At 32.6% G+C, this 63,318-nt stretch overlaps 1 protein-coding gene across 2 annotated transcripts; it reads left to right on the forward strand.

Annotated features, from left to right (window-relative positions):
• The first annotated feature begins 4,265 nt into the window (after positions 1–4,265).
• On the forward strand, positions 4,266–42,185 carry LOC134684020 (uncharacterized). Of its 2 annotated transcripts, none has more exons than XM_063543318.1 (15): positions 4,266–4,642; positions 12,639–12,883; positions 13,456–13,591; positions 16,424–16,593; positions 24,471–24,597; positions 25,431–25,575; positions 27,115–27,269; positions 28,843–28,981; positions 30,414–30,641; positions 31,374–31,521; positions 34,499–34,580; positions 34,878–35,056; positions 38,221–38,653; positions 39,554–39,669; positions 40,681–42,185. In XM_063543318.1, the coding sequence occupies exons 1-15, from the start codon at positions 4,573–4,575 to the stop codon at positions 41,830–41,832; spliced, it is 3,525 nt and encodes a 1,174-aa protein (XP_063399388.1). In that variant the 5' UTR covers positions 4,266–4,572; the 3' UTR covers positions 41,833–42,185. The 2 variants fall into 2 exon arrangements, with proteins under 2 accessions (XP_063399388.1, XP_063399393.1); XM_063543323.1 differs by lacking the exon at positions 4,266–4,642 and adding an exon at positions 4,685–4,773.
• The last annotated feature ends 21,133 nt before the right edge of the window (positions 42,186–63,318 follow it).

Consider the following 63,318-nt stretch of genomic DNA (forward strand, 5'->3'; position numbering starts at 1 on the left):
AAACCATTATAGGTCAATGTACGACCTTCAACACGGAGCATTGGCTCACACCGAACAACAAGCTATAAAGGTGCCCAAAATTACTAGTGTAAAACGATTCAAACGGGAAAACCAGCGGTCTAATCTATATAAAAAAAAACGTGAAACGAGAAACACGTATATATTTCATAAACAAACGACAACTATACTGTACATCAGATTCCTGACTAAGGACAGGTGCAAACATTTGCAGCGGGATTAAACGTTTTAATGGATCCAAACCTTCTCCCTTTTTCTGAAATTGTATATATTTTTATATTTTGATGGGAAAATTGGTTGGAATCACTGTAGCATGACTGGCACAGGGCCCTCTTAGGCAGTCAGTGCAGCCACCCCATTTACGAAAATTTCCAACTCCGCCGCAGCAATGGAAATATGACAAATGGAATCTCCGTAACGTATATATAAAATACCTGAATACAAGTCAACGTATGATGCATTCAAGTCTTCTATACATGTATGCTTCTGAAATTTAAAGGTTTGTTAGAAATAGATTACACGTACATCAACGCCGCCAGATAGTGTATATATACCTACGTCTAGCATATTTCAAAGAAATGCGTCGCACTTTGCAGGCGAGAAAAAAGCCCCAACTTTACAACAGTAATGCAATTATCATATATATATTATTGGTCAACATTTTTACTTTTGTGACAGTAAACGCAGAAAAGGATTCAGAAAAGGGGACAGAGGGCATTTAAATTATATTTACCAACGTAATGGTTTCTTCATTATATGTTGTAGATTTGTTTTATTATTTATTTCAATTTTGTATGTATTGCTTTGCTTTCATTGTATCCTAGGGATTTGGCATCAAACCGGTCAGAAAGATCATCAAAGAAAGTAGTAGTACATATCTTAAACAAAATAGTTCCTACTAATTGCTATATATAGCCTTGTAAATCAGTAAAATATCTAGAAAAGCTTTAAGGGACGGGTAAACCCTTATTGAAAGTTTTTGTTAAATAATTAAAAAAAAATGAAATTACAATTTGAGAGCACATTTGCCCTGTTCATCGGTTCAGATCAGAAGTATACATGTTTTTGTACTAACAAGCTTCACGGAACCGACATAATATGAAGAAAACAGAAAAAATGGAAAGAAATTGTGCGATGATGTAAAAAGTTAAAGAATAAAGAAATATAAAAACTATCCAGAGCCTCGCCGAATGATACTAGTCTACCGTGTTCGCCGTGTGCTCAAGTATGCTCATGCATGTAACACAAAATATTGGCCCCAATGAAATACGAAATTTAAAATCAAATTATTGTCCTCGCTGGACACTATTGCATAATGAAATATTTTCCAGGAAAATAGTTATTTATGAAAAAGTGTCCTTGTCCATGATTTTTTTTTTACCTCATCCTGGATAATATTTAAATATAAGCTAGTTTCAAAAGATGCTTTATAAATCATAAATGGTTAATTATAGATAAAAAGTTTTCCATTTCCCTGCATTTCTGAGGGTAGTAATGGGGGTATAACACCTTCAAGACGATTATAACGGTAAAAGATCTTGCCAAATGACGTTTACGGTATTTTTTGGTTCCTGACAATATAAATTAATGTACACTTTCTGTTCAACGAGAAGAAATCGAAAAATAACGGTAACGATAGTTATTTCTCACTTATGATGAATCACAATAAGGATATTTAGAAGAATCGATGTAAAATTTTAACCACTTTGACCCTAGCCGTTTGCAGTAAAGCCTGACGAAAAAGGGCATCCCTTTTCTCATTTATGATCATTTATACAGGAGTGTCCGTTTGCCCCAAAAATGCGTCCTTTCCAAGTTGAGCCACAACTTTTTTCTCCAATGCTACGTTTGCGCCACATGTTTTAAAATTACATTGTATCATTTGCCAATATTAGAAGAAAAGTGACTTCACTACTCCTTTTATTCGGAATTTGAACCGGCAGTTTACACGGCAAATGTTTCCTTTTCTGAAACATTCTTCTTACTGCTGCTGCATGCATGGGTACTTCCCAATTTAATGTATGTAGTAGCTTGTAACTTCACTTAATGTCTTCATTGTTCAAAAACACAAACAATGAATGACGAAATGCATGAAACAGTTCATAATAATCCTAATAATAATAAACCCCATACGCATGTTGTGAACAAAGCACTGTGTCATCAACATATGTGGCAAAAACATTATCAGCAAAAGCTTCTATTTTCTTCTCTATTGGCACATCTTTATATTCAGCAAAGCAAATAGGTTTTATTCGATCTCTACATTGACTGTCTAATTGATTTTAGGCCATTTCTTTTCAGATGCTCATCTTCATGGTGACATACATCCAAACATACTTTATTATATAAGGGGGGGGGGGGGTCTGAGGGGTCCTTATCCCGAAATCCCAGGCTTAAAAATATGAAATCCCGAGGTCCCGAATTTAATGACAATTAAATCCCGACATCCCGAACTTCGAAAAAAGAATTCCCGGATCTCGTAAGGACCAATTCCGAAATAACGAGCTTAAAACACCCGATCCCGACGTCCCGAAAAAGTTCCTGCCGTCCCCTCATATATTTCAAGACGTCAATTTTAATTTTGAAACACAAACAAATGTATATATAGGGGATGAATGAGACACTTTTTATGTTCTTGTCTATACATACAAATCAATTATACGCAGCTTTCTCCCTAGACCTAGCAAACTAGACAAACATCTTGTGTACATTGTTAAAAGGGTTTGAATCCACTAAAGCTATTTCTTAAGTCGCATCTGACGATTTAATGGGAGTTGTTGCATGTCACTACCTTCCCCGTGTGCGGGGTACGTTGAGACAGAGGTTGGGGTAAGTTGTGACATACATACAGTACTGGTAGTCCTGTTTACATGTTCAGATGTACATGCTTTGTCACAATTTCAGAAGGTGGAAGACCTACTAGATGGGTCATACCTTGTATTGCGCGTGAAATACGCTATGTTAAGATTATTTTTGATTATGTGATTACTTGGCCGTTTTTTTTAATGATTATTTGATTATTAAGCCAAATATTTCATGATTATTTGATTACCTAGGACTGTATTTTTAGTTTATGATTATTTGATTCCAAATATTTAATGATTATGTGATTATATTGGCAAAAAAATGGTGATTATGTGATTACTAGGAATCCCCCCCCCCCCCCCCCATGAGGGCCCTCACTAGTACTGGTGCGTTGGTATGTGATTGAGTGTGGTTTGCATTGCCATTTGTGGATAAGGTTTAATATAGCAGATGCTGCTCAAATGAAAATATCATTTAGTGTTGCATTGTATTAATCTATGTTGCATTATTTCATAACTTTTCCTCACGGTCCAATTGTACGTCTTTTTGACTGAACAATCTAGTTTTCTTCTACGTTGAAACAAAAACACCGGAAACAAAAGTGTTTTACGTCAGATGTTGTTTGTATATATCCCTTATTTGGATTGAAAACAATTCTTATTGGAATTAATGGGCGAAAAGACTCACAATATACTTGTCTGAGGTTGTCACAACCTGCTCCGTTTGTGCTGTATATACAGTCATTATAAATTTGTAGCGTGGTTTAGATATCTTAATTTAGAGCCAAGGGGCCTCGGTGTCCAAGTGGTCTAAGTTGTTAGTACTGTAATCACTAGCCAGTCAATAGTTAGAACCCCGCTTTTTCGGGTGCACTCGACTCCAATCTTAATTGATTAAGATTGACAGTTTTCCTATCGAAGGTCGGGGCACTCCGCCGGCTTCATCCGGCACCAATAAAATACTAGCAGCCACGAAATAGCTTAAAGCGAAGCTTAAATTAATAGTGGCATTAAAACACATAATATAAAATCATTTACTTAGAGCCTATATATGTCATAAATCACCTTCTAAATATATATAAAATTGTGAATGGAAATGGGGAATGTGTCAAGTGAAGAGACAACATACAACCCGACCATAGATAAGTATATATGCAAAAATACAGAAACTGAAGAGTGAAATAGACAAATAATGAAGGAATAAACGGAATTAAGAATAGCCAGTGCCATAGTGTCTTCTTTTGGTCTTCTTTCTTTTTTCGTTTTTTATCATAAATTTTCGATTAGCCAGGCTGTTTTCTAGAGCAGGGACTTTATAATAATACAATCCTTGATACTAACTCGTTAGTATGAAAAGTCATATAAAAAGTCCCTGCACGAGGGATCTTCATACGCCAGTGCAAGACAATCACACGAGTAGCAAAAAACCCAAAAAAACGGCATCGTAAAAATTTTAATTCTTGCACAAGGCACCAGTTCCGAGCATGCTTGGTTAACAGTATTAAAGTTGACTAACAGGGAATCAGTCCTCCACCATTCATTCCCGCCAGTGCAGCTATCTGCTGCTTTCACTTCGAGTGTTTCAACTCAGTAAGACTAGAGTCTAGAGTACATGTTATGAAATGTGATACATGAAATATAATGCATTGTCAATCCAATATGAATTCCCTATTACACAATTTAGTTGACTTTTGAACTTTCAACCGGATTTAAAACCACACGTTCGCAGAAATAGAGTTTCTTTTCAGCAATGGATATCTTATTTTGGAGGCCGACGAAACGGCGAAGAAGAAACTTTTGGGACGACTCTGAGAGTGATGGTAAGTTTTTTCTTATCCTATAATAAACAAATATGCATGTCAGCTATTGCTACTTCCGGTCTATTTGTTTACAATTTTACGTCACGACTTAATTTAGTCGGCACAGAATGTCTAAAATGATATAAACACAGGTACACAGATAAGTTACGTTGTCGAAATAGAAGTAGTTTATTCATAATTTCATGAATTTCATAAGCTTTCTTAGCATTAATATTTTGAGGACTTTCGATTTTTACAAGATTAAAGATACATTTTATATCTGACAGATACACAGTTATACTATAGGTTCATCAAGATTATATCTTCCTGAAACACAAAATGCACTAACTTTTATAAATTGTGTGGGAGCCTTAACACCTTTTGCATCTTCACAGGTTTTTCTCTACTCTGTTGTCTTGAGAACATTTTAGGTCAATTTTATTTATTTGTTATTTTTAGTGGAAGAAGACGTCAAGTCTTCTGAAGACTTAAGGGACTGACCATTGGCATGAGTCTCCGTATGCCGCATTCATTTCGTGTATTACAATTTTAAAACAACTTAAGATTCCTGACACCGATTTTTACACATGATTAGGCATCTGAATCATTTAATTTGTAAATTATGATTGTAAAACAATCACTATTGTAAATATGACCCTTTTATTTATGTAAATTATTAGATTTCATCTCATCCACATGAACATTATTTGTTTACTTGTAACAGGATGTTTAAACAGTAGATATTTGTATTACGCATGCGTGAATTTTGTATCGGGACAACTCGCCCTGTTTACAAGTTCGCCCTTGAAGTTACGAATTTGCAATCCTGCAGACAAGAAGACTTTGTTTTTATATAAATAAAAAGGATATATAAAGTGTTGTCTTTATTCATGGTTTTCCTTTGTCATGTGAATTAGATGCCCTTCGTAATACATACACGTTTTCAGGGGTCTCCTCCCGTCCTCCCATTTAGGAGAAAAAACTTCTGTGTATGAAATATTTCATGAATGAAAATTTTCAGACGCCATATTTGATCATTTCTTACTACTGTACGGTGTAATTGACACCTGTGTTAAATTTTACCTGAACATCAAAGAAGATGTATAATTATATGGCTTCACTTGACAGCTTGGGTGTCAAACATACTGGTAATCAACGATGTTTACTTCCGGGGGCGCACTATGTTTGCGCGCATTTGGGGATTAAAATGTTTTACGTTTGCGCGCAGCTTTTGATTACATTTGCGCGCATTCATTTTACAGGTAAACTCAGGTAAACATGTAAATAAAAATAAAAAAAAATAATTTAATTATAATTGACTATATATTTTTTTTCCTAATAAATATGACTATCAATTATTAATTTTGAAAATATTTCTTAATTCAAACTATATATTGTTCATATTGAATTATAAAACCAATTATAAAGTGATCATTATAAACTCCGTAGTATAGCTTAATACATGTAACTTCATTGCGAATATTTCAGAGTGAAAAGGTTTAAGTTAGTTTGTAAAGTTACATCAAGGCACAAACATAGAGTTTCGACACGTACCTACATGTAAAGTAATGAAATTATCAATACTTTTACCTTTATCATTAGCTATGTTTTAGCGTTTTAACATTTTAACATCTCTATCTGTACATATTTCTAGGATTTAGAGCTTGTGCATAATAAAACGGACTTATCTTGCTAGATATCCCACTTCCACCTCATCCGGTTGGTGAGTAGGGGACCAACACTAACGGAATGAGTACTTATACTTGTAAATAGTTGAACTAATTATAAATAAATAAGTATTATTACCTGTATTTTACCTGAGTTTACCTGTCAAAAAATGCGCGCAATTGTAATCAAAAGCTGCGCGCAAACGTAATGATTTTTGCGCGCAAATGTAATGGTAATGCGCGCAAACGTAATGCACCGACTTCCGGCTAACTGCCGTTGTGTTATCAAAACGATGTGTATTGGGAATATTGAAATACCTTTTTGTTACTTCCCTTTGTTTTATCCTGTTGTCAGTTATTTTGCTTTTAAAAATGTAAATTGTAAAAAGACTATAAATGATTAATATTTTAATCAAATAATCATAAAAGGATGTTGATTAAATGAATTTAAATGATTTTGGACAAATAAAAAAATTTAAATTTGTAAATTATTTTAGAAATCTAGACCTCCTTTCAAGGATTAAATTGAAGTTTATATCATAAATTTGTTTATTACATATTTGAAGCCAACATACAATATGTGCAACTAGACTAATGAAAGGTCTATAGCTAGTAGTTAGATTAATTTCTAGTAAAATCTTGAAATTTGTAAATGTTAGTATATATTAGATTTTATTGTGTAAGCTAAGAAATAGCAAGACATTTTACACTGTTTTTAAGTCTTTTTAAGCTTTCTACAAATATGACTTTCATAATGCTTAAAAGCCATGCAGTACTAGTGTTAGTGTATGTTATTTTTTTGATTAATTTACGATGTTGCAAATATACATGTGGAGCTTATTTCTTTCTTATTTGTCTATACATTTACAAATGATAAGGAGATGGAGACATGAACAAAAATATATACAGATAAGATATATAAATATAATGATTCATTTGCAAGCAGTGAACAATCATTTGTCAAAAACAAAACAAAACAAGAAACAGATTCTTCTTATTATTTTATTTTATTCAAATAGAGAGGCAATAAGGGAACTTTAAACATTACAATTTGATGGAAATTTGAAGAAAAAACACAATTTCTACATCATTTGGTAACATTTACGACAAAATTTATGTCGATAAAAAAACATGATGTTTTGACCATTCAGTACTAAATAGATGCATAGTTCTTGGGGAAAAGTTTCATCAAATAATATGAATATAAATGACTTTTTTTGTGCTCATTTTTTACAGTGGGTTGTGATGATCTTCCAGTTAGGTTACCCTCATTTGGAGTGTTGTTCCCAACCTGTTAAAGGTCCATCTTTGTGCATAATTCAAAATTGGAAATTTCAACAAGCATCTAATATTCTTAATCTGGAAAATAAACCCTGGTCTGCTAGCTTCATGTATATTTTTTCTACCGATTTAATATATAACTAGAATCATGCAAACAGACTTAAGGAAAAGGCATGTAAGTTCATCATACAAATATGACACTTTTTCTAGACAATCCAGATCTTGCAAAATACATCGCTAAAAATTATAACCTTTAAAATTGTTGTTGTGCAGTAAAAACCCATATGGGAACTTTCAAAAGTTGGCGGGTATGTAACAAGTCTTAATATTTTTATGCTCCATTTATGGGCAATATGTTTTCTAGTCTGTCCGTCCGTCCTGCTTCTGGTTATAAAGTTTATGGTCGAGGTAGTTTTTGATGAAGTTGAAATCCAATCAACTTGAAACTTAGTATACATGTGTTCCTCTTGATATGATCTTCTTACTTTTACTGCCAAATTAAAGATTTTACCTAATTTTCAAAGTCAACTGAACATAGAAAATGATTGTACGGATGGGAAATCCATGTACTTATGACCTTTTCTTGTTTGAAGAAAAAAAATACATTTTAACGATAATGGAACAAAGCAGCCTGTGTAAGTGGGGCTGCTTCTATGGTAATTCAAGTTACCTTTTATTCACCTTCTTCCACCTCAGAGCTATCAGCTCTTTGATTTTTTTGTAGGCGATGATCATGATTTTTGTTCTTTCAGTTTGACACAGGTCACTACTAATTTTTTGTTTACCGAATATTTCAGGCAATCCCATTACCAATCTCTGTCTGCGTTTCCTACTTTCTATGTAACTTAATTATATAACCACCCTTATAGATTGACTTGATTATCCTGGTTAATATATATTCCTACACTTCAGCAAGAGTATTACTATTACAATATTTGAGAGGGGATAGGAGGGGTCCTGATCCTGAAATCCAGAGGTCCCAAATTTAAATAAAGTAAATCCAAACGTCTCGAAATTCGAAAACAAGAATTCCCGGACCACGATAGGGTCAATCTCAAAATCCCAAGCTTAAAAACACCCAATCCCGGAGTCCCGATAAAGGTCCTATCCCCCCTCATATTTTTCCACTCGAGACAGTTAAATTTTATTATTTAAAGCGTGAGGCTTCTCAAGCTCTTTAAATAACTAAAATTTAACTGTTGAGAGTGGAGAAATATCGTAATACATGAGTTATAGTGTAGGAATCTGTTTCTCTAATGATTTTTATCCTTCTTTTTCAAAGATTTTCAGAAATTTTTGTTCTTAATATGAGACGTCATCAGGCATGGTCGCCTTTTTTCATAGGAAAATTCAGAAGAAAACAAAACATATAGACGTCATAATCAAATTTCGACTAATAACATGAATAACTTGCAGGGAACAGATTTATCACTAGTTACATGTAGGAGAAATATTTTTCTCACACCGCCGTCCGGTCGGGAAAAGTGAAAATAGCACAAAAATTAGAAAAACTTTAATTTACACTTGGAAGAAAAACTGTGTCAATGATTTGCTATAGGTTTTTGTATGATACAAAATTGTCAGAACAGTTACCAGTAACTGTCACATACATGTAACTACTGAAAATTAACATTGTCATTGACTGTGCATAATGATAATGTCAATAACTTATACATTTCTAATACTGGTACGTCAGATACGGCAGCCGCCATACCAATAATTTTCGTTGTTTAATATGACATCTTGTTCCTCAAATCTTAATAACTTATTTAAAAAAAATACAGTTTTTGCACAGGAAAAAATCTTTTTTTTTCTATAATTTGAATTTCACTTTCAAAAAAGTATCATAAGTCAGATTGTTGCTATAAAAATGATGGTTTCATGTGTAAATTAAAGTGTCAGGTGAGGTTCAGTTGCACCATTTTCCCAAAATTTCCCAGGGCCTTAAGCGGCCTCAAACCCCTCATGACCCTTTAGCTTACAATTTCCTGCCGTACCAATAACTTTTGAGTGCTTTGCCTCTGTAAAAACTTTACATTGTAGTTTATTTGTCCTGAGGAAAAGCAATAGGTGAAGTACTTTGGGTGTATTGCATTATTGTTGAGTGACCTGATTTATCTGTCCTTGACCTCATTTTCATGGATAATTGATAATGATAAATTTATGATCACTGCAGTAGAATACTGGAAGTAAAACATCTTTTGGACTATCGACATTAAACCAATCATGGTTTGTAAACAATGGTAAACATGGTAAACCAGGCAAGAAATTTCAGCCTGTGCAATCTGTGTATAATTAGTATTTATTATTAATACTGCATGTACTATGGATGCATATATGGATTGGAATACATCAGACTGACAACACAAAGTACAATATTATAATGGTAAAACATGACGAACTTGCAACCTCAGATGTCTCACCCGTGGATGAGTAAAACAGTATTTGTCAAGTCCGTCTGACTTTTATAATTGTTAATCGTCTGTAATTGAAATTTTAATGAAGACTGGTTCAGTTCAAGCAGGGACTAAATTTAGGAATTTCAAGCTAGGAGCCCACACCAGATATATATTTCATAATTAGTTTCTATATGTTCAACTGAAATTTAAGTGAAAGTTTAGGGGCCCAGCTCAAAATCTAGGAGCCATGGGCGACTGGGCCCCCTTTAAGTTTTGTCCCTGTCAGACAAGGATTTTCGCTTTCGGGTTGATCCGGCCCCAATAAAAAATATATTTATAAGGAATAAAAATAAAGATATATAATACATGTAATTATAATTCATCAATTTTTATGATTTTTAATATAATGTAAAAGGTGTACGGTAAAAAAAAATAAAAAAGGCCTTTGAAAAATATTTTCTTTAGATGAGTATAAATCAACTAGGTCGATTATGTTGGTATTACAAGTTTTCAAGATTATTGGGTATTATTATATTAAAACATGTATATAAGAATGAGATAGTGCATTTGTTCTTGATGAGCAATCATCAGACAATTGTTGAATAAACAAACCAATTATAGACTAATGATTTGGTTAAACAAGTCATTATGATGAGTTAAATTTGTAGTTCCATTGGACTATAATTTAGCTATTCTGTGTGTGAACTAAATAAAATAAAAATCGCCATGACATTCAAAGTCAAAGTTATCATGGAAAATAACTTCATATTTTAAAATATGCGGATGCTGGTATACAAACAGACGATTTAAAATAGTTCTTTAACTGGTACTCCAATACTTCACTTACCTAGAGCTGTTGTCATCCATCATCGGACACTTTTTGCAAATTCCATTTATACTGTTAAAATTTGTCACAAATTCCTCTTAAATCAATACAGCAGGGACTTTAGGATCTGCTTACCCTTCCGGAGCACCTGAGATCACCCCTAGTTTTTGGTGGGGTTCCTGTTGTTTATTCTTTAGTTTTCTATGTTGTGTTGTGTGTACTATTGTTTTTCTTTTTCATTTTTAGCCTTGGCGTTGTCAGTTTGTTTTAGATTTATGAGTTTGACTGTCCCTTTGGTATATTCGTCCCTCTTTTATTGATATTTTATTATGGGGCCGGATGGACTTGGGCCTGATTGACTTTGGGCCATATTGACTTGGGGCTGGATCGTTTTGGGGCCCGAACGACCCGATACCGGATTTTCATGGGATTTCATTTTGGCCCATCAACCTGAAATCCTGAAGTAATGATAAGGGCCTGGGTGAAGCCCCAAGTGGGTCAACAGGACTAGGTAAAAATATAGGCTTCCAGCATCTGAAAATGATTATAACATTTTCACTTCAATTTGAATACTCCTGACTCAGGGACTAAACTTAACGGTTGCCCAGTTGCCTAACACGACCAGATTTCCAGCCGGGCAAATATATTTATCATCTTGATCCCCCAGCTGGTGACAAAAGATATTTTGTATTGAACCCCATGTCTTTCCTTTTCCCCTCTATATAAATTTAAAACATGTGTATAAAAGCTGTTTTCAAATGGAAACCAGATTGTCTAATTAAAGCTGGAAAATAGTATGGATTGACAGTATGACGTAATAGAATCAAAATAATAATCTCTCATTTTCTGCCTGCACTGCAGTGGTATCTGTGAATGATCTTTAGATCCCCTCTAGTTTTTCTGATTTGTTTTCAAAATGTTCTTCCATCTATAGACCTTTAGGACCTGTATTAACCATATGAATTTGGGTACATACACAATTTTAAGATCTTATATTATAATAGTTATATGACACAGTAGACAATTTTGTTGCACTTTGAACTACAACATGTACAAATGAATACAGAAAACTATCTGATGTACACCAATGTATATATGTTTTCATAAGTTAAATAATGCTTTAACTTTTTTGAAGCAGCACATTTGCTTACTAAATTTGGAGCTACATTTTGTAAGTGCCTTTATTTGAAGTGAAAAGGCCCAAAAACCTTCTTTGTGCTGCTGGAAATTCCCTTTGCCTGTTTTTTTTGTAACTTGTTATTAAATTCAACATCCTTGTGCATGCAGCCATACTTCATGTCAATCATTATACAAATTACTGACATATATTTATTTTTGTTAGTGTATATGTACCGATTATCAGGTTATCTGCATGTTGATATCGAAAAATATCAGCTGCGAGACATAATATGAAGCTTTTTGTCGAGTGAGCGTAGCGAACGAGATCAAAAAGCCTTTATGTAATGTCAAGCAGCTGATATTTTACAATATCAATATGCAGATAATCTGATAATCGATTTATCGGGCTATATTTGCGTGTTTCGGAAGTGTTTTCTTTGTTTCGCCAGCACAAACATATGACTTGATAAGTTCGGGTCAAAGTTATTAACGTCGGTTTAAACATTATGACGTCGCTGATATGTCCGGGTCAAAGTTATTAAGGCCGGGTCAACGTATTTGACGTCACAAAGACATGATACGGAATTATATTAAGAGCTGAACAGAGTGATATAGACAGGGACGACCGATAATTTCCAGTATTTAATGAGAATTTATGACTATGAATGTACATGCACAATATATTCTTTTTTTCCCTTTATCATGTTTGTTCAACAATTTTTCAGATTACTTAGACTTCCTTGATGGGACTGATAGCTATGTAGATGACATGGACCAAGACAGTGAGATCATGTCCAGACCAAGAAGTCCAGGGTCACGGATGTCCACACCAGAATTACAGCTGTCATCAACACATCCACAGGAAGTGACTTCACTTGTAGATTTTGCAGCAAAAATAGTAGCTAAACATGTGTCTTGTGAAGAAATAGAAAGTCACGATCCACCTCTTGATGAGTCAATGTTGAAAAAGGTAACATATTATTTTAGCTCTCTGCTGGGGATAGTATCCTGTAGCTACCTTTCAACTTATATCTGAAAGTAAGTGGAATGATTTAGTAAAACTGACAAATCATGCATGTTATGTGGAATGATTTAGTCAAACTGACATGATATGATCAATTAGTTCTGTAGTCATGGTAGTAGTGGGGAAAGTAAAAGAATGGCAAAGATAGTTTCAACTCTTACACTGCAAGGCAGCTTTTACAACAAGGGGTATGTGTTAAAAAAAAATGAAGTAATGCTTTATAAATTTATGCTAAGGATATACAAATACAGAAACAGGTGAAGAGCTATATAACCAAAAGTGAGCTGAAAAGTATTAGACCTAAGATCACTTTGCCTGAGGGCCTTCTAACCTAAGTTTCTAAATTGAATTTATTAATGCTGTAAATGGTATCAAAAACAGCATTTCCTGAAACCTATTGTCACTTATTAAAGCTTTTTATGTGGGTGAATTTTTATGTGTTTTTAAAAAATGAAACAAAATTTGATGAGTGCAACTTGAAGTCTTTGGAAGGGAACTTGTATTATTTTCTGTTGTAGATTGCTTTTTGGGCCTTTCCTCAAGATGAAAGTCATGTAAAAGTTTTTTCACAGCTGACCTTGAGAACACCTTATGAATGGAATGCAGGAGAAAGAAAGGCACAAGAAGGGAAAATAAAGAAAATGCGCCAAGTTGGTAAGCAAAAATTAAAAAAAGATGTAATATGATTGCCAATGAGACAACTCTCCACAAGAGACCAAAATGACACAGAACTTTTAGTCACCTATAGTTAGCTATAAAAGGCCCCGAATGACAATGTTAAACAAATGAAATGAGAAAACTAACGGCCTTATTTATGCAAAAAAATGAACGAAAAACAAATATTTAACACATTAACGAAGAACAAACATTGAATTACAGGCTCCTGACTTGGGACAGGTTCATACATAAATAATGTGGAGGGTTTAATATGTTAGTGGTATCCAAACCCTCCCTCTAACCTGGTACAGTGCCACCATCAGTGGCATAACAGAAAAAACATAAGAATGAACTATAAAAATCAGTTGAAAAAAAATCATCAGATGGACAAAAACACAAGTGGACATGGCCAGGAACTTGTACATCCTAACAGCAAAAAGACACAAGGAACAGATCTGATAGTACTCGCAGTTAACTGACAGTAAGTCAGAGCTCCAGATAAGAATTCACAAATTGGGGTTTTTACCCACCATTTTCTTATGTAATTGGGTGATTAAGTTTTTTAATTGCATTAATTGCACAAAAATGGATATGTGTATTCACAGGCACTCGTCTTATACCGTTATATAATAAATTCTGGGACAAGTGCCTGTGTGTGTATTCATTAATTAACCGTAAAATGAAAAAAAAATAGTATATAAACTCTAATTATACTTTGGTGTTTTATTCAATTTACATAAATCTGGGTTTAGTTGTCTTTTATTAGAACTTTTGGTTTTTGATTCTTTATCATTTCATAATTGATTTGGCCTTTCACTTTTTCCAACTGATTTCGTTTTTGATGAAACCCCATGTTTATTAGCAATGTTCTCGTTAAGATACGCACAAATACCCGTGCGTTCGATGGACGCTTCCTAAAACACTGGCTGAGTCTTGTTATCATAACTTTCCCTCAGCTTTTCAAAAGAAGCAGACAACATGCTTCTATTCAATATTTTTAACGGACATTCACTTTCGTTTTAATTCAATGTAATACATAAATCCCATGCAATGCGAAAAAAATATGACTACATGATACACGCTGATTGGATAAACGCAGAGAAGATCAAAATGTTATCAAAAACACGTGTACCTATTGAGCAACTGAAAACTCCAACAAGGACCAATTTCAGCTACTTGATGCAGGGATCTATTTTTAGAACGAAAGGAAATTTCCAATTATAAATACTATAAAAATATATTTACGCGACGACTGTAAACAGATAAGGGTAAATAACGCATACGGTAGCTAATAAAAGGGTTGAGAACTCATGGTTTTGGCATATAATTGGGTTTTCCGTTGAATTGATTGAGTTATTAAACCCTGCAATGGGCAATTACATTGGGTTTTTTATTATTTGTATTGCGTCATCACGCAATTACGCAGCTTATCTGGAGCTCTGGTAAGTTCAAAGCTACTTACACTAAAAAAAAATCATGCATCTGAGACTGAATTATCAATCTGTACATATCCAACATCCAATGGATTTAGTGTAAAGACGTCATAAACATGACCTAGTGCAATGCCAAAATACAGGTATCGACAGATTGTAGATCCATGAATGTGTATATGTATATTATAATAAATTTTAACATACTAGTAATATCTAGTTTGCTTTTAATTTACTTATAACAAAATCAATATTTATACCAATAAGAACAATATTCAATGATCTTATTACAGTGTTGAATTGGTAACCTTTTAGAATAAGTTTATTTAAAGGAGCAATAAATTTAAAAGGATCATTTCTAAATTTCTGGGGAGGGTTAACAACATTTCCGTAAAAATGCATTCTTCTCAGACCAGGAAATGATAATAGGAAGTCATCATGAGTGTATTGCCCCGACTCATTATGCTCAAGTAGATCAAATATAAATGGCATATTTTTTGCGATAAAGATTTTATATTCATACAATCAAAATGTTTTGTGATCAGCTTGTTATCAATTTTCAAGACATATTAACTATTTTTAAGATAAAAAAAAAAGACCCAACAGTGCAATAAGCACTACAGTTTGGGATTCAATTAATTTATTTTTCAAGGAGCCATATGGGCCCCTTTTTAAGTAGATTTTGGGGACCACAGTCAGTCTTCATGATGAACTGCTAAATCTACAGGCCTGGGGCTTAACTTTTGAAAATATTTAGTTAGATTCTGTTGCCTGTAGATATGATTTTTACAGGCCCGAGAGCAATTTTACAAGCCTGGGCTGTCTGGGCAGCTATTCGGCATGTAGACTGCACAGTAAATCATAATTCCCAATTATTAGTCCAAATTTGTTGATTTAGCGTTGAAACATTATTATATATGTTATGTATGTACATGTAGCTGTAAATGAGGGGTGAAAGATACCAGAGGGATGTTCAAACTCTTTGATAAAAAAAGTGAACTGACAATGCCATGGCTAAAAAAGAAAAAGACAATTAGACAAATATTGAAATAATATTACACAAGACACAACATAGAAAACTAAAGACTTAGCAAAACAAACCCCACCAACAACTGGTGGTAATCTCAGGTGCTTTGGAAGGGTGAGCAGATCCTGCTCCACATGTGCCAACAGTCATGTTGCTCAATTAAAGTGTTTTTTTTAAGTTTGCCATTTCTATATCAGAACCTGTTCTAAACACATATATGTTTTTGTTTGTTTTATTTAACTCTGATTCAGAACTTCCATAATGGTTCAGTTATTGAAGAGGGATATTTTCACTATTTAATCTTTATCCAGAATTAGTGTTAATAAACCCCTAGATGAAGCTTCCTTAACTGTGTATCCTTAATTGTTATAGGTTTCATGGTTGCTGCTTTTGTTGAAACCAGAGATAATACAGAAGCCAAAGTGTCACTTACATTTGAAAAGCAGCATTTAACATCAACTTCCTGCTCAGCTTGCTCCGAGTCCGTTTTCTGTCAACATACTATAGCTGTTATTTTAGAGAGAATAAAGAATGCAGACAAGGTAAGATCAAACTTGAATTACACTCTTGTAGATGTTTTTGGAAAGATTGGAACTAATGTTGTTTCTATACACTTTATCCCTATTGCTATTCAAATCAATTAAGAAAGGTTCTTAAGGTTAGAGACAGTGAACTTTATTTACATAAGGACATGAGAGCTTTAACTATATTTACATAAGGACATGTGAGCAGATATTTTGCATGGATGATAAAGCATTTGATATAAATATTTTAATAAATGATATTGAGGCTAAAATATATATCTTATTTCCCATCCAACTGAGAGAAAAAAAAACAGGCTCCTCGTTTTTCGAAATTTTATCAAGCTCTCCTCTGACTTGAGAGCTACTTGATAAATCAATGCAATAATCATCTCTAATAAGTTCATAATTTAGGTTTCATTTGTAAGTTAAAAATAAAAAAACACTATCTGAAAAAAACAAAAATTTCGGTGATTTTTTCCTTGTTAATTTCTTTTAAAACAAATAGTTCACCTTTATCACTAGAATACAAATATTAAGTCATGAAAGTTGTGGAAATAAAGTTAATTTATACTCGCCTACAACAATTTCTCTTAAGTGTTGGTGTCAAAATCAATATTAAAGCAATCCTTGGAGGAGGAAACTAGTATACATATTTTTCAACATGCACATCTTTCTAAAGAACTGCAGTAAATGCAATGGTGTGCAATAGTGCTTTATCAAGGGTGTTTTTTCTACACCATATCTGTTCATGTATATGATTTGAAATTATTAAATGTACTCTTCCAATCTTTACACCAATGATTTAGATTACTTTGATTTTTATCTTGGAGTATAGTTATAGCAAGTACATGTTGGAAACTGTCATCTTTTATAGATGTAAATGTGTATATTACCTTCAAATTTTATGATCATTTTTAGGGATCTCCATGGCCTGTTAAAGATGGCGCCCCACAGACTTGGGGTCAATTACATTGGAATGTAATTAATTAAATTACACATTACATTGCAAAAATGATCAATTACATCAATTACACATTACACTGTTTTTGAAATGTAATTTTAAAATTAAATTACAATTACTTTACTAAAGTAATTAATTAAATTACAAATTACATTTCGTCATGGTATTTTTTAACAATATTATACATGTATAAATAATGCATGTGTAAAATATTCATGTTGGCATAGCTTAAGCGTTGCATTTGATAATCATTAGCTATTTTAATGTTTTGTCATTTAGTCTGAATCACTCTGGTCTGAACACTTTGACATCAATTCTAAATAGCTTTTTGACAGGAGCTAATATGCAGATATTGCTTGATCAGAACATGGAAGTTCTATGATCAGAAGATCATCATATTGACAGGAGGTGGAATTGCTTCCTATTAACTTGCCAATACATCAAGGGGTATTTTGACATCTCAGAAATTAAGTCATTTAAATTAAACGTAATATAAATAAAGATATTATACATAAATCATAAATATTTTTTTTTACATTAAAAATATCAAAAAGTGAGCTTGTCACAATATTGAAAATAATTTTTAGTACAAATAATGTATGTATCTATAACACTAAAATTACGAGGTCCAATTTGTCAGCCGTCATCACGTAAAAACAACTAATCAAATAATTCAACTTTATATATTACTAATATAGTACAAAGGTGTAGATTAAAAATTACACCACTCCAGGCCCTTTTGTTTTCCACGTAATGAATATTGCCAATAATTAAGAAGATCCGGGTCGAGTCCGATACCGATACCAATAGTATATTCACCTGTTACCTATTATCTTATTTGTACGTTCCGCATTTGACAGGCACACCACCAAACGGTGTATTCATTATTAATATGCTATATACACGAGTCATAATCACGGGGTTGACACTACTAAATTGTCAAATTGTAACCTATTGTAGTATTTTAATCAGTAAGCCTTTCTAAGATAACAATACGAATACTAAAAATCTGGACTAAAAATAAGCCGTATAGGTACAGTTTTCAATTTGTTAGTGGGCATGACGTAAAACAACGAATCAAAGAATTCAAATTTATTTATAACTAATACTAGGACAATGCTGTTGATTAAAAAATACTCCATGACAAGACCTTTTGTTTCCCAAATAATCAATATTACCAATTATTGATTCGACGGGTAAAAACAGAAAGATTTGAAAGCAGAGAAAACTGTGTATCTTATAATCGGCATGACTTTATTAGATGACAATACTACATGTAATACTAAAATAAGGCTTGCACATAGTTATATACTTTAATTCAGTCACGGACCCGCGATATCACGGGTGTGTTCTAGTATTAAATGTCTAAATATTAGCAATATTTTGCTAATTAGATAAAAAATACATGTAACAGTTGCATTGCCCCTGGACATTTTAAAAAATCTGATTAATTGCTGTTTGTTTTTACAGCTGTTAAATTTTATTTCTATAATCCTTTTGTGTATACTAATTTGACAAAATGATTGTGTGCAGTGATTTTAAATTCTTAATGGACTGTCTAAGAAAGATTTTTCACAGTGACACTTTTTTTTTGTTTTTGTTTACAGTGCTTATCCAGTGACCTTTGTGGTATCACAATAGCAAAGACTAAAACAGTTCACCAAATTGCAGTTAGATTTCTACTCCAACTAACTGATCAACTGGTAAAATATTTTAGTAGATTGCTCAAGTGAAATGTTGTTAGTGTTAGTGAGTGCTGTAAAACAAAAAATACTACTTACCATTGAGAACCAGTTTAATAATTGATACCTTTGTTAATCATTTCTAACAAAAACAATATCTTACTATAGTATGAGTAACTGAATAAAAAGGTATAATTTTGACATGGACACTTCCATCATAAATAAATATCATCAATGAATAGTTCAAAACATTGTTTTGTGGGTGTTTATTTTATAGCTTTGTCTTCTAAGAGAAAGTTATTGTGCAATTATGATTCGAAAAATATTTTTTATACAAATTACTGATCTGCTGGCATTAAAGGGAAATAATTTACATGATTGATAATCAGCAAAATTTTGTTCTGTCTGACAAATATCAAATTTCCCCATTTAATTTGTTTGTAACATTATTTCTGTGATTATTCAACTTTTATCCTCTGTTCTGAAAAGAACAATGAAGTTTATTTAATCATGAAAGATGATTTAAAATATTGAAAAAAGCTGTTAAAACCCTGATTAAATTTTTAGTGTACATTTGAACTCAATAAAAATTATTTCCCTTTAATGCCAGCAGATCAGTAATTTGTATTGAAAATGTTATTCAAATCACAATTGCACAATAACTTTCTCTTAGAAGACAAAGCTATAAAATATACACCTACAAAACAATGTTTGGAACTATTCATTTATAATATTTATTTATGATAGAAGTTTCCATGTCAAAATTAAACCTTTTTATTCAGTGACATATAATATAGTAAGATATTATTTGTGTTAAAAATGATTGACAAAGGTATCAACTAACGGGATCTGGATGGTAAGTATTACTTTTTATTTTACAGCACTCACTAATACTAACAACATTTCACTTGAGCAATCTGCTAAAATATTATACCAGTTGATCAGTTAGTTGGAGTAGAAATCTAACTGCAATTTGGTAAACTGTTTTAGTCTTTGCTATTGTGATACCACAAAGGTCACTGGATAAGCACAGTAACAAGGTGATTAATTACTTATCAATCTATTTAGTTAAAAGATCTTTCTTAAAAAATGAACACTAATATATGATACTCACATTTTTTTATATTGATATACATTGTAACTTCAGTATAAATTATAGATTTCATATATTAAAAAAGTGATATCAATATTTGAAAAACAAATATTATTTTACAATTTATATTATTAAACACAAATCCTCATCTTTAAAACCATAAAAGTATATATAAGGCCAACCTTAAAAATATGTTTGTTTGCAGTTTTCCGACTGTACCCTCAGACTGAAGGGTCGGTAGGTAGGAAAAATATTTGATTTTATCAGCCAAAATACAGTTTAAACAAGCAGTCACACTAAACTAAGTTTCTTGTGAAGAAAAAAAAACATTTTAAAACAACAAACACTGGACATGCTGAAAACCAACATCAAATGAACAGGCATTTTCAGATAAAAAACTTTTTAACCAAAACTGAAACTTTAACATAGTGTCATTATCCAATTTATCATGTTTATGACATAAAATATGGTATAATTATCATGATTATTAAATACTGGAACACTTATAAACAAGGAATGTCATTATGACTAGAACTGTTTTAAAGAAATATATTCAGACATGTATGCTTCTTGACTAGAATGTTTTCATGAGTAGAGTATTTTCATCAGAAAAATGTATATATTATAGATTTATAAGACAATTATTAAAGAGTGTATTTTTAATAAAAAAAAAATAACCATTGAATCTTCCTCAATTGAAAAAAAGGCAACTTGAAAAATATTTAATTATATGTGATAAGGTTATATTTTTGCCAGGCTTTAATGAAAACCAAAGAAATCTAAAGTTTGGGGTGAAATCCATAGCACCCCATTAAAAGTAAATGGTCTGTACTGAAATGTTTCTAATGCATACAGAAAATTGGCAGCATAGCTCCTAAGGAAATGTTTTAATTAAATTCACACAGGCCACACAGTTTGGGTATATTTAATATTGTAAGAAAGAGAATAATTGCAATGAGTGGGGCAGCCCCCCTTATCCTAAAGGAGCATACTCATTGCAATCGAAGATAGATTTAATATAGAGAGTATATTTATTTTTCAAGCTAACCATTCATTTTCTCTACATCTTTGTGTAGTTAGGGTTGCTTCTTATTGATTTGGCATGATCTATATCCATTAACATTTCAAATGAGCCCTTCCTCCGTACAGGCGTGTTTACAGATATCCATGAAGATTTAAGTCACAGATGAGTGGTTTCATCTTTGTCGTCTTCAAACGATTTGTAGAAAATATGCCATACTTCAGTTACTTCAAGCTGCTGTCGAATTATTTAACCACTGAAATTGGTTCCATAAAGTCAGGCTCCACAGATTCTGAACCCGATTTGTTTGAGACAGAATGGTTATCGTGTCAGTTATGAATATCTGCTGCATCATCGTCAATGATATCATCACACATCATTACATGTGCCTGAATCTGTATAAACAGTTTACTAATAAACTTTTTTGTTTGTTATTTGTCTTAAAATTGACACGAGACGACAGCGTAATGCACTCCTCCGTGACTTCATGGATACCTGTAAACAATTTCCATGTGCTTTATCATTAAATGGTCACATGAACGCTTGACGGGTAGCTAGGAAAAACCGAACTTGAAATGCGTAATTGACCCAGACTTTAAATCATTTCCAGAAAGGACCCAAAGTTCCGGATCGCGTCAATAGAGGTATTAAAAAAAATTTCTTCAAATTTAAAGCAATAAAATTTTCACAGTCGGGAGGATTTTCAAGGGTCGGTCGGTAAACTGCAAACAAGCAATATTTTAATTTAAGCCTAATTGAAATGTAATTCAAAAGTAATTGAGCATTACATGCTTTTTTCAATGTAATTAATTAAATTACCATTACATGTAATTAAAAAAATGCTCAATTACACATTACATTCAATTACTTGGAAAATTGTAATGCATTTCACTTAATTACCATTACATTTTCAATTACCCCATCCCTGGCGCCCCGCCATCGTTCAAATGTCTTGCGCCATCGTTCAATTCTCTTCCGCCATCGTTCAAAACTGTGATCGTTTTTATAGCCTGACGCCATTTTTTTTATCAATTATAATCAAATGCATGTAATTGCATCACCCTCAGGCTTTTTTATAGTATATAATCCAACTCAGTTCTAACGCCTGAGGGATATACAGATTAAGATCGCAATTCACTTGTACCTGAGCTTGTACAGGTAGATCAACAAACCAGACAGGAGAATATTATCTGAAAATAGACGATTCGTTTGTCGAATTAACTTACAAAGTTTCCGCAAATGCTTATGATAATTCAGATTAAATAAATAAATTTATAATCCAATTAAGTCGAACACGTGCTTTGATTTTGACTTACTCAATCAGCATCCCCCTTTTTAAGAAGTACAAAAATAAGACGTAAAACAGTAATTATTATTTCATCGCAAATAACTAGAGTACTGCTGTATTGTAACGATAATATAGAATTACTTTAAAAGTTAAAAAGTAAAAACTTTTAATATCCGTAAAGAAATATTGTATCGTAATTCCGAATTCATTTCGAAGTTAACAATCAAATTAATACTTCCGTGTTTCCGGTTTCTTTTTAGACTCGAAAGGTGCAGGTGGCATAGCATCGATTTGATAGATAAAGTTATTAAAAACCTTTTCATTTGACAACGTTTGCTTTACAAATCTTTTTTACCTTTTACATAACCCATACGACTCGTTGTGCCGTTGCTGTTAACCAGCTGGTAATGGGTTCATGACTTCTGACAGTGTCTGTGAAAAATAAGCTCCACATGAATTTTAACCCCAATAACAATTACTAAAAATAGCAAGAAAACTACATGGGGACCTTAGTGATAGCTATTGGTCATTCTTGACTAAGGTAAAGGGAGGGGCATTAGGGCTTGGCCTTTGAAGGGTTACAAACGGCAATTATTGAAACTATATATACTTCTATATAGAATTAAAGAAAATTAAAATAAATGTAATTTAAATAAGCAATGAATTAGCATGTTCACCTATCCTTATGTGGAGGGATGAAATACTTTTGATCGCGCTACACGCTACGGCGTAGATATGGTTTATGATGGTGAAAGTTCCTCCATCGTTCAATTTTCATCCATGTAAATCCCTGACTTTTATAAATCAATATGTGAACTTTCATCACAGATGCTAAATAAACAAAATTTAACCACAGCTTTAATATTAATTATAGTGACCTGTTCTATAATATTCTCTTACTATAATTAAGAAATAATTCATGGGGGCTTGAATATATCATGATTTTACCATGGGTTGGGCTTTTATGACAAATATTTTACCCTGAGCGACAGCGAGCACAGGCACTTGTCTCAGAATTGCCAAAAATTGAGACGAATGCAAAAAAACATCCCGTTGACCGACTTCTGAGGCCTGTTACTAATGATCCTGACAACAATGATAGTTGTATCATATACCATTGTGTAGATAAATCAATTTAGATTTTGGCATATTAAGTTTAAGTAAGTTTGACAACCGAGAAATACAAAAAATAACTGGAATTTGGGACTGGGTGTCATTATTCAAAAATTTAGTTAAGTACCTTGTGTTATATTAAGGTATTTAGGAATTTTTTCCTGAGGCAAGTGCCTGTGATAGCGAGGGGTAAAATATCGGCATAAAGGGACAACCCGTGGTAAAATCTAGATATATTCATGCACCAATGAATTATTTCGATTCTATTAGGACAATAAGGCAATTCTTTTGGATCAAAGAGCTCTAGGTGGAGGCTGATATTTGCCGTTCCCATAAATAAACGCACCATTCCAATTAGCGTAAAAGAATGGAACAAACTGAATAAGTGACATGCTAAAACTGTTTACAATAATGTATTTAGATAGTTTTGGATGAATTTAATGATAATTTACTCAAATGTCTTATATGTTTAAAAAAAAAAATTGGCTTATATCACATTTTAGCATTGTTTGTTTACGTTTTCTTGTTATGATTTTCGGTTTCACAAGCCTGTATTTTCCCGTAAAATGCTTATATTCTGACGTCGTTGTTCTATGGCGTCGGGTAGCTCATTCATTAAAATACATATGAAGTGGGAGTACAATAGGAACAGCCCTAGCAATATATTCAAATTTTACCACGGGTGTGTACTCAAAGCGTTTGATGGACGTCATGTTAGAATACATTATTTATTGCAGGTCCCTATACATGCTCCAGTGACAGAGACCCTTTCTACATTAACTAGAGACCAGTTACAAAAGCTGTTACAGTATGCTATAAATGAAGACCCTGGAGGTGTATTAGGAAGAGTTTTTCAATATATCGGTACTATTCAATGTCATTTGTGTAAATTTAAACCTTAGGACTTTTCAGTCCTCTATGCCATCTAATGCCAAAGTGAGCTGCTGCTTTAAACATTCCAGTGTTCATGTAAATCATACCGCCATTTTGTTCAGCCTGCAATATGTTATTTCAAAAGGTAGACAAAGCTATTCTTTGTTCTTACTTATTTTATAATTAAACTTGATCAGAAGTTTTAATTGAAAACAGACAGTATAACAAAATTTGGAATTATGAAATAGATTGACAATATCTTGTTTACAAATTGAATTAAGGAAGTGCATATTCATCTGTAAAAGTTTTCATTTGATGTTTAGTTCAGTTTTGGTCTTAAAATATTGCAGCTGTCAAGGCATTAGTTTGATGAAGTTTATTTTTCTAGTGAAAAATGTGTTTTGCTTAATTGGAATAACAAGAAAATAGAAAAAATAAAGTATATATTTTTTGTTTCTTACTGCATGTATTTAAGATATTATATTATACATGCTGAAAACTAAATGGCTCTTAATATTTTAAAGGGTGAAGTGTTATTTAGTAATTTTTCAGGATGAATGTATGATAACTTGAAACAATCCTGTCATTAAAGAAATGCTGTCTTGTGTCTTTTTACGGTTAAACTATATGGTTAAGAAGGTGTCTCATTTTAAAATTATCAACAATTGTTTTTCTAATTATTGCTTAAATATGTTTAAAATCACTATGTTTAAAGCACATTATTTAGCACTACAAATACTGTCAAATAGACGAGCATTAAACTGTGAGCTGTAAAAGGCATCAAGGGACTTTAGATTTCTAATTTTCAATATTTTATTTTGTAGATGAAATCAGAGACATCCATTCAGAATATAATACACTACAAGGAGCACCTGATCCAACATTTGGATTGCTACCAGATGAACAGTCAACATGGGATATATCATTGGAAAAACTAAAAAAGAAACTTGCATCTGATCTGTCCGATAGGTAAATGTATAAAGAAATTATAAACACTGTACAGTATTTTATAAGTTACTCATGTCATGATAATTATTCATTCAGTTTAAAATAATGCACAAGTCAAACAAAGTTCCTTCAAAATTAAGTTTACAAATTTCAAAAAGAGCTGGTGAGATAATAATCATTGACTATAGTCGCCGTCACGTAAAATTGGCACCATGATTTTTGTCAAAATTTTCTTAAATATCGACCGCGTTTACTCGAGATCATGTTTTTCAATTAGCGGAATAAAAATCCAATCCAAATATATACTACTGTCCTACCTTTTATTGTGTTTGCACTGTATAATCCTGACCTTCACATTTTTCAAGATTGTTTTCATTGTAAAACCGCCATCTTGGTTTCTATGAGGATCCCTTACTACATAACATTCGTTACTCTCTGGTAATATCATTGTCACTGATGATACGATTTCCCGCGCTTTTTGATTAAAGATGACGCACAGCTCCGAGAGACACAAGAAAATTGAGAGCACGTGGACTCCACGGCAACACTTCCGGTAATAACAATGTCGGATTCCACCATACAAATTAATCTTGGATTTTGTGAAGGTCAGGATTATACTGTGCAAACACAATAAAAGATAGGACAGTAGTATATATTTGGATTGGATTTTTATTCCGCTAATTGAAAAACATGATCTCGAGTAAACGCGGTCGATATTTAAGAAAATTTTGACAAAAATCATGGTGCCAATTTTACGTGACGGCGACTATACTGAAGATGATTATTTCCTAGCTGTATATGACAAATTATTATCCCTTAAAATTGGATATTTAAGTCTTATTTACATCCAGTCAAAACCATTCTGAGCTGTTATCAATATCTTTTTCAGCAAGTTTTTTGGAGAGAAAAAAAAGAACATATACTAGGTTCTGACAGCACAACATTCTATACATCATATCAATCTTATATTTTAATAAATTACTCGATTTATATGTATTCAGATATTCAAATTACAAAATGATGTGTATGTGCACATGTATGACCATAAGTTTTACATAAGTTTTGCATGGTGTAAAAATCTATTTGTTCTATAAAACTATCAATAATGTCACTGTGTAAGTCATATTTAAAATTTTAGTTATCTTTCTTTGTCTATATACAATTGTGGATAACTGTTGAACAAACCACAATTATGGACAAACGAAGATGTATCCAATCTATCATAGTATTGGCTTCTAATGCTTTGTTAATACAATGCAATGTTTAGTTTTATGTTACAACTGTGAGAAGTATGTAAGTTTTAATGGTTCCCACATGATAAATGGAGAACCTGTCACAACTAAATGGATTGAAATTTAGAAAGTGCCTTTTATAACAAATTCAGGTTGAAATTCTTGTTCGATTGTTTGTTTGCTAGAATTATTTTTTTCTTCTTTTGGGTCAGCAAGGCTTCAATACTGAAGAATTCATGTAGTTGTGCATGTGCGTATTGACAAAAAATCATACAAATTCATAAAAATATTCAATAACAATCTTGTTTTTATGCACCTTTCATTTAAGATACAACTCATACAAAGACACATGTGACATATTTCTGAAGGCCAAAACAGGTTTTCATGATTGGTACTTTCGAAGAATCAGTGATCTTATCAGAAAAAATGAAGTGGAGGCAGCAGGCCAAATTCTTATTGCCATAGCTGAGACAGTTTTGACAGGTAAAGAAAAATACAATTATTATAGCGGACATAAAATAAAACTGTTTTCTTTTGTCTCTTTCGAAATAAGTTCACTTGGACTAGGGTTAGTTCTCGATATCGCTTCACGACTGCCGGTCAACAGCCGTTCATATTTCATTGATTGCAAATATTGTCAGTCATTGCTCTTTAGATTCTGTCTATAAGTAGTTACTAAGCATGACAGAGTTCTGGTCTATCCATCCATATATATATTTAATGACACTCCTTGACTCTACTTGTCAATGAGTTGTTGTAAGTGGTACAGGGTTTTGGGTCAATTTTAACCCTTTCACCGATTGCTGCCCTGACAGAAGCTACTCTGAGACGATGGATTCCCTGGCTACTATTACTCAAGTGGGAGATCTTCATAATAAATGTCAATAAAAACTTGTTTATAATTATTTGTGTATTTGTTTCATTCACTGACACCATGTTCACAGTTATGTTCATGTTTTGACAATTTTTTCTTCATAAAATATTCAAATTTTTAAATTTTCGGCATTATTTAGTTGAAATTCTCAAATTTCGGCTCTTTCACTCTAAATCGTAATTTTTTTAACCCAAAATGGCAAAATTTTGAAAATTTTTATGAGGCTGTGCAAATTCCTCACACTGATCGATGTCTATTCCAAGTGTTTTGTACATAAAATGACATTTTATGTCAAAAAGCCTTAATAGGTATACAAGTTTGGCTTCAATTCTGCCATATTCTTTCAAAAAAAATGTTCCCTCATTTCAAATTCTCGTAAATTATGTAAATTTCCTCTGATTTTGACACGGTTTTCAACAAACGGAAACGCCATGTTTACACTTTCATCCGGGTTATTCAACAAAGAAAGATAACTCATCTTTGCACTGTTTGAGCGGGAAATATTCCGATTCCGGTAAAACGGGACTCATCGTCAGCTGTCTGAAGCGTGAATCCCGGTAAACTGGGACTTGTAGGCGAAAGGGTTAAGGTGTACATGTAATGATGTATCCACTAAGAAGGCACCTGGGTTAACTATATAGAAACTTCAGACAGACAAAAATACTTATGAATCGTATATATAATAATTCATCTGTATGTCGTCTAAATGAGACAAAGCTTTCAAACATAGCTATCTTATATATTAATATTAAACTGTACAGCATGTTCACATCAAGACTGATAACAAAATATAGGAATCTCTGATGTCTTCCTAGAGAAAAATACAACACTCATCAACTTCCTGTTAATTTATTGCTTATATTTTATATACAAAAATATGGTCATGTTTGAAATAAGAAGCAGTAGCTTACAGTTTTAGTTGTATTTTATATGTTTATGATATATATTAATTGATGAAACACCCATATAAGAATATCCTTGAATAATGGGACCAAAAATAGTTTTCTACAGTACAATTATATAACCAGTTTATTCATTTCACCCTAGCATGCAATCCAAATAATTCCATCCTTTCTATACATTGATCAACATTCCTTTGACATAGTGTTAATTTTGTGTAGGTTTCTTTGTAAGTTCTTTTATTCTGCTATTAGATTCATGAAAGTTAAATGAATTTTGTAGATGCAAGCAGCGTTTATAGATGGGAGAGTTCGACAAAACGGGTATTCCTTGACATAGAAAGAATGTTTAGTTGTTTTATTGCTTCTTTTACTGGGAAAGTTAGACAGGATATGATAGCAGCATCACTGAAAATAAACAAGTAAGAAGAAATAACTTGATTAAAATGTGTCATTTTACAGCTTGTATCCTTTATAAACACTGAGGTTAAATTGATGTCCACTGTTCAAAGTGCACTTATGGTTATAGACATTCCAAGAAGGCAGATACAAAATGAATAATAATAATTTCTTAAAATTAAAAAAACATCGGAGTAATTTTTAAGAGATTTTTATGTTTATTGTAAAGATTGTTGCCAATCTTTAATTTAAAAACAATATCTTTGGTTTCTGGATATTAAATAATGACTAAACAACTTTTAAAAGTATCAGAGATTATTATTATCAATAACAATAAGTACAGGTAAATGAAATACAATATGCTGAAACGTTTGAATGTGTTTTTCGTGTATGCGTAATTACCTCTTGATCAGTTCAAATTTGTTTCGTAATAAGAAAAGTCCGGTTTTTATAGTTCTTAGCACGCCTTATCCTTGCGTGTAGGAATATTGTTTGTTGCCGGTCAAGGTCTATCCTGTAAATAACTGTCAGTGCGTAAATAAATATGAATTATAAAGAAAGAAAGCACGATGTCATAAGTCTCGACATTGATTCAACAATATAAAGCATGTAAATACAAGTAACTAAAGAAATGTAGGATTCATAACAAGCTAGAAAACAAAGATGTTATTCGAACGCCAAATATTGGCGGAATTTCGTGACATTCAATCAGCAACTGTCAAATTTTCTGGGAACGACGTATCGTCTACAAAAAGGTGCTGCCGCAATATTTAACGTTCACAACATTTATGATATCTAGAAAAGGAATGACAACACACAAATCTATCTATTGCAGAAATTACCATTTACTTAGAAATCAATTTTATAAAAAAATCAGGATAATGTCCGTAACTTAAAGTTAGAAATGTTTATGCATAGGTTTAGTTCACACTCCTATTCTTAAAGAAGATTACAGCAAGGGAAGATTTTTACCCCTCCACCTAGCTATTGAATACATTGTTAATTTGTTCTCATTTGAATATATATGAAATAATTGTAACTAGGTACTAAACAGGCTACAATCAATCAATTATAAGCAATACTTTATATATCTATATTTGGTGTAAGGTGTACTTGTATGTCTGCCAGGGTTGATTTTACTTACTGTCATTTTCATGGTTACTGATAATGTGATAAAGATAAGATTATGTTTAACCCGTAGTAGAACCATTTTATCTTAGACATAATTTAATTATGATCAATAAAGCATGTGTACTATTGTGTTAATTGATAATGTTTTCCTGGTACAGAAGACAACAAGATTTATTGGCTTTGATTTCTTGTGAACTCATTATAAAGGTTTGCTAATTTAAAATATTTTATTTACATAAACATCAAAATATCAGTTTTTGTGCCATGTGAGGAATTCTAGATTTTTTTTCAGCTTTTAGTTTTTGTTTTTGTTTTGTTTTACAGGAGAATAAAAGAGGCCCAGTCTACTCCATCATTTTTGGAACCAAAGAAATGGTCAGAAATGATATCTATCAAATTAAAGAAAATTGGTGAGAGTAATCAGGCTGCAGTTGATGTTATGCATGGACAAGAAAATCTACCATTTTATGAGCCAATAGTAGCAAGCCAATTACCAGAAACTCCTGATGTTTTACTTAAGTTATACAACAAAGAACAATCAACTTCAGAAGAGTTAGTTTTTAAATTCTCATAAGGTTGTTGATTTTATCAATAAGACAGTATTGTCATTGTTGAGTTTGTACAATTATCTCTCCTGTTCAGGTAGAGCCATATAAGCTATTGCCATCACATGGTGCCAGTCAATGCCTGTCCTAATCTTTTTCAAGTTTCTTCGCCAAAACTTCTGAACCACTTTTAAGCAAACTTCTAATGATTGACACATGAAAGTGAATAGATTGATTTCATTGAATCTGTAATCATAGGACCTTCAATTTAACCCCTTAGCTAGAGTTGGGTTATAAATAAATGAGACGTGTTCAGTTATTAAAAGGAAAAAAATGGAATGTCAAACAAGGGTAAACCATTTAATTGACTTATTCAATCCTCAAACATTCATTCTTATATAGATAAACATATATTTTAAACCTACAATATGAAACCAAAAAGACCTAGAAAAATCCAATTGCACTAGTTGGCTTTTACACTTAGATAAACAAGAAATGCTGACATATATATTATTGAGACTATGCATTGTAAATTGTAAAAAAGGCTCACTGCCATTTGTTTTATTTAGAACATTATACATCGTAAAAATATCACCATCTACCATTTCTCTAGAAATTTGAATTGATTTACACTGCAACAAATGTTTACTTAAAATGTATGTCTTGTTTTTCCTACCCTAGGATGTAACAGTAAGTCAATTTTGGTTTTAATATAAATAACATGTCTTAAATGTTTCAGAATGTATGATGAACCATTGGATGTGATGCTGTTTAGATTTGATTGTATTGTACAATATCACCAATGGACAGATGACTCCAGTTGTAGATATAAAATGTGTGTATTAGGGTCCTTCATCCTGAAAAAGTTGACATTGTTGTCAGAAAATGTAAGATTTAATTATACCCCGCTTTAAAAAAGGGGGGGTATACTGTTTTACCTCTGTCTGTCCGTCCGTCAGTCCGTCCATCTGTCTTTCCGTCCGTCCGTCAATCAGTCCGTCCCATGAAACTTTCGTCACATTTTTCTCAAGAACTACAATACAAGGATTTCTGAAATTTGGTTGCAGGGCTTATCTAAGTCAGCTATACCGTGTGATGCGTTTTCAGATTTATCACTTGACAACTTCCTGTTTACCGAACACTTGTATGATTTTACACACGAAAGCCAAGTTAAAAATTTTCGTCACATTTTTCTCAGGAACTACAATACAAGGATTTCTGAAATTTGGTTTTAGGGTTTATCTAAGTCAGCTATACAGTGTGATGCGTTTTCAGATTGATCACTTGACAACTTCCTGTTTACCGAACACTTGTATGATTTAACATTTTTCTCGGGAACTACAATACAAGGATTTCTGTAATTTGTTTTCAGGGTTTATCTAAGTCAGCTATACCGTGTGATGCGTTTTCAGATTGATCACTTGACAACTTCCTGTTTACCGAACACTTGTCTGATTTTACACATGATAGCTAAGTTGAAAATTTCCGTCACATTTTTCTCAGGAACTACAATACAAGGATTTCTGAAATTTTGTTTCAGGATTTATATAAGTCAGCTATACCGTGTGATGCATTTTTAAATTCATCACTCGACAACTTCCTGTTAACCGAACACTTGCATATTTTTACACTATTAATATTATCCACTTGCAGCGGGGGTATCATCAGTGAGCAGTAGCTCACATTTTACTTGTTATGCCTGCTGTACATAATGTGTTAAGAAACATCAGATCTCCACTGGTAGTGGGCACTATATTGCATTTACCTTGTTTGTCAGTCAGTGTTCGTCCAATAGATATATCAGTCACACTTTCATCACATTCCACTGAACAATCAAAATCTTGTTGTTTGCCAATACTTTCAATTTTGATGACCCTGCAACTGCATATTGTTTACCTGTTTTGTCCCTCTGTCTGTTTGTCAGTCTGTCCAAATCCCATTATGCGTATTTAGTTATTTGGCATAACACCTCCCAAGGTTTAAATCCTCGGAATTTTTCACTTTGCACTCTGTACATATATTGAAGATGTGCATGTGGTGTAGGTTTTAATTTTTATTCATATTTGCATTTTTGGAAGATAATTGAACTTTGTGTAATTTTTTGTATTAGATACTTTTATAAGAGGTGTCTAGCTTTTCGAAAAACTTTACTATTTTGATCTAGTTCTCAAATGTTAGATCTATGGCAAATTTGTACAAAGTGCACACTTACGTTTACTTAGCTTGCTTGTTTCAAAACTTAATTCTGTTATTTGGATTGATAAAAGTAAATCCAATTGAATTTTGTCGAGCCTTCGAGACATGATCCTACATTCCAATGGCGTCCACAAATATTCAATCTGTTATTTGAAATTTTATTAACTTTCTTTAACTAAACTGGATTTCTACCAAACATGAACATAAGCTAGTTTATGACCACAACATAGTATCCAGAAGTTAATTTTGTAAAAATGAAATTCCAATTTTTCTGTACTTTTCCTTATAAATGGACTTAGTTTTTCTTCCAGTTAACATTTCATTCTGCAGTTGAATTTTTAACAGGATTTTTGTGACAAAAATGTCGGTTATTGATTTGGGGATGTACGGCGGGCGGCTAGGCTGGCAGCAATCAATTGATGTCTGTGCATTAACTCATGAACCATTCAACCAAAGCTTTTAAAATTTTAATATGTTGTTACTGACAACTAAATGAAGGTCAAGTTCAATAATGGCAATTTTGACTTTTACCGTTCAGGAGTTATGATTCTTGAAAGATTGAAAAATGGAGATTCCAGTCGTATCCGTGCATTTACGCATGAACTGTTCTTCCAAAGCTTTCCAAATTTTAATATGTTACTGATGACAAAATGGAGGTCAAGTTCAATAATGACGATTCTTTTTTTTTACCGTTCAGGAGTTATGGTTCTTGAAAGATTAAAAAATGGTGTTTCCAGTCGTGTCCGTGCATTTTCTCATGAACCATTCAACCAAAGCTTTTGAAATTTTTATATGTTGTTACTAATGACAGGATTTTTGTGACAAAAATGTCGGTTATTGATTTGGGAATGCGGCCAGGCGGTCGGGCAGGCGGGCGGCAATCAATTGCTGTCCGTGCATTAACTCATGAACCGTTCAACCAAAGCTTTTAAAATTTTAATATGTTGTTACTGACAACTAAATGAAGGTCAAGTTCACTTTTACGGTTCAGGAGTTATGGTTCTTGAAAGATCGTAAAATGGCATTTCCATTCACGTTGTTACATTTACTCATGAACCATTCAATCTAAGCTTTTCAAATTTTGATATGTTAATACTGATGACAAAATGGAGGTCAAATTTGATATTGATGATTTTTACTTTCACCATTCATCAGGAATGGTTCTTGTGATATTGCCAGGACACAAATAAATGTTAATAAATCCAGTTTGCTGTCGTTGTGACAGCCTCCTGACCGTCTTGTTTAAAACATTTATTAGATTCATAAACTATCCTGGGTTTTTGCCAAACTTGGACAGAAGCTTCTTAAAATCATGACAATCAAAAGATTAGTATCAAGAGGAGTAAATAATTATATTGATTTTTACCCCTCATTTTTGTTGGGCCTGCGATTAACAGCAAAAGTAGGTTAGACACGGGTTACACGGAACCCTTACAAATTTTTGTGGTATTTTAAGCAAAATTTAGAATTAAGATGATACTTAACTTGATAAAATTGTTTTAATACTGTGCTTTGTCAGCTTTTATTATATTGCCTGACGTTGTCAATATAGGGGAATGCATAGGATCGCTTCACATTTTGTCAAGTCTTATCTCTTCAACCTGAATGGTATGAATGTCAGTTTTATATGAAAAGGCAAAACTTATAATATTGAATATTTATTTTCAGTATTCAATCCTTAGATTTGACGAAAAAAGATTAAAAGTTATAGAAGAAATGAAAATCAAGGAGACTGAAGATGAAACTGCAGGTATATTCTGTAGAAATAATAACCCAAAGGGCATGCAGTTTGGGATATGCCAAATGATACTCAAAATTTAAGTACTTAATTTTATTTTGGTAAAATATTGGATTAGAACTTTTAAATAAGGGTCGGTTAGTCAGTTAGTAACTCTTTTTTTTTTTTAAATTTTGCTTTATTACCTATTCTATGACAAAATTTCTTGCAAAATTTGTTCAACTAAGAGATGTACATTTTGGTTTGTTTAAAAGTGTATGACTGAAAACAATCTTAATATGCCTATTTATTGAATTGATATATTACTAGATGTAGATAATGAAGCCTTTGAGCCACCTCCACCAAAGAGAGCAAAAAGGAGAGAAACAAAGAAAAGAAAGCCTAAAGAGAAAGTAAAGGCAGTGAAAAAAAATGTCAATAATTTTGAAGAAATAAAGGAAGAAATGAGAAGAGCCACAGAAGATGAGTCTTTAGATGGATTATCACAGGTAATTTATGCTGCTACATTGTATTAAATTATAATAAAGAAACAATATGAGATGATGTCTGAGATTACATTAATTATTAGACATCATGCAAGTAAGTTAAATTAGTAGAGTGACTATATTATTAGACATCATGCAAGTAATTTAAATTAGTAGAGTGACTATATTATTAGACATCATGCAAGTAAGTTAAATTAGTAGAGTGACTATATTATTAGACATCATGCAAGTAAGTTAAATTAGTAGAGTGACTATATTATTAGACGTCGTGCAAGTAATTTAAATTAGTAGAGTGACTATATTATTAGACATCGTGCAAGTAAGTTAAATTAGTAGAGTGACTATATTATTAGACATCATGCAAGTAATTTCAATTAGTAGAGTGACTATATTATTAGACATCATGCAAGTAAGTTAAATTAGTAGAGTGACTATATTATTAGACATCATGCAAGTAAGTTAAATTAGTAGAGTGACTATATTATTAGACATCATGCAAGTAATTTAAATTAGTAGAGTGACTATATTATTAGACATCATGCAAGTAAGTAAAATTAGTAGAGTGACTATATTATTAGACGTCATGCAAGTAAGTTAAATTAGTAGAGTGAATAGACATCATGCAAGTAATTTAAATTAGTAGAGTGACTATATTGTTAGACATCATGCAAGTAAGTTAAATTAGTAGAGTGACTATATTATTAGACATCATGCAAGTAAGTTAAATTAGTAGAGTGACTATATTATTAGACATCATGCAAGTAAGTTAAATTAGTAGAGTGACTATATTATTAGACATCATGCAAGTAAGTTAAATTAGTAGAGTGACTATATTATTAGACATCATGCAAGTAAGTTAAATTAGTAGAGTGACTATATTATTAGACATCATGCAAGTAATTTAAATTAGTAGAGTGACTATATTATTAGACATCATGCAAGTAAGTTAAATTAGTAGAGTGACTATATTATTAGACATCATGCAAGTAATTTAAATTAGTAGAGTGACTATATTATTAGACATCATGCAAGTAAGTTAAATTAGTAGAGTGACTATATTATTAGACATCATGCAAGTAATTTAAATTAGTAGAGTGACTATATTATTAGACGTCATGCAAGTAAGTTAAATTAGTAGAGTGACTATATTATTAGACGTCATGCAAGTAATTTCAATTAGTAGAGTGACTATATTATTAGACATCATGCAAGTAATTTAAATTAGTAGAGTGACTATATTATTAGACATCATGCAAGTTATTTAAATTAGTAGAGTGACTATATTATTAGACATCATGCAAGTAATTTAAATTAGTAGAGTGACTATATTATTAGACATCATGCAAGTAATTTAAATTAGTAGAGTGACTATATTATTAGACATCATGCAAGTAATTTAAATTAGTAGAGTGACTATATTATTAGACATCATGCAAGTAAGTTAAATTAGTAGAGTGACTATATTATTAGACATCATGCAAGTAAGTTAAATTAGTAGAGTGACTATATTATTAGACGTCATGCAAGTAATTTAAATTAGTAGAGTGACTATATTATTAGACATCATGCAAGTAATTTAAATTAGAAGAGTGACTATATTATTAGACATCATGCAAGTAATTTAAATTAGTAGAGTGACTATATTATTAGACATCGTGCAAGTAAGTTAAATTAGTAGAGTGACTATATTATTAGACATCATGCAAGTAATTTAAATTAGTAGAGAGACTATATTATTAGACATCATGCAAGTAATTTAAATTAGTAGAGAGACTATATTATTAGACATCATGCAAGTAATTTAAATTAGTAGAGTGACTATATTATTAGACATCATGCAAGTAATTTAAATTAGTAGAGTGACTATATTATTAGACATCATGCAAGTAATTTAAATTAGTAGAGTGACTATATTATTAGACATCATGCAAGTAATTTAAATTAGTAGAGTGACTATATTATTAGACATCATGCAAGTAAGTTAAATTAGTAGAGTGACTATATTAATAGACGTCATGCAAGTAAGTTAAATTAGTAGAGTGACTATATTATTAGACATCATGCAAGTAAGTTAAATTAGTAGAGTGACTATATTATTAGACGTCATGCAAGCATCATGCAAGTAAGTTAAATTAGTAGAGTGACTATATTATTAGATGTCATCCAAGTAAGTTAAATTAGTAGAGTGACTATCTGACAATAACTTGTTACTTACAACTAACTGCAAGTTTGACATTAATTACCTCAAAAAATTAGCAAAAGTGTGGTAAGATTTTTTTCTTCTTCTGAGTTTCAAAGCAGATTTGGTGACACAGAAATACCAGACATTCTTCTGTTTAGTCTTGTTAGTGTTTTCATGCCTACATGGTTTATTCAAAAGGAAATAAATTGAAAATTTTGAAAATCAGCGCAAATTTACTATTTTTATACGCCCGTCGTCTTTTAGACGGGGCGTATTATGGTATACCGTTGTCCCTCCGTCCGTTGTCCACACTTCAGACAATAACTCAAAAACACTTTCACCAATTTCCATGAAACTTAAGTGAATTGTTTATATCTATCGACGTAAGCTCCCTTTCATTTTTTTTTAATTTCAGATTTTAAGTTTTGGATTTATGGGGCTTTATTCATAAAAAGGAGGGATTTTCAACACTTCGGACAATAACTCAAAAAGGCTTTCACCAATGTCCATGAAACTTTGGTGAATTGTTTATATCTATTGATGTAAGCTCCCTTTCAATTTTTATAAATTTCAGATTTTAAGTTTTGGATTTATGGGGCTTTATTCATAAAAAAAGAGGGATTTTGAACACTTTTTATTTATTATTTGGGGGGGGGGGTATTTGACAGGGCTCACACTATTTCTAGTTGATCATATGATCATATAAATTCATTTAAAGCATAAAAGACAAGTTAAAAGAGCAATGGGCGTATCATGCGCTAAAGCACAGCCCTTTATTAAAGATTGAATTGGTAAAACATATGCCTCTACTCCTTATGATTCTATTAAAACCTGTGCACAGATTTTTTTCTTATATTGGCCTACAGTATAATATAAGGTTTATTTTATTTTGATTTCATATATGTAACTGTAGTTGTTTGTTTTAGCAAAATTGTAAATTCCTGGGAAAGATTTTTTCTTAGTTCAATATTATTGTTATTTTTAGGGTCAAGTATGCTACAGTATGTTGTATGTGAGTTTTAGAATTTGGCAGACATTAATGGTGGCTGACCTTGACACCGACATGCAGAATATAGTAATGGAAGCAACTGTCCGAGTATTTGAACTGTCAAGATTCAGATATAACATCAGTATGGATATCAAAGAAGTTGAATGGTGGGAACAGTTGATGGATAAATCTGTTAACTATATGAAAGCCTTTACAACTTATGATTCATTCCGACAGATTGCTAAGAGATACTGCAGTGCAATATTACAGAGCAAATTGAATTTCTATGATGACTTCTTACCTTTACCTCTGACAGATCTGTTGATCACATATGGTGATCTCCCTTATTGTGATCAGCTCAAGATTGCAGTTGAAGTTCTCTGTCACTCACGACAACCAATCTACCAGTTTCAACATGCTCAAAACTTTCGTAAGCTTAAGTATTGTATATTATTTGATTTTCAATATTGAATGACTTAATTGAGGGCTGTATCATGTTAGTCAATTTGCAATGTGTTCTATTCATAAATAAAATAATTAAATGCTAGCTTTACATCATGGTACATACTACCCGATCTTCTGCAGATAAAACAAATAGTACAGTCATCTGAGGTATGATATTGCAATACTACAAGAGCAGGTTGATGTATAACCGTCTTGAAAACAAAAATGCAAGATATCATTTGTAGCTATTTTGGTCAGAAATTTTTTATTTAATCCTTTTAAAAAATGTAAAGATTTTTTTTTTTTATTTACATGTAGAAAGCCTTACTTACCTAGCAACACTGGCCAATCATATAAAATGGATTGAATGTTAAAATATAAATGACTTAAAGTGTAGAAACTTATTTTAATCTTCCTGGTCTGACGTCAGTTTGACCCATTGCCATTGATCAGTTATCATCTGTATTTCTATTGATATGTTTGTTTTTAATTAACTGTTCACATTTTAATGTGTTTCTGAAATTGTTCAATGGAAATGAAGTAAACTTGATAAATTATAAATGAACCTTGTTTCTGCTGAGTTGTCACTGAACTGGTGGTGATGAAAGACAAAGTTTACCACTTGTTGCCTATTATCTTGGTAAGGACAATGATCATTGGAACTCTTAAAAGCTGTTAAACATGGAAACCTTAAAAAAAAATAACCAACAAGATAACATCTTCTAAAAGTCAATAAACTCTTAAGGAAATCTTAGTAACATGTATTATTTTACCTTGTTTTCCATTCGTGATTTATATTGGGATTAATTTAGGAAAAACATGGACATGATATATTATACTGCTTTGTGTTAACATCATGATTTTAGTCTTATCTTTTTATTTGCAGTTCAAACAGATATGTCAAATCTTAAAAGAGATATAGTTAAGAAATACAAGATACTGCTGTCTCTAGTTTTTAGTGTAAACAATGATATGCCTGAACAGTCAGCAGCAGCCAGACAGGTATGGAAATAAATTGTTCAAATAATTGTACTGTTAATGCATTATTATCTATGGGGTACTATTTTTTGGGGTAAAGATTTTTAACCACAAATTGAAGCAAATATTGAACACAGAACATTTCTCATAAGTTTGAATGTTAAATTTTTACAAAACCTAGAAATTCAATATCAAAGAAAATTCAATTTGGAGCTTTTGCCAACACTTGGTGTTCATTGTTGTTACAGACTATATAAAAACAATCTTAATTTCAATAAATATTGTACTTGGATTAAAATCAAACAGAAGGATAATATTATTTTATATTGATGGATTGAGAAAATCTGACATGAGTCAAAAACGAAAAGCTCAGAATTTAAAGATCTACTTACTTCTTATTTTCACCAAAATTATCAGATGACTCCTTATATAAGAGTTATTGCCCTTAGAATAGTTCAATGAGAATTTAAAACAAATTTTCCTTCTATATGCTTTTTATCTCTAAAACTGAACACATCTCCTATATTTTATTTTCTACATAATATTTAAGATTGACCTACATAAATTAGGCCATTAATTTCCCTGTTTGAATTGTTTTACTGTCATTTCAAGTCCTTTTATAGCTGACTTTGCAGTATGGGCTTTGCTCATTGTTGAAGGCTGTACAGTGACCTATAGTTGTTAATTTCCATATCATTTTGGTCTCTTGTGGAGATTTGTCTCATTGGCAACCATACCACATCTTCTGTTTTATATTGTTTTGGCATTGTTGAAGCTGTCATAAGGTTAAATGAGGTTAACTTCAAGTTATACCTTAAAGTATATAATGGTGTCTATAGATTGTAAATTTGTAATGAATGTGTGTGAAATGTTCGTAGAAAAAGGTATTGTGTAAATAGTTGTAACAATGCTAAAGATATTTCAGTATACAGTTAGTGCTTAAATGGTTTTTTTTTCTAAAACTAAAATATCTTTTCTTGCAGTTGCACACCATAAATCTTAGTGTAGTTAGTTTAATTTTTGCATCTATTACAGGTATTATGGCATTTGGAATCTGTCCAGGATGGTGAATATGTGGTATCTGCGTACAATTGTATCAAAATGAATATTGAATTTATCAAAGAAAAAGAAGATCAAAGGATATTGCTGATTGTTTTATTGAATTGTATTAAGGAATGTGTTCTTCACAGTGGACAAAATGGATTGTTCAGTTATACTACAAGTGTGGCTGATACTCTAATGTATCTAGGTAATGCTCTGGTAGAGGAGTTTCCTGAAAGAGTGTTGCCATTGTGGACAGAATTGTGTAAATATTTTAACAAGTATCAAATGAAGTCCATCCTTGGTATCATTATCAAGGCTGTGGAAGTAAAGCCGTCTCTGATTACTGATATGGCTCCAACACTGCAGAAATACTTCACATCTGCTTTTAAACACGATAGAGAATGTTGTAGTTTGATGAGAATTTTCTTTCCTGATGAAACTAAGCGTCATCAGATGCTGAAGAAAATAGCAACTAATGCACAAAACTTCACTACATGTGCTTTGTTGAGACTTGGAATCACTGAATATAAATTCTTGTCCAAAACAAATCCAAACTTGAATATTTTCAGTAAATATGTGAATAGTTTCCTTCTGGTAGGATTAAAATCTCTAAAGGAGAAGAATGTAAGCTATGGATGGTCTTCATCTGGTTTACATTTAAACAGTAAAGAACTCAAATACCTCAAGTGGTACTTTGGTATGCTAGCAGCATGTTTAAGTAAGGAGATCATTAAATGTGATCCTTTTACTAAGTTAATGACATTACTAAAGGAAGTTCTGAAAAAAGATGTTAATCTCATGTTAGATTTCTACCAAGCCATGGAAGGTTCCCCTCTTGGATTAAAGGAAACAAAAACACAGTTAGGAAAAGAGCTTGTCAATAGCTACCTTGCTAAATTCAATCAAGAACTTAGGAACTGTAATCATACTCATTACATTAACGTTTTGGAGGATATGAAAAATGCATGCAAGGCATGTGAACAGTATGTACCAAATGGAAGGAAAGAGTTCGGATCAGTAGTAATAACATTCATTAGACATACTTTCAAAGGCAAGAGGAAGTTGATTCAGCTAATGGATGAATTCTTCCCAGATTTTATTCCTGCAAAAAAGGCTGATAAAAAAGAGAAAGACAAAAAATAAATGTAAGGAGATCACATATGACTGTCAGGCTAAATTTGCAAGAGAGGACATTCTTGAATACAATGTGGTATTACAAGGAAGAACAATCTGTAATGCTCTCTGATTTTACAAAAGGGTCATATTTAATACAATTTGATATTACAAGAGAGAAAATGTTTAATAGGATATTTTAAATGAGTGAATGCACAATTTTACTACTATTTTATGTTGTCAAGTCAAGTTTTAGTACATGTAGTGCTTGTAAGCAAAGTAGACTATTGTTAATCAATGAATTACAAGTTTACTTGTTTTACACTGTTGTTATAAATGCTCATAGCAAATAGAATCATTAAACTAAAATGTACCTTTTGTAATTGGAAATTGAGAATTTTTCCTGTAATATAAGTCTCCAAAATTTATGTATATTTAACCCGTGTTCTGATGGTTCTTAGTTTTTAGTTAAAAAAAAGTCTTTCAAGTTTATCTGTGAAAAGGAGATTTGGTTGCTGGTTCCTTGCATACCCCAATCACATTTTATTGGAACCCCCAAATGTTGTTTGTGAATACCAGCTAACTTCACGTGCAAGGGTCATTGTTTTCATCCCAGGTCAGGTCAAATCTAAAGATGATAATTGATAGACTGTTAAGCAATCAAAGATAGTTCGCTCAAGAGTTCAAATAAAGTGTTGTGTAAGGTAAGATATCATCCTGCAGGCTATAACCTTGTAAGGAAGTATGTAAAAAATCCAGCTCAGCATTTCTGACAAAGCGGGCTTCATGTTAATGTTGAAAGAATTAGATGTGGTGTAATTGCCAATGAGACAACTCTTCACAAGAGACCAAATGACACAAAAATTTAAAGTATAGGTCAGCGTACTAGATCAAATTTGGCTTCATGTTAATGTTGAAAGAATTAGATGTGGTGTGATTGCCAATGAAACAACTGTTCACAAAAGTCCATTAGACACAGAAATTTACAACTAAAGATCAGGGTACAGCCTTCAACAATGAGCAAAGCCCATACCACATAGTTAACTATAAAAGGCCATGAAAAACCCCATGTAGAACAACTAAACGAGAAACCTGATGGCCTAATATATGTACAAATAAAATACAAATATGTAACACAGCAACAAACAACAACCACTGAATGACGGGAACATGCATACAGAATGAGGCTGATTAGAATGATTTTATCTCTCATTCTGCAACATTCCAAGACATGAACATGGCATGTTATCAAAAGTTTTTAAGGTTCATGTGGACCCTATGGCTATAATGGCCATATTTTCACCTCAAAATTTTCTCTGAGTGTAGGCAAACCTGTGCATCTGGAAAAGTTTTAAGGCATAGCATGATCTAGATAAATAAAATTCAAATGCATTGTATGATTTAGAAAATTCATAATTTTACTGGATTTTGCCGTACACTTTTTTCGTCTCTGCAGAAGATGATAAAATTAACAAACAGTTGAGTTTACCTTGATATGGTCCACTCAGGTACACAGTTTAAATAACCAATTATTGTCAGGTATCTATTGTCCATCTAATGTCCATGTCAATTAAAAATGCTCACTTTAATTTTTACCTGTGGGGAAGTTCTCAAACCTGTTTCCCAACTTAGTTTATTTTGGCACCTTCTGGAGGAATGAAAAAAAGTGCACGGCAAAATCCTGGTAAGTTTTTATTTTTCTAAAACATACTTAAAATTCATTTATCAAGGGCATGCTTTGCCTGAATTTTTTCACAGATGCGCAGGTTTGTCTGTACTTGGAGTAAATTTTGAGGTGAAAATACAGCCATTTTAGCCATAGGGTCCACATGAACCTTAACGTTGCTAAATTCATGAAATTTTAAAGAAAGATCAATGCCAGGATAAAAGAGTGCGCACGTTGAAATGTCTTGCCTGCTGAACAACCCATTGATTTTATGTTGATATTTCTAAATATAAAGCTTTACAACAACTTTCACATTAACTTAACATAATCCAAGAAAAGGGGGCAAGATTAGATTAACCTACCTAGAAATACATTCACAACTTATAATCATTCAATATAATACACCAAAAACACTTTTAACTACAGTTGGCTTATCCAAGAAACAAACTTAACCAGGAAAACTTAACATTGAAACTGAACCATGATAATGAGGCCAGGGTCGGATGAACCCTGGCAGACAGACATGCACACCTTACAATCATTACATACTTTTAATATATTTGACCTATTGCATATTGCATCCAAGAAACAGACTTCTTTTAAGCTCACCTGGCCTAAAAGGTCAAGTGAGCTTTTCTCTTCACTTGGCGTACCGTCCGTCGTCGTTATCTTTTACAAAAATCTTCTCCCCTGAAACTACTGGGCCAAATTTAACCAAACTTGGCCACAATCATCATTGATGTATCTAGTTTAAAAAATGTGTCCGTTGACCCGGCCATCCAACCAACCAAGATGGCCGCCATGGCTTAAAATAGACCATAGGGGTAAAATGCAGTTTTTGGCTTATAACTCAAAAACCAATGCATTTAGAGCAAATCTGATATCGGGTAAATATGTTTATCAGGTCAAGATCTATCTGCCCTGACATTTTCAGATGAATCAGACAACCCTTTGTTGAGTTGCTGCCCCTGAATTAGTAATTTTAAAGAAATTTTGCCGTTTTTGGTTATTATCTTGAATATTATTATAGATAAAGATAAACTGTAAACAGCAATAATGTACAGCAAATTAAGATTTACAAGTAAGTCAACTGACCGAAATGGTCATGTTTACTAAGAGTATGAAATGATAAAATGTCAACTCCAAGGAAAAAGATACACCAAAGCTATGTTGACGGAGTACTTTAAGATATATTTTTAACCCCCCAAAAAAAACTGTAAAACAAAATACATAAAAAGCAACATGTAGAACAAGGAGTTATTTAGTCAATTTTTAACAATTTTCATAAAAAATTTTAAATTTTTGCTAATATTTTCCACTGAAACTACTGGGCCAAGATCGAGATAATTATAAGCAGCAAGAATGTTCAGTAAAGTAAGATGTACAAACACATCACCATCACCAAAACACAATTTTGTCATGAATCTATCTGCTTCTTTTGTTTAATATTCACATAGACCAAGGTGAGCGACACAGACTCTTTAGAGCCTCTAGTTTTATATTATACTGGAAAACTTCAGATTGACCACTGAACCATGACAATTAGGTCATGATCAGGTGATAATAGTCAGACAGACACATACACCTTATAATCATGCATATACACGTAATACAGTTGACCTATGGCTTATCGTATCAGAAAACAAACCCCAAACAAAATTTAAACTTAACATTGAGCAATGAATCGTAAAAATGAAGTCGAGGTCAAACAACCATGCCGGATTGACATGTACATGTACATCGTAGAGTTTTTCATTCATCAAGTATATTTGAACAATTGCAAACAGTATTTAAAGGAAACCAGACCAAAACTTGACCTTTCATACTTTAACAACTGAACCATAAAATTAGGTCAAGGTCCGATGACATCAGCTAGTTGGACATGCATTTCTTGCAATGCCTACGTGTCCGTCAGACAGCTTGAGGGACCACCCACCTCACCTCGACGCAACCCACCTCACCTCGACGCAATGGATAAGTGATCAAGTTTAAAGTTTAAAAAATATAAAGGTTAGTTTCTTCTGAGACAACTATAAAACAATATAAATTATACTGGTAGTTGTCTCTGGTTTCTCAGATGCTTTAAGCAGTAGGTCATGTAAATATGGTTTCTCAAATGCCTTAAGCAGTAGGTCATGTAAATTTGGTTTATGTGATATATGTAACGGGTACATGCCAGTCTTGTATGTTTCATCCGACTTTGACCTCATTACTTTTAAAATGGTTTAAAGTAGAGCTATGCATCTGTCATCTCATGGTGATAAAGGGACAGATAATATTTAATAAACCATTTTAGAAATAATAGAAGATGTGTTATTTTTTAAGGGTTTAGATATAAATTGGAAACAAAGTCTGAAAATCTATAAATGAGGGTCTGGATGGGGGGGTCTGTTATTCTGTAAACATTTAATTTTAACCCCTTTTTTCTCTAATCTTCAAAAAATAAGTCTATTCTTTAAAAGTGATTTTTTTCCCCAGTTTTCTTTAATTTAAAAAAAAAAAAAGAGAGTAAAAAACATTCTTTTAAATGAATGAGAATGGTGATTTCCAAACAACAACAAGGTTTTCATTTGTTTCTCAACAATGACGTGTTGATGTGTATTGTTCTGCATGATTTAAGTGCTAGTTCCTCAAAGTAACAAGTCCAAGTTCTCATCAGTTCTTTCCAGTGATTTTGACTACATATAAAAAAAGAAGATGTGGTGTAATTGCCAATGAGACAACTCTTCAAAAGAGACCAAATGACACAGAAATCAATAACTTTAGGTCACTGTATGGCATTCAACAATGAGCGAAGCCAATCATGACCGCAGTCAGCTATAAAAGGCTCCCAACTGACAAATGTAAAACAATTCAAACATGAAAACTACCAATACAGTTTCATTGTGCCTTTTTTGAGTTAACATATATGAACAATTATACAACAATAAAATGTCCTTACACGTCTCTTAAAAGTCTAATCTCACAGTTGCCCTTATAATACGACCTGACCTAGCATTGTTTGATCTTAGCCTTCTTGACAGGCCCGTAGAAATACATGCAATAATCCTTGAATCCTTGAAACGTAGCTCTTAGGTCCTTATGTTAATTTTTTTTATTATTTGCGGACCATAGTCCGCAAAATCAAAAAAAAATTAATAAAAAGGACCATAAGAGTTACAGTTCCGCAGCTAGTGAAAATGTGAACACGTAATTTTTCGGCACTTGGTAATTATAATGCAGTGCCGGCCCTGGTTTAAATAGAGAGGACGATATGCAAGATATGTTCAGACGGGCAATAATGATCCATACAGTAATTAAATGAACTTGAGAGATTTGCATTGTCAATGTTATCAGGGATGATTCCAGGTGTTTTCAAATGGGTCCCTTGAACATCAAATTGGGATTTTTTTTTCCCAATTGGGAATTTTTCATGCATACAATCTAAAACGAACTAATATCATTTTCCTGACCTGTAAAAACGGAAAATGTATATTAAGTTTCACCTGTACACTGATTGAAGAAGTTTAGACCAGCTGGGAAGTTGTAATACATGAATATCATTGCACATAATGAACTGTCATCTTAACTTTGGTAAACAAGGCATATATACCAGCTAACAATATTGTTTATGACAGGAACATTTATTTTCACACCTTTTGTTTATTATACCGTGATTAGGGAAATAATCTTTCAATCATATATCAATCATGGAGTTGTTAATGCATCATAAAATTCGGACAAATATTTATAAATTGTAAAACAAAAACATAATTAGTTGTCTCTGTTCACGATTATAATCGAAGTTTTCAATGAACACTTCAACTTAAATGACCAAGTGAGGATTTTGACAATTCAAACTTTTTCAATGAATTCCTTATTTTTTGTTTTATTATTAATCAAACCAAGGAGGTTATATGACATCCTAAATCAAACAGAAATTCACGAATTACGTATCTGAATTTATCATATTTATTTATCAGCGATCCACGAATTTACGTTTACCACGAAATGCCTTTTTTTCTCTATCCACGAAATTTGATACCCACGAAAATAAATGAATCCACAGTAAACATGTGGCACTTAAGCAGTTTAGCTATTTATTCAAATTTCAAATTATCTCAAATTATCTCATAATATATAAGACATCTTATATTACATATATTTTTATAAGATATCTCATTTAACTTATGGAGGTTTATTGTCACTAACACAAAAGGTGGAAAAAGGGGGCGTGCAAATGCAGTTTATCGAGTATCTCAAAGTGCTTACCATTTATTTCACCGGGAGAACCTACTAAAAGTGGTCTCTCCAAATCCCACTGACTTCTGACTTTGGGTTTGTATATTGTAGTTTGTATTTGTTTTGGTGTCGAGTCTGTATAATCTTAGTTCAAAAGAACCCACACCTATGGCTATGGAGGCTGCTTGTTCTTTGATGCCACTTTTATATTTTTACCATGATAATTTTTGATAATTTACTTTAAATTTTAAGAAGGGAAAATTCTGTAAACACTTAATTTTTAGCGTTTTCTTTTATTAATTATTCAATATTCATTATATTTTTAGACCACACATTTCTCTAATCTTTATTTTTTTGGCCCGTTATTCTCTAATCTTCATTTTTTAAGGGCATTATTCTCTAATCATTTAACCCCATCCAAACCCTCATAAATAAAATTGAGAATGGAAATAGGGAATGTGTCAAAGAGACAACAACCCGACCAAATAAAAAAAACAACAGCAGAAGGTCACCAACAGGTCTTCAATGTAGCGATTAATTCCCGCACCGGAGGCGTCCTTCAGCTGGCCCCTAAACAAATATACTAGTTCAGTGATAATGAACGCCATACTAATTTCCAAATTGTACACAAGAAACTAAAATTAAAATAATACAAGACTAACAAAGGCCAGAGGCTCCTGACTTGGGACAGGCGCAAAAATGCGGCGGGGTTAAACATGTTACGGATTGTTACCTTAGATTCTTATCTAAAATATGTAATAACGAAGAGTAAATTTCAAAATTAGATAATTTCTTCTCTGTTATTAGATTTGATGCCATCTTTTATGACCACTAATAAATTCTAACTATTGTGCAATACAGCTATTCTTGAAAAGATGAGCAAAAATGTTGTATAAAAACCTATATCTTTTTAAGACCTCTTCAGAAAATCAATAATCAATTAAACAGGCGAGATATTTCACCGTGTGCGCTCTTGTCTATTGATAAGTAAGTAAATAAAACTGACCTTAAATTCTGCATAATGATACACATTTCAACCCAAGCTGTATGTGAGCTTTACACCGAATAATAACACAGCCAACCAACAAATGAAATCAAAATAAACCATGACACATGCTATTGCAAAAACATAATTCAGTATAAAACAGCACACCACTCTTCTAGTAAATAAAAGTTAAAGCTCATAGAAAGCACCAATACAGTGACTGAGTCTATAAAAAGACGTTTAATTTGGACAGTACTGATATTAAGTATTACAATATATTTTTGGTAATTAAGGTTAATTTATATTTAAAAAATTAATCAGTCATGTAAGTAACAGCTTAAGAGAGCTCTTTTTTCAACAATTACATAGAGATTCAGACGGTACACTGCAAAATATTTCCTTATTTACAGGCTGAGGTGATAAGATAGCATAACTAAAATCAGAATGTTTAAAACACAATCCAAGCTTGTTATAAAGTTATCTGTGAGCAGAGTTACAGTTGTCCTGATAGTTTGGGCCAGGACTAAACGAAACTTTGAAGATGCGTGAAGTTGCATTTCGGCATGAAGTGGCCTTTTAAATATTTCCTGAATATAAAGCAAATCTATAGAGAATCAAAGATAAAACCGTATTAGACTATTTTGAAAAGCAGAAGATATATGAGAATCTCTCTCTGTCTCTCTCTTCCTAAAGAAAAAAATAAAATGTGAAGGTGATATCATAACTTGACTGTCTGTCCGTTCGTCCATAACACTCGTGGATACTGTAGAGCTTTTGTTTCCACTTCATTTTGATGTACACTCTTAATATAGGAACGACCAGAAGTCTACTAGTTATAAATGTCAAACTATTAATGAGTGAACATTTATCATTTTAGTCGTGTTGCATTGAATACAATATTTACATCAACATGGTGATTAAAAATAAACTTTACTAAAAAGAACTTATTTAAAGAACATTATCAGTAGGAGGCTTCGCCCCCACTCCCCCTAAATTGGACTGGAACTTTTTTCCATCGATTCGTATCCTACTGTATTTCCATACTTTCAGTAGATAAGAATCGAAATTCTAGATTTCGTTTTGGCTGCTTCTTTTTTTAAAGTTGAATGTGTCTCCTATCAAAAAAAAAAAGATCTGTACGGAAAAAAAAACTTTAGGCGGCGACAAGGTGATTCTGTGGAGGAATGCAATTATTGTGTAACTTTTTGGTCCAGTAGAAATATTCCTCGCACATTTTGTCAATATAATGCAAAATAATGTGACTGTCATACAAGTGAGTCAGTGCTATCTATCTAAGCCTGGTTTTAGCTACCATTTTCTACATAGGGAAATAAGGAAATTCCTGTACCAAGTCAGAAACATGACAGTTGTTTTCCATTCTTTATATGTGTTTGAGTTTTGATTTTGTCATTGTATAAAGGAATTTCGTTTTGAATTTCACTTGAAGTTCGTTATTTTAATGTTTCTGGCTCTGCGTGGTCAGAGTGAAAATGAAATTTGCTATTTAGCCGGTGCCGGTCAAATAGCCACTGCAGTGGCTATTTGACCGGCACCGGCTAAATAGCAAATTTGCTATTTTGCCGGTGCCGGTCAAATAGCAAATTTGCTATTTAGCCGGTGCCGGTCAAATAGCCACTGCCAAATGAATAAACTGGCCAAAAATCAGTTGCCAGTTCCTCCTTGACCGGGAGTCGGAATTACTGAATGGTCGTTCTCTCAAAATTATCTTAAAAAAATAAAGCACGTTTATCAATCATTACTAGTATTTCCTAAGTCCAAATCATCATAAATACCAAATTTCCGCAAAAATAAACATTCAGTCCAGAATTTTTGTATAAATAAAGGCCTAATCCCGAAGTTTCGAAAACATGTCCTTCCGTTCATCTTTTGAATACCAAATCCCAAATTTCCGCAATAATAAACAATCGATCCTGAATTTTTGAATAAATAAAGGCCTAATCCCGAAGTCTGGAAAACATGTCCTTCCGTTCATCTTTGAATACTATTCTCAGCAGAAGATATAGATCTTTCTATTTTTTTTCTCTCTTTTTCATGAATGAACTTCCCTGGTTGACCTTTGAGAAAAACCGTCTTAGAATTTTGTTTCCCTGTAGGTATACCTTTATATATCACGTTATATAAAGGTAGAGGGAGGGTAGGAGGGGTCCAAATCCCGAAATCCCTGGCTTAAAAACACGAAATCCCGAGGTCCCAAAAATTCATAAAAAAGAATTCCCGGGACCCGAACACCCGATCCCGGAGTCCCGATAAAGATCCTATCCCCCTCAAGGTATACAGGGGGATCTGAGATGAGTGCATGTGGGAAAAGTTAACGTCAAGAATTTGTACGAAACGCACCGAAGATCGAGAAAATGAAAAAAAGTAAATAAAACTGATAAAACTTCTAAAAAAAAAATTTCCCTCTGTTTTAATAAAAAAAATTGCAACATAAAAGCAAAAGCGGTCGGACATTAACTTGTCCGTTGCCATAACTATATTGTTTTTGGTGATCGTCGAACACTTGCAGACCAGTACGTGGTCTTGTATCTTGAAACGGTAGCAAATTATTGTTACTTGGGTATTGTTTTAAAGTATAATGGCAATTTTTGCCTTGCTGTGAATACTCTAATGGAAAAAGCCAGGAAGGCATACTATAAAATAAAGAAAACTATAGGTCTCAACAACCCATGTAGACTTCTTGAAAAATTGTTTGATTGTTTAGTTACTCCCATTCTTACATATTGTAGTGAAATTTGGGGGGTGGATTCACATTTTAAAGACTCTGATCCATTTGAAAAACTTCATGTTAAATTTATCAAAGGCATATTAGGGGTTCACTGTAAGGCATCTAATGATGGATGTCGAGCTGAACTTAATAGAATTCCCTTAAAAAATAAAATATTATATTCAATATTCAACTACCTGAACCATATAGTTTCTTCGGAAAATTCTTTGGCATATGATATATTCACTAAATCTGTAGATTCAAACCCTTGGGTCAAAAAGGTCAAGAGTCTTTTGAATGAACATGGAATGTCTTATATCATCAATAACTTTAATTATGTTAAAGGTAATTTAAATTCTATTAAACAAAGAATTAATGACCAATGTTTGCAAGTTCAAAATGCAAATATATTTGAATCCAAAAAGTTAGACTTTTTCAAAAGTGTCTACATAATGGGCAGAAGACCACCCTATGTTGATATATTAAAAAACAGAAGTGACAGAGCTGCAATATGTAAGATCCGTATAAGCGCTCATACACTGATGATTGAAAGAGGGAGACATCTAAATATTCCCAGAAATGAGAGATACTGCTCTGTATGTAATTCTGGTCAAATTGAAAAAGAAAAACATTTTCTTTTACATTGTGAAAAATACTCTACTAAGAGGGACATATTTTACCATAAAGTTTCAAATATAATTGTTGATCCTACAAAATTTCAAAAACATGAAAATAATATAATCTTTTTATTAAATAATAATTCATACACAATCCTAAAATTAACTTCCTCTTTCATCTCAGACAGTTTGAACCTGCGTAAAGCAGAACAAACTCTATAAAATTGCTAATAATCATTGTTCATAATATTACATATTAATATTGTCGTTATTTTCAATACTTATTTTGTTTGACCAACTATGTAATTGATATATCTTTTTTTAATCATTTAATACTGTTGATGATATTGATATCGTTCGATGATATTGTTCAAAATATGCCTATTGATATTCTATGCATTATTACTATTTGTATATCAGTTGTATGGGCCATTGCCAATTATTGTAATTGTGTTTGTGCCAATAAAATATTTGTATATTTGTATATTTGTAAAAGTTGCTGTAGAGAATCATTTTTAATATATCTAAGTACCGAAAAATATTTACAAGCAGTACATCACCAATACGTTACTTTAAAACGACAACTTGTTTGTGCTAAATAATATAATATGTCGGTAGATTTCTTGTGTTGGCTTTCTTTACTATGTATTTTCTTGAGAAGAATTGTCATGTGGCCCCATTCACAACAAGCGTTTGGATTTGATAATCGATTGCGTTTATGGCCGTTTGTGTTTGTTCTATTTTATATTTCAAATAGGTATAAATTTATTTCATAAATACTTCTCTGAGGGAATTTTCTTACCAACTATTACTTTAGAATACACTACAATAATATGGTCGTACACACTTTACTGATGTAATCTCATTGCAATTTATACCATAAATCTCACTATAATACATAATATTAATACAATAACCAAATATATATTTGCCGACTGCCCAACGTAATCTAGAGGACACCGAATTTATTACAAATAAATAAACATGACATGTGAAATATAACAGCATGTGTGATATAACCATACAGCATAACATACTGAGTTGTAATTAATAATTATAAATCATCAAAATTTCTCCATCCTTAACGATCCCGCCGGCCAGGAAAAACCAACTATGCCGATAGACGGCGTTGGAAACCTGTGTCCAAACCCTAACTTAGTCGAAAGTTAATATGCTCGAAAGACCGTTTCCGGAGTCATACTTGGACAGTATACTTAAAGATATGACATAAAACAAAACAAAAAATGATATAAAGTGAAACATGAAACAATAATACATTGCACACACATAATAAAAACCCAATTAAGATCTAGATATGAAATATTAATGAGAAACGATATATACAAATATCGTTAAGAAACTTGACTGTATCAGTGTTGGGTAGAGAGTGATTACTCCACGGGATTATTTCCCGCTCATTTATTACATGTACATGTAAACATGTGATAATCACATGATTAATCAGACGGAACGTTAGTACAATAATTTTCCTCTATACTGCGAAACGCGGAAAATTATAATTCTTCTTCCATATAGGGAAAACGGTAGTATTTATTCTGCCATAGGCGACAATACTAACATTTTCTTAATTTACCAGTTTTTATAATAAAAACTTGGATAAAACAGTTATGTGTGGTGTTTGTACTTTATTACTGTATTCTAAAAATTGAAGCCAAATAGTATCATATGACCACAGGCACTTGTCTCAGAAAAAAAAATCCTATATACCTTATTATAACACAATAAGGTATATAGGAAATTTTTTTCTGAGACAAGTGCCTGTGCATATGACCAATTTCCAACGGAGCTGGTTTATGTTATCCATGCCCACTGTCATTTTGCACCAAATTTATGAAATTTTGGAAGCCTTTTCAAATAATTCTCTAGAAAATATTTCAATAGGTTTTAAAATTTATATTGTAAATATACAAACTGCAGTTATTCATAGATAAATAAAAAATATATTGTACCCTTACATCCAATCACAGCGCTCATAAGTTGACTTTCTTCACCTGTTAGTCTTGGGTACACAAAAGGCCAACCTAATGCTGGGAAAATGTAATACTACCGTTTTCCCTATAGATTGAACAAGGATTTGTAGACTTTGTATAGTTACTATACAAATCCTTGGATTGAAATAAACAATTAATTTCCCCATAGGCGACAATGATAGACTTTTTCGAGATACAGACTTTAGAAAGTTGATTTTTTGAACGAAACCTTGCTAGAATCAGAGAAAAGTTATTAGGACAGTATTTTTTGGTCCCAAAAACATAGGTTCGAGTTTTTTCTTAGCGTATTTTGTACTTATCTCCCATGCCTATCAATTTTGCCCTTAAAAATACGTGTCTTGTCCTAGCGTAGTCCGAGATTACTCTGACGTCCACGTTTCACCTACCTGCCAACCTTTATTTTTCAAATCGCCAGAAGCGATGAAGCCGCGCATTCATTTTGGGTGGGCAAATATCCACTTTTTGATACGGGACGAACTCTGACGTCCCATGGCCCCAGCTTGTCTGGAAAAACAGCCGTTGGAAGTCAGAGTAATCTCGGACTAGTCCTAGCGTTGAAAAGTCATCTCAGTGCCTTCAGGGCTACGGAATAGTTTTTATTTGCCTTTTTTATAAAGCAGAGTCTCTAAAAATAAAAAAAGAACGGGCGCACATCTCGACCAATCAGGATTAGCCATACTCTTAGTTCTGAATACCATGTTAATGCCTGCGCCCATTAAATCTAATGGTGTATTGTAACCTATACTGCCCACATTCAACTTTCTGAATATACTGGCAATTTGTTTTTGCATGGTTAAAACAGGATAAAAAACAAATGTTCATCTTTATTATGTAAGGTTGGTCATTGACATTTGAATGTCTCAAATGACTGTGCTTCAGTTTGCCTGTGTCGATCTACGGGGAATCATGATTTTTTTCCAGTCTTAGTTGGTGTTCATAAAGAAAGACAATTTCCTGCAGTCTTTGGTTGATGGTTGTACCATGTATACTGTTGGGTATGTCTAGATACTCTAATTGGTCTTTGAAGGTACATGTTGTTGTTGATGGCTACTTTGTCGTTGACGATCTTTTACATCATTGCGAGCCTGACCTCTCTGTGTCGCTCTTGGAGACTTTTCAAACCTAATTCGTTGATCATAACCGTGACACTTGATCTCTTTCTGTGGCGCTTGGTGACATATTGCGCAACCTTCCTCTGAACTATTTAATTTGTTCAATATGTTTTTGATGAAAAGGGCCCCATACTGTTGTAGTGTATTCTTGGGGCCTTTATACTAGGGTTCTTTAAGTTTGCTCTTTGATCATTTTAGAACCGATGTGTAGGTATCTGTGGAGGAAACAAAGGCTTTTGCTGGCTTTAATGTGTTCTCCCCAGTCTAGTTTGTTTGTGATGGTGCAGCCCATGTACTTAACGTTACATGTTTTGGTACATGGTCATGTAATACATAGTCCCATATGATCGGCTTTTTGGAAACAGTCATAACGCTACATTTCTCTGGGTGGAACTCTATCTTCCACTTTTCCCCCAATATTGCCGGTTTATCAAGGTCTGACTGTAGTTGTTGGCAATCATTATCTGAGGCGATGATTAGGTAGACTACTATGTCATCAGCAAAGAAACGAACAGTTGATTTTATGTCATTCGCTAGGTCATTTATGTAGAACAAAAGTAGACAAGGGCCTAGGACTGACCCTTGTGGAACTCCAGATTCTACCTTTGCTTTGTCTAACTGTTTACCCTCAACTACTACTACTTGGGTTCTAGTTGTCAGGAACGATAAATCCAGCAGTTGGGTTTCTCCCTGATTCCGTAGTGATTGATTTTATGTAGCAGTAGGCTATGGGATACCTTATCGAATGCTTTTGAGAAGTCTAGTATCAGTAGGTCAGACTTTTTGTTGATCAGTCTCAAAAGTGTCTCAAGCGTTACATTGTGTTGATCAGTCTCAAAAGTTATCAAAGGTACCAGGCTTTTAATTTAATACGCTAGACGCGAAGTTCGCCTTCACAAGACTCAGTAGTGACGCTCAGATCAAAATAGTTATACAGCCAAACATGTTTAAAGATGAAGAGCATCCAGGGCCAAAAATTCCAAAAAAAAAGTGTGCCAAATACAGCTAAGGTATAAAACTGCCCAACAATTCGTTCAAAAGTTACGTTTTTGTGAATATCTGTGATACGATAACAGATAACAACGTGCAAAAAAACTGCAAAAATGATCAATTTGTAAGACTTGACCTTGAAAGGTACAAAAATGTGGTCCAGAGTAAAAGGGGGTAGTCCCATGTCTCTAAGACTCACAATGCTCAAGTTTAGTATCGTATCCTTTATTTCATTATTTGACTTTTCATTGTAGCCTTAATGAGTTTCAAAATTTCCCAATTTTTGACAGTGTAGTACTAAATCTGCAGAACAACTGACACTTAGCAGTTTTGAAATATATGTTGTCGTTTTCGAGATGGTTTTCAGTTTAAAATTGTTTTACGGAGGTAAGAACATATATTTCTGAATAAACAAAAGCTTGCAACTTGAAGTTGACAGAAGTCTAAGAATTTGACGTGTTAACTTATATGTTTGACTAAATATTAAAGGCATTTGATAACAACAAAGACATTTGTGAGTTACATAAATTTATTTATAAAATTGATATTGCATTATTATCAGACTTTGCCAAATGCGTTCATGCGACATTTTTTTTAAACGGAAATCCAAGTGAGATCTGTCTTAAATTGATAATTTAAAACCACATTTTTACAATAGAGAGGGTGTTTGAATTATTAAGTGCGTAATTTAAACTACTGTTAATTAAAAACGGATTGTACATATAGAATGAAATGTCGAATGTGTATATTTCAAATATAATATTCATGCCTTGGGTTAACAAGTACATTAAGTCAAACTTACCAGATGGGGGTGTTGACACGTGTTTTGTGTTGGACGGCCTTGTTTAATTTTGACTATAAAGAAAGACCTCCCAAAACAAAAAAATGATTAGTTTTAGTTAGAGAAGCGATAGGGCGTGTACGCAATGTTAGTCAGTATTGTCGTAGAAGTGAAAAGAATAAGTGAAAAGTATTGTCGTAGAAGTGAAAAGAATAAGTGAAAAGTACAGGGTGGAAGTAAAGAATCAGATCTATTCCAACCCTGATAATGAAAAAGCAGAATAATATAAAACCACAAGCCGACGAAAACCGACAATATCATATCACGAAAAAATTATACTAAAGTAAACAAAATACTGCATAATAAACTTAAGATATGGCAACTTGAACTCTACGAAAGATTTTGATTAATCTGAGGTCATCTAGACTAGACGACAGATCACGTTTCACATTATGCACATGTCTATTGCTCTCAACAATCTGACGTTTTGCTGTGAAACGTCCATCAACTAATACGTTTCTAGAGGTATTTTTTAAAAAACAATTATTGACGATATTTGATTGACATGTTCTCTGTAATGAATAGAGAAAAATAAAAAAAAACCCAATTTATCCAACTTATATTTCTTTAAACAAAAATTCAACCCCCTTTTGTTTTCTAGTATGTAAACGGAACAACGCTTCCCTTGTACATTTTATTGTAAGGAACATAACGACTTTTCATGTTCTGCTAATATGTTTTTTAAATGTTTCCACAAATATGGATATTCGTTTTGGAAGTAGGACCCATCCTGCATAAATAAATAGTATGTTACAGTCATTCATTGTAAGATGTAGTCTTCCAGAAAAAAACATGTATGGTTTTAAGAGAGTATCCTGCATGGTGCAATCCTGCACCCATAGGCGTCCTTCAGCTTGTTCCTTAAAAAGTATGTATACTAGTACAGTAATAATGGACGTCATACTAAACTCTGAATTATACACAAGAAACACAAATTAAAAATCATACAAGACTAACAAAGGCAAGAGGCTCCTGACTCGGGACAGGCGCAAAATTGCGACGGTGTTAAACATGTATGCACACTTTCCAGATAATAAAAAACCAAATAATAGAAATATAAATACAAATACAAGGAAAACAACATGATACAAACTATTTAAAACCTAATACCATGCAAAGAGTCATACGACCCAACTGAACATCATAATACAAAATCAAATAAATGAAAAATAAGATACACCAGCACACAAAATATAACACGGGCGTGCTTGTTAGATTTATGATAGACCGCACGAAGTATTTCTCTTTCGTGTGTCCTTTCTTGGAGTAAGGGAGATAACTTGCGTAACTAACGTCGAACGTTATTAATCCCGTATTCCGCTAGAGGCGTGCAATTACGTACACTTCGCCTTAAGACGACCCTGTATTACTTGGTGAAGTTTATATGTTTTTTCCTTCCAAATATTTTTGTTTATAAAAAGGCTGCGAACTTGCTAAACGATTTCTTACTCAGACACCGATGATGGTTATACGTACAATGTCCAAATATTCAATAAGCGATTTAATTTGGTAAAATTCTACAAAAGTGAGGAAATGTAAAATTTAAAATTTAAAATCGTCTGAATTGTCTTAAAATCTGATACTAAGACTTTCGTTGCAGTCAAATTCAACGTAAATGTTTAATCATATAAATGACAAATGAAGCTGCGTTCTTATTCCTGTTAAGGAGGATATTTTAATTTGATCAAATCAGAAAAGTTTGAACTGTAAATAGAGAGAATACATGACAAATGTATCATTAATTGCAGTGCAACAGTCTCTTACAGACCCATAGGTGGCCTTCAGAGGTTTTATGCTCTTTGTCAGTTGTTATCTCTTCGACAATCGCTCTTTCCCTTCTCAATTTTACCTTTATTTGAAATTGAATGATGTAGGTTTTTACAAGTGTCAACACCCAGGGGAAAAGTTATCACTCAGATGAATACCGAAAACCCGATGAAAAATTCTACCTCAAATTTAACAAAACATTGATATGAAAATTTGGAGCATAATAATCACTTGCTACTCGGTGAAGCATGCTTAACACAACACCAAACGACAACTTCTGAACTACAAGCTCCTGACTTGGCACAAGCATATACATAATGTGGCGGTATAAAACTAGTTTTAAGGCACGCACCCTCTCCTTACCTGCAGAGAGAGAATTGTAGCAGTCCAAAATAAAAAAAAACTATAAAAATCAGTTGAAAAAGGCTTAATTCATTAGCTTGACATACAAAGCAGAAATACATTTAACAAAAACACAACGACACAGGCCCCCTAAAATCATTTACTCGTATGAGTCGTATGACACAATACCTACGGTGATAGTTCCGTGTAACACTTATCAATTCAAAGTTTTAAAAAGTTTTGAAATTTTAGATTTTTGGAATTTTGATCAAAGTTTTAAAATATCAAAATTTCAAATTGTGTTAAAGTTTTGAAATTTTGAAATTTTAACCAAATTATTAAAATATCAAAATTCTAAATATAGTTTATAAATTTGATAGTTTAGAAATTTGATCAAACTTTTGAAATACTAAACCTAACGCGCAATTTTGATTATTTCACTTTTTGAAAGTTTGATTTTTTAAATGTTTGCTTAAAATATCAAAATAGAAAAGGGGCAATAAGAGGGATTCCTGTAAAAAGCAAAACGAAATAAAAGCGGAACGAAACGAAACAATATGAATTAAAAACATATTGATACTTAAAAGTTTATGTATGAAATAAAACGGACATTTGTAAGCGGTGAAAAATTGGATGACAAAATTAATATTTCTTAGAAGATAATCTATTTAAAAACCAGACGTACGGCTCTGATATTGACCATTTTACCTGCTGGTTTTAAGATACTGAATGCATGGTGTTCTAATTAAGGTTGTGCTAGTCCACAGTGTGGGAGGTTTTTAATATAATCTTATTTACGCTGAAATTAAGACGGTACTAAGATCCAATATCAGCAAATTGGAACCAAGATACTGTTACAAGGTATCTACAAAAACTCATCATAGATGGATACCAGAATATAAATTTTGCCGGTTTTTGCGCCAGACGCGCGTTTCGTCTACAAAAGACTTATCATTGACACTCGAACCAAATGAAGTTAAAAAGGCAAATAAATACAAATAAAATTGAAAAGGCCAAATAAAGTGAAAACTTTTAAATCCAACGTATAGCTCTGGTTTTGTAAAAGTTGAAACCTTTCATATCATATATATATATAAACGTATACCATAAACATTATTTTCACGAGCATTCATATTTATGTAATAGTTACCGCTGTACTACATTAAGCACCCAACTTGCATTCATGTTTATGTAATAGTTGCCGCTGTACTACATTAAGCACCCATCTATCCAGTTGTAGGTGCCGGCATTTTGAAAGTTGAAAATTGTGTTCAAAAGTTTCTATCAGCGATAAATGGTAATCTTCTGGGGAACCAATATTTTATACAGGGCCGTAACTAGGGTTCGAATTCAGGTGAGGCAGGGGTTTGGGGCCGCCGATTGAGGCCCCATAAAGAGGGGGGTTGGGGGGCGCAGCCCCCCGCCGATTTTTTTCTCTCAGTAAAGTTGCTAAAATGACCTGTTTTCCTTCGATTTCCTTACATTAAGAAACATCAGTATTGCTTGAACCTTGAAGCAATTTTTATGCAACAACAAGCTGAGATTGCTGTTCGGGTTGAGCCAAGGCTCCGCCTTAAAGGCCGTACTTCGACCTATAATTATTAACATTAAATAAATTGTAAACGCGGATTTTTTTCTCAATATGGCTCACAATGACCCATTTTCCTTTGTTTTCCTTACTTTGAGAAACATCAGTATTGCTATGGAAGCATTTTTATGCAAACAATTATTATCTGTATTTAAAGATATGTTTGTTAGAAATCAAAGTGGTACATATAAGTTAAAAAAATATATAAAGCAAGATCATAGAACGCAAGATATTTTTTTTTATCGAGGACCTTGAATTTCAATATTGTTGAAAGCTGAACAGACAGGTATATAACTACAAACAGGGACTTTCAATACTATTATTACAAATGTATAATAATATTTCACTTACTAGTATAGAAAGTCCCTGCTACAACGAATAACAGTGTTTAACTACTTAGGCATTGACCATAATGTTCTCGTACGATCGGGAGACGCATCTGGTGCAAGAAAATTGGTACCGTAATTTTATTTTATTACTACCACTGGGTCGATGCCTTTGCTGGTGGACTATTAGTCCCCGAGGGTATCACCAGCCCAGTAGCTACTGGCATGAAAATACGGATTTTTTGTGTTATTTAAGTTTTCTGTTACAAAATATTAGAAATCATTATAAATAAAGGAATATATCTCCCTCATGCAAAGCTCTGATTCCTCTCACGGATTTCTCTATACTTTTTGAACCTTTTGGATTATAGCTCTTCATCTTTTATATAATTAGTTATCAAAGGTACCAGGATTATAATTTAGTACGCCAGACGCGCGTTTCGTCTGAATATATTAAGACTCATCAGTGACGCTCATATCAAAATATTTATAAAGCCAAACAAGTAAAAAGTTGAAGAGCTTGAGGATCCAAAGCTTTGGATTTCAAATATTTTGGCCACGAGCATCACTGAAGAGACATGTATTGTCGAAATGCGCATCTGGTGCAAGAAAATTGGTACCGTTAATTTTATTAAAAAAATGACTCAACAGCTGATTCAGCCGGTAACGAATTTCCGATGTCATAAAAGATTCACAAGTCAAAGGGAACTTCCTCTGCTTAATCGAGCCCCTAAATAAATGTGAATAGTTAAGTTTTATTCAAAATTATCGAAAGCAAAGTTTCATATGTGTTCTCGTACAAATACTGAATAATAAACTGGAAATCCGCTTGTATTATCGCTACACTCAAACTATGAACAAAGTGTAGTATTCAGTCGAGAACCAGCCTAACTGAATAACAGACGGATTATTTAAAAAAAAGTACTGAAACGGTTCACGTTCGATCCAAAAATCCGGGAAATGACAGATATATGGCGTATCATGATAAAACTGTTAAAAACTGTAAACTTGTGTTGTTTATAATATAAATTCAAGTTCTTCGTGTACATATTGTCAATTTTTCATTTTATTACTTAAAAAAAAAAGTTTTGGTGTAGAAAATTTAGGGGAGGCAGTTGCCTCCCCTGCCTCATAGGTAGTTACGGCCCTGATTTAGATAGTCCCTGTTTTTTCACTTGATACTACCACTAGGGGCTTCGATAATGGTACATTAAAATATTCTGATCCCTAATTTGATGATATAATATTATGTGTCAGCAGAGGACAAAAGAAAAATTATCCATGCCTTTTAGTGTTAAATTTGAACCAGACAAGTTGATTAATAGCGATGAAAAACTTAATAAAATTGTTAGTGCTTCGACAAAACAACCTCACCCCACTTTTAAAGTTAAATGGTTGCTACCTTGACGACAACGTTTGGACTGGTTATCATACACCTAGATCCATTACATGTTCTAAATCAACCACTGTTTTATAATAGTAAACAAAAGGAATAGATTTTTTTGTATTAAAGGATATTATTGTCCCGTATTTGCATTTTGTTATTTTAGTATTTTGAAGTTATCGTACGACAATCGACTTTGAGCAAACTAAAAGTACACATGTACATCCAGTCAGAATGGGGCGTGCAAAGAGAAGCCAAACTGTCAGCTGCATGATGGATTTTTTCCATTTTTTGCCGTACACCAATGTTGCTCTCGAAAAACTAGTACAATGTAAAACGCTGAATTTTAAGTAAAGAATTCACCGACGGAACGCTGAAACTGAGATTTGAAATTCAAGAAAAATAAGAACGAAACAATTAAAGAGGTGTTTGACCAATGTGAAGTTAAAACATATTTAAATCCATCTATAAGGGAAACTTTGTCCTCGGAAGTTGAATCTTACGTTTCTTCGTAATTTGTATGTAAACAAACTATTTTAAATTATCGTTTTTTTTGTTGCCAGTGAAAAATATTTCATGAATGTTCCGGAACAAATTAGCAATAAATGCAACAGGGAGAGAGTGTGCATAATGAAGACATATAAAACCTTTCAATTAGTTTAGTTGAGGTCTGAAGCTGGCGTATGATAGTAACTGCGAGCCTTATATATATTGTAGTCCTTTGTTATTTTATTATCATTGTCATGTTCATTAGTTTCTTAGTTTGTTTCCTATCTTGACATAGGACTTGTATTTCATATTAAAGTGCGTTTTACTGTTCGTATTATTGTGTGTTTTTCATTCTTTATTGGCTAGAGGTATAGAATGTTGTGATCTCACGAAACATGTTAAACCCCGCCGCATTTGTTCGCCTGTCCCAATCCAGGAGCCTCTGTCCTTC

The sequence above is a fragment of the Mytilus trossulus genome, chromosome 1 (genome assembly GCF_036588685.1).
Source record: "Mytilus trossulus isolate FHL-02 chromosome 1, PNRI_Mtr1.1.1.hap1, whole genome shotgun sequence".
NCBI lineage: Eukaryota > Metazoa > Mollusca > Bivalvia > Mytilida > Mytilidae > Mytilus > Mytilus trossulus.

Excerpts from the sequence above, each read along its gene's own strand:
- LOC134684020 (XM_063543318.1), top strand. The coding sequence starts at position 4,573 with ATGGATATCTTATTTTGGAGGCCGACGAAACGGCGAAGAAGAAACTTT. Across the intron at positions 16,594-24,470 it reads GAATAAAGAATGCAGACAAG|GTCCCTATACATGCTCCAGT; the intron begins GTAAGATCAAAC and ends TATTTATTGCAG. Across the intron at positions 31,522-34,498 it reads TGACATTGTTGTCAGAAAAT|TATTCAATCCTTAGATTTGA; the intron begins GTAAGATTTAAT and ends ATTTATTTTCAG.